Below are 72089 nucleotides of genomic sequence, written 5' to 3'. Positions count from 1 at the left end.
TGACACCTCCATCTGTGCCGCCTGATCTACCTGCTCATTGTGTCAGTGTTCCTCATTAGCCCGACTCTTGGGGACATGGGCATCTACGTGACGGACTTTCACAGGCAGCTTCTCTATCCGGGTGGCAATGTCTTTCCATTCATTGGCAGCCCAGATTGGTTTTCCCCTACGTTGCCAGTCAGCCTTTTTCCACCTTTCCAGCCAACCCCACAGAGCATTGGCTACCATCCATGAATCAGTGTAAAGGTAGAGTTTTGGCCACTTCTCTCTTTCAGCAATGTCCAGGGCCAGCTGAACAGCTTTGAGTTCAGCAAGTTGACTCGATCCACCTTCTCCTTCGGTAGCTTGTGCAACCTGTCATGTGGGGCTCCATATGGCTGCTTTCCACTTCCAGCTCATCCCCACAATGCGGCAGGAACCATCAGTGAAAAGAGCATAGCGTGTTTCATTTGCTGGCAGTTGGTTATATGGTGGGGCTTCTTCAGCCCGGGTCACTTGTTCCTGTTCCTCTTCGTCGGCAAGACCAAAGTCTTCCCTTCCGGCCAGTTGGCAATTATCTCCAAAATCCCAGGGTGATTCAGGTTTCCAATATGGGCACGTTGTGTGATGAGGGCAACCCATTTGCTCCATGTGGCGTCAGTGGCATGGTGGATTGAGGGAACCTTTCCTTTAAACATCCACCCCAGCACCGGCAGTCGGGGTGCCAGGAGGAGTTGTGTTTCCGTGCCAACCACCTCTGAGGCAGCTTGGACCCCTTCATAGGCAGCCAAGATCTCCCTCTCCATTGGAGTGTAGTTGGCCTCGGACCCTCTGTAGCTTCGACTCCAGAACCCCAGTGGTCGGCCTCGCGTCTCACCAGGCACCTTCTGCCACAGGCTTCAGGACAGACCATGGTTCCCGGCTGCAGAGTAGAGAACGTTCTTCACATCTGGTCCCATCCTGACTGGGCCAAGGGCTACTGCATGAGCAATCTCCTGCTTGATCTGGGCAAAGGCTTGCTGCTGCTCAGGGCCCCAGTGGAAATCGTTCTTCTTGCGGGTGACCAGGTAGAGAGGGCTCACAATCTGGTTGTACTCAGGAATGTGCATTCTCCAAAAGCCCATGGCACCTAGGAAGGCTTGTGTTTCCTTCTTGCTGGTTGGTGGAGACATTGCAGTGATCTTATTGATGACCTCACTGGGGATCTGGCGCCGTCCATCTTGCCACTTTACTCCCAGAAACTGAATCTCTTGGGCAGGCCCTTTGACTTTGGTCTTTTAAATGGCGAAGCCAGCTCCCAGCAGAATCTCAATGATCTTTTCTCCTTTCTGAAATACCTCCATTGCCATGTCCCCCCACACAATGATGTCATCAATGTACTGCAGATGTTCTGGAGCTCCACCCTTCTCCAGTGTAGCCTGGATCAATCCATGACAGATGGTGGGGCTGTGTTTCCACCCCTGGGGCAGTCGGTTCCACGTGTATTGCACACCCCTCCAGGTGAAAGCGAACTGAGGCCTGCACTCTGCTGCCAGAGGAATGGAGAAAAATGCATTGGCGATGTCAATGGTGGCGTACCACTTTGCTGCCTTGGACTCCAGCTCGTACTGCAGTTCCAGCATGTCCGGCACGGCAGCACTCAGCGGTGGAGTCACCTCATTCAACGCACGATAGTCCACTGTCAATCTCCATTCTCCTTCAGATTTACGCACAGGCCAGATGGGGCTGTTGAAGGGTGAGTGGGTTTTGCTGACCACCCCTTGGCTCTCCAGCTCACGGATCATCTTGTGGATGGGGATCACGGCATCTCAATTCGTCCGGTACTGCTGGCAGTGCACTGTTGAGGTAGCAATTGGCACCTGTTGCTCTTTCACCCTGAGGAGTCCCACTGCAGATGGGTTTTCTGATAGCCCAGACAGGGTGTTCAACTGCTTAATGCCCTCTGCCACCACAGCAGCTATTCCAAAAGCCCACCTGAGTCCCTTTGGGTCTTTGTAATAGCCGTTCCTGAGGAAGTCTATACCTAGGATACATGGTGCCTCTGGGCCAGTCACAATTGGATGTTTCTGCCACTCGTTCCCAGTCAGGCTCACCTCAGCCTCCAGCAAAGTCAATTCCTGAGATCCCCCCGTAACCCCAGCAATTGAAACAGGTTCCTCCCCGATGGTATTAACGTACACTGTGAACCAGTGTCAACCAATGCACTGTGTTCCTGTGGCTCTGATGCGCCAGGCCATCGGATCCACACCGTCAAAAAGATCCGGTTTTCCCGTGCCTCTCCCTGGCTAGAGGCAGGGCCCCTCTAGCCCTGGTTATTATTTCTCTCCTGGGCATACATACTGGAGGTTCCTTCAAGGGGATCCCTTCTGTAATACCCTGCACCTCCATGGGAGGCTGAGGCTACCTTCACTTTAGTGGAGTTCCCTCTGTTGGTGTTCCCCTCCCTGAGTTGGCGCACCCGTGCTGCCAGGACAGAAGTGGGTTTCCCATCCCACCTTCTCATGTCTTCCCCGTGGTCACGTAGAAAAAAACACAGGTCAGCACGTGGGGTGTACCCTCTCTCCCTAGCTGGGGGGCGTTGGGCTCTACTTTTGGGGTCCATGACTCATACTGGTGCTGCACTGATCTTCCTCACCTCTTCCCTTATCTCCTTCATCTCCTCCTTAAACTCTTCTCTGAGGTCCTTAGCCACAGCAGAGAGATGAGCCTGCACTGGGCCAGCCATCATACTCTGATAATTCCTGAGCCTGTTGGCAACAGAACCCACTGTCACTTGGTTGGTATCAGCATTAATCATTGCAATAAAGGGGGTATATTGAGATGGGCCCAGGTTTGCCAGATTCCACAACATCTGCCCTGTGCACCTGACCTTGTCAGGGTCATTGTTATGCTGTCCATCCCTCCCAAAGAGCACCTCCAGTACTGCCACTTCTCTCAGCTTTTGGATCCCTTCCTCAAGGGTATTCCGACGTGTTCTCTGGTGGTACTCCTGCATTCTTTCCCTGTGGACAAATCTCTCTCTCACACTCATTAAAAGTCGCTCCCAGAGGGAAAGGAGGCCTGTCTCCCTTACAAATACCTGGTCCACACCTGAGTCCTGGGTCAAGGCTCCCAAATTCCTTGCCTCAGTACCATCCAGTTGCACACCTGTACCCATAAGGTCCCAGACTCGCAGTAACCAGGTTGTAAAAGGCTCACAGCCCCATCGTACAATGTCTTTTCGCAGGTTACGGAGACTCTCGTATGACAGGGACTCGGTGATGATCTCAACTTCTGGCTCCCCTGCTGGTTGTGAGGGGCCCCCTTCCTGACCCTTATTATCTAGGTGCCTTGTTTTCATCTTAGACTTCCTAGTTTCCACAGGGGCAACTGCTGCTGCTGAGTGCCCTTGCAGTTCAGCTGGAACCTGGACAGATGTAACATCTGTGGGTCCCACTGCTGCACCATCAGAGTCTACCTCTTTAAGGCAGGGGGAGGGTTTCTCACCAGCTGGGGAGAGGTACTCCTTCAGCATCTGGCCCATCTCACGTATCTCCTTCGCTAGCACCCCCACCCATTCTGGGTGGTTCCTTTCCGAGGTGGGCTGTGGGGCAGGATCAAACTCTGGGGTAATATCCCTAGTCTCTGGGATAAGATCAGACTCTGGGGTAACCTCCCTAATCTCTGGGACAGGATCAGGCTCTGGGGTAACATCACTAATCCCTGGGGTAGGTATCAGGGTTGTTATTCAAGTCAATCTCCCCTTATCTCTGAATGTTAGATAGAACAGGTTTAACAGGGATATAAGCAACACTAGCCACAATATATTGTCATTTGCATTTAAAGCGGATTTGAACCCCTTGAAGATTGGTGGGGTGAACTTCAAAAACCCTGTGATGGGTTGAGAAAAAATTTCACCTGCTGCCACATCCCCACAGTAAGTACCATTATTGAAGTAGCCCCAGAAACACACACTTAGAGTGCGATAGCTCTGAATCCATGTGGCCATCTTCCAGAGAAAATTAAAAATCCATGAATTCCTCAACTGATCAACCCACACAATAAACCGGATAATAGCCACAGTAACCTTGGTTATGAGACTCATGTTTAAAAAAGGGCTTGCAAATGGGAGAGATATAGCAGTGACCACATGGAGGTCAATCCAGGGTAAGCTGGACAGCATGGTGTCACCTACCACAAGCTTGGGTAATTCAAGAACTGTTATCCCCTTTTCTACCCCTCTCTCAATGCCCTCAGGCAATGCCCCACGTTGGGCGCCAAAATCTGTCTTGGTTTGAAAGACAGGTATGGTCTAAGGAAAGGCAGGAGCCCCTTTTTCTGCAATGCAGAATGCAACCCCCCTCCCTTTTAATTATTTTAGGTCCAAATCAGACGCCTTCAGGCAGGAGATATGGGGATAAGAATAACAGTTCTTTACTGGTATCTAACAAAGCAGAAAACAACAACAGATATAAAAATTGACAACAGAACAGAACAGTCTAGCTCAGCTCCAGTCCCTTTTGGCCACAGGCCGTCTCCCTGCGCTCAGTTACCGGTGCTGTGGGGGCAGGGCAGGTCCCGCGCAGTTGAAGAGGGCTGGGTGATGGCGGCGGCCCAGGGGTGAGAGGGGATGGGAAAGTGACTCCCCCCTCACGGTGTCGGTCGTGGTGCTCAGCAGAGTGTCCGGAGACAGTAGGGTGAGATGGGAGAGCAGCAGAGCGATGTCCAAAGGCAGGGAGCGTGGATCTCAGTGCTGGGATGGCAGGGGGAGATGCCAGAGCAGAGCCCAGGTTGTCTTCCCACTCCACGAGCCAAGCGAGAGCGAGAGCCCCGCTCCAGACCCCCCATCCCACCTTTCCTTTTCCGGTTCCCCCCCCACCTCGCCCTCCACCCATCCCCCTAGGAGAGAACATTATCTGTCGTTTCAAGGTGTAGCCACAATTACTTAGCATAACAATGGGAGGAATTCCACAGAAAGAAAAGGGGAACAATCCAACCCCCAACAGCCAGAAATTGAGAATTTATTCCAAAATCTGATCTGAAAGTCTGATTTTGACCTTTAGGGCATGTCTTGAGTCTCTATGTAGTGTATTTTCCTCAAATATGAGAAATTGAAGAAATTTACTTTTACCTTCTTCCTGTAAAATTTTATCAGCTAATTAAATTAATACTTTATGAATTTTTAAAATTCCTTTTCAAACTACTTCACAAATTTCCTAATATACATAGGTCTTTATTAATATCAAACATGTTTTGACTAAATGGAGACTTAGTAAGCAGAGAAATTTGGGGGTTTATCTCTAAATTATTGGTATGGGAACAAAAGCCCCTGATCCCTCATCTCACCAAATACATTATAATGAACAAACAGAATTAATATATTGCCATTTCTCACTCAACTGAGTGAGTTTTGGCAAAATAAAAAAAAAAAGCAGACCTGGATATTTGATGTCTATCTGATTGAATACACGGTGTTAAGAGCTCAGGCCAAATTTCCAGAGGATTGGAAAACAAAGACTTGCAAATCATCTGCCTTCAAAAAAACTGGGAAGCCAGACCTCCTGCAATACCTACATTTAGCTGTGTTGGGAGTACAGAGTGGGAAGACTCAGCTGAAAACAGAGATGCCATCAAATCTGCATGTTTAGGTCTCCTATTCGTAGCCTTCAGCTATGCTGTCTAGTAACTTGTTATACTCGCACTTTCTTAAGAGAAGCTTAGTCCAAGATCAGAAAAATATAATTAATTGTTGTTGCTATAGGTGGTAAGTCAATGTTAAAGGACAAAAAGGATTTTATATGTCCTTATCCTAGGTATTCGTGTGTTAATGTGAAGGTGATTGTGACCTAAACTAAGCTCATTAGAATAGCTTTATTTATAGTATTATTGCCCTGGAAGAGAAGTGATGAAAACCATAACTTAAAGCATTTGAGGTGAAAATACAGCCTTTAAACTACACAAGTTTATCAAAAGCTTTTATTGAAAGTTACCCAAAACATCTTAAAGCAGGTGCATGTGAAAAAAATAGAGTGGAAAAACACATATGAAGGGAAAAAATAGATTAAAGTATGAATGTAGAAAAAGTTTACATTAAGGAAAGCTAATAAGCTGGCAATTGTCCAAACCTGAATTTTACCAGCAATTTTACCAAATAAAGTGTTAATGTGCAAGGAGGAGGCAATACACTTATAATTTATATAATGAGACATTTTAAGTTTATAAAATGAGACAGAATATCCACCAAGGTCAAAAGTGTAACTATTATGTTTGTTCCTTATCACAGGGGAATAAATCAGTTGAATCCTAGAAACTATTGTGGATTTCATTCAGAGACAGACTACCACAAAAGAGGTTTGGTTCTACTAATAATGTTAATCTTATTTCAGTAGAGGCAATATGCTTTTGTTTACTTATTTAGACTTTCAGTTACTAAATCACCTGCTTTCTATAACATAGCAAATTGTACCATACAAATCCTATTCGGATTAAAATTCAATAAACATAGTATTGCATTTCTTTCTAAGAACAAAATGAAAAATGAAGTAAAGGAAAATGCCAGGAAAGCAAAAAAGCTGCATAAATCTGAGTTTTCAGTAAATAAGGCTTATATATAAATAATACATATGTTTTTATACATGCCTCATCCAATGTACAATGATATATTTTCCATGGAGATAAAAATGAGCAAAGGTATCCTTGAAGAAATATCAACAAAATAAACTGTTCAGGGAGTTTTTTCTATCATGCCTATTTGTCTCAGGGTTTTTGAAAGCTGCTCTGTTAGATGAAATTCTTTTCACTCAGTTTGCTCTGGAAGGATGCTTTAGTGGAGATGAAGTGGCCCTTCCTGAGGGATAGGCCCTTCGAGGGCCCTTTGGCATCTGCCCTTCAAGCAGCCGTATAATCAAATTCATTACATCCCCATATTCCTCCTCCCACAGATGGCATCAGCTTGATCCATTTCCCACAGGCCAACATGGCTATTAGGGATATTTCAGCAAGGTTCTTCCAGTGCTCCCTCTGAGGCACCAGCTGCAGTGCATGAGTGAGACACACAGCCTGTGACTGCGCTACATGGTCCAGATTTTAGGATTTTTAGGTGTCTGTCTCACATAATTCCTTCTCAGAGCCTTTAGAGCCCAAGGATGGGGAGTCATGTGAAGGGTGAAAATCACTGCTCTTATCTCTGGTAGCCTTCAGGTTTTCCAGTCTCTTCCTTTGAGGTGTACTGGATCGCCCACCAGACACTTGCACAGGGCTGTCCTGCAGACATTAAAAGTGAGGGCTTTATGTGGGGCAGGAGCTGAGCACGATCACACAATGAGTAGCCAGAAGGATGCGTGCCTATTTGTAGCAAAAGTCCATTTTGTCCAGTTTTTCTTAAGCAATACTCGTGTCTGTGAGAAATAACACTCTGAGCAAGAGCAGCTTCAGAATATGCCTGAGATGTCATGGGTAAATCTTCTTGCAGTGGTTGGTGAGGAAAAAAGCATAGGTTCTCCTGAATCATCTGCTGGTCATCCAAGCACATTATAGTTGGATGATATGACCTCAAGTTTTAATGCCAATCTGCTATGCAGGTCCTAGTCAAGTGGAAACCCCAGAATCAGTAGTTGCCTGAAAATGCAGAATCAGAGGTCTAGGCAGTAGAGTACACTACATATGATGATACACATGCTGATGTATGTATGTATGATGATACTCAAGGCAGAAAACCATCATCTGTGGGATGCTTTTTCCTGTTGCTCTGTTTACCTGTGACACTTTTGGTGCATGACATTTCTATTTTTTTTTACTTGGACACCAAACTCACTCAAAGTTTGTTAACGTGTATTTATTGCTTCTATTAAATAATTTTGAGCAGTTTAAAGATTAACAAATGTCAACTTCTTAACATGTTATGGTCTCACACCATTTCTGAAAATATGCTCCATGAAGGGGAAGTTTTGCCTCAATGGGAAAGGTTAGAACATACCCTCTAACTGTTTCATGATGAAATAATTGAAAATTCAAGGGACTGTATCTAATGAGCTTACTATTTAAGAATAGGAAGAGGTCTTCCGATGATTTTCATATCAAAGGTCATATCTTGCTAAAATACAAGTTTGCTGCAACCTCATATAGGTCAGGTTAACTAGGCAATGACAAACACAGGTTTATACTGAACCAAAATTGCTGTCTTGCTTTCTCTGAAAACCCCCAGAAATGGACTAGTTGTTAAAAGAAATTTAGCTGTTCGTGTTGCAGTGCAAGTGGTTATGGTTAGAATGTGTGAGAACCCTGAGTTTTAACTGCAATTTTACTTCCTGACAAGCTACCAGTCTTTGTCTCTTGCTCTTCCATCCTGTAAGGTGGAACTGGTACTCAACCCACCCTTTACTCTCTGTAAGGGTTATGATAGAAATTAAAGATATGTGAGGTGTTTGCAAATTTTATTACTGCATAAGTACTGTTATACATTATTACCATATGATTCATTAATCCTGTAATAGACAACTTGCTTCCCACTTGCACACTCTGTAACCTACTTCCAAGATATATCATGACCAGATGGAAATTAATTTTTAAAGCTTTATCTTGGGTGTTAAACCAAATTATTTATTGTAGATGTACCTTGTGAGTCACTAACTCTCCTGGAAGCTTTTCTAGTTCAGCTGGAGCTCTGAAATAAAATTTCATTCATGTCACTGAATCAGATAAATAAAACTTTAACTCAAAACTAAATGAAATTAATTCTAAATTCTCAAAGCTCTTCTCATTTAACTTTAAACAACCATAACTTTACTTTGAAAACATTTCAGCTACCCAGTATATAAAGACAATCACTTATGACTCTAGTTTTCATTTCGCAAAGGTCTTTATCAAGCTCAAAGACCCTTACCAAAAATGTGAAAGGAGACAGCTGTAGACACTGTCTCTCAGGGATTTAAGGATAAATTAAAAAAACTAAGAACTTGAGAGTCCAAACGTTTTTTACCACATTTTTATAACTGTTTCTTGATGTACTTATTATGAAGGATGTAATAGTATGAAACTGTAATATGAATAGTATAGGTGAGAAAAAGCCACTCAGCTGAGTATCAACTTCATATATGCATTAAAACCTTTATTGATCATATTCTATTACTAGTTTTTTTCCCATTTGACTTTTGTACTCTGATGCGTTTGTCACATTTTCCTGCCATCTGTCCAATTTGTAGGTCACTTCTGTGAAGTGCTGAAGACACTGAATGGTCAGTGTAGTCAGCGGGACCTAGTCTTGCAGAATCAATGCCACAATTATCTGATTATAAAATGGATAAATATTCATACAGGCCAGCGCTTGAAAAAACTTGCCCCTAGCCTCTGCACACCCTTGAGTCACAGTCCTATATGGCTGCCAGGTGCAAAAGTTATCATCTTGTTCAGGCAACTCCAAACTTTAACCTGTTGAGCAGAAATCTCATTATATTTATTCTGACCTCATTAATTAGGACAAATATATATCTAAGCTAACATAATATGAGATCCTCCTTACCAAGCATACTCAGCAGATCTTTAAACTTTATTCTGTTCTGTTCTTTCCTTCCTTCCCGTGTTAAATTATGCATAAAAGACAGAAACATACCCTTTGAAAGTTCTGTTGAAAAGTCAACACAGGTTTTACTACAGAGAAAGCAAATACATTAATGGTTGATTTAATCAGAGTTCCCTTAATATTTGACTCCTGATCTAAAATGCATACAGGTGAGAAGTATTTTGGGGAAGAATAATTATGTAAATGTGAAATATAACTCTTCCTGTTACCAAGTGAGATGATCAAGGCCCCAGGTTAGTGAAACATCAGTGAAAATAAATAATGTAACTCTGTGGCTAAAATTTCAGGCCTTCACTGAAAATGTAAATCTCAAGAAAAAAAAAGAAGAGCTTGTTGTTGGTGCAGGCTGGCATGAAATTGTTCCTTTTCACTGCTAAAGCATTTGCATCTCAGTGCACACTAACTATTTTCTTTTCCAATGCCCTCCAGTGCTAATTGAGGATTTTATTGCTAACTGAATATGCAGGAAATGCCTACCCGGAACCCAGAGCTCTTGAAAAGAATGAAATTTCTTGCTAACTTGTTACTCAGTGCAAGCACTTGGGCTTCATTAATAAGCACATGTCCTCCTCAAGTTAGCTGAAATTAATACTGCTTAGATTTAAAGATGACTCAGAAAGAGTGGGTGTAATTCCACATGTTCAGATCAAAAACATATTGATGGAGCAAAATTGTGCGCTGTAGATACAAATCCATGGGAAAGATTTTGCAAAGACATGAAAATTAATATCCTCAACACCAAACTTTCTTTGCCAGCTTCTTATTCTTATATTTTCTGGCAATCTAACTTTCTAATTGTCTTATTATGGCTAACACAAAAAAAAAAATCTGTTACAATCACCTATATTGTGATGGCAACATAACCATTACAATAGGAAAAATAAAATAAACCATTTAAGTTATGCAACATTTGTAGATACAGATTCTGTATACAGATTTTACTTCTTTAATACTTGCTAATGAAACCAATGACATCTAAAAAAACCAAATTAATTCATTCTCATATTAGAGTTAGAACCACGTTTTCTCCTGTCAACAAGAATAAACACATCAGACCATATATTTTAAAGCTAAATATACAACACAGGGAACTAGAAAAATATGGAACTGATTTTCTTTCTTAGGTTAAAAAATAAAAAATCTAATTAGAAATGCCTCTTTGGGTTTGCAGTTTCAAAACATTTCTGATATGTGGAGAGTGACTCAAAAGCAGGAAATGCATCTGTAAGGAAAGTTATGAAAAATTATCTGGCGAAATTTATGAATGGAGGATAAAAAAATCTCTGTTGGGGTGGGGAAAATCTAAGTGTCTTATTTTGCTAAGCACGGGGGTGCATTAAGACATGGAAAACTTTTATTCAAAACTGCTGCTGATAAGTTGTGGCAGCAGACTGAAGAATGAAGTGAGATACAGTAGCATTTTGCATTTTATATAATACTTCCAAGTTTTCAATGCAGTTATTAATGAATAAACCCTCACAGCCATGTTCTTGTAAGCAGTGTTATCCCCTTTTTATGGGGGAGGGAAGAAAAAAGTGGAAAATGAAATTATCTGAGTCACTGGATCTACAGTGAAGTTGAAAACACTATGTCTTACCTCAGCTGTGTGCGCAAAGTACAGGAGTGACATGTTTCCACATGTTAACAGCTAGAAATAGCTACTTAAATTCTTCTCTAAAATATGTTGTTTAAAAAGACTGAATAGAAATAGATTTCTCTTAGCTATTGCTATGATTTCATTACAGTAATGATGGTGAGCTAATGCAAATAACCCTGTCAAACTGGTATTACTGGCTGTCCCCGTTCTGTACCTGGGGAAGTAAACTAGGGGGGTTTTTGTTTATTTAACTACCCCTGGTTTTCAGAAACTACCAAGTGAGAGCAAGAGGCTGCCAAACTGAGATTCCTACTGGCACTACACTGAGCCCCTGGGTGCTCTCACAGTGCTGCTCAAGTTGCAGTAGTATTTGATTACTAAGAATTTCTGACTGGGCAAGATGCTGACAGGTCCTTTGAAAAAAGCTCAATATGTTCCTGGATTGTTAAACCACTGCATTTTGTCATTCTGTTTGGTATAGTTATGAGTTATGCATATGACAAATTAGGTCACTTGAATAAGTCACTTGCTTCACTAAGCAACAGACTTTGCTGTGTCCAAATTGTGATGCCATTTTTGCTCAAGAAATGCATTCTGGCTTCAGAGTTTCATCCCTTATTACAAAAAGCAAACGACTACTGCAAAAATGGTCTCTGTTTCACTGCTAAAAGTTACATGCATTGATGGGAAATAGAACTGATCAATGTCATAACAGAGATTTTAAAAAATCATTTGAAGTGTCTATGCCCAAGTGTTTAAATAAGTCTTCTCATGCCTGTACCAAAAAGACTGTACCCATTTCCTCTGAGCTTCTTTCACTCTGTTATTTCTATGTGACTTCAGCCTGCTGGCATGGAAGAGTGAATTGATTTTACTCTTCTAAAGAAATAGTCTTAAATAGAGGCAGTCATCAAGCTTTTTACATAAAGGCTTTTCAGACTTTATTAATTTAAATTCATATTAGAGGCCTTGAGGGCATGTTCAGTAGTGGATTTTTTTCAGTTGCTTTTGCATTGTGTTTATTTTCCCTAAAAAATTTCCCCAGGCAGGGCTGTGTTCCTGACACATTTCAGATTTCAACTCTCTGGCTTTGGCCTGTCTTCCTATATATATCCTGTTAGTTTTGCTCTTGTCTGTCACCTTGTGCATAAGACAGACTGAGCGTAGCAAAGACCTGAATAAACCCTTGGCTATGGGCTTTGAAGGGAGGAGGAGACAGGTGCTGATGTGCAGGAATCAGGAAAGAGACCAGTATCATCTGGCTAACTCTTTTATGGAGAGTCCAGAGTAGCTTTTGGAAGTGCTTCCCTTTGTGGAATGCCATCTTTTCAGCATAACCTACTATGTATTTGAACCCAATAGGAACAGATCTCTTGTGCACAGAGCTGCAGCTAAATAGGATTGCTGGAGGTGAAAATGAAGAAAAGGAGATGTCATCTTGTGAAAGATAGTAACCAAGCTTACAATGATAAAACGTATAATTTGTATCATTCGGAAATTTCTTCAAATCCCTGAACATGAAATGCTCAGACCTTTTTCAATGTCACTAAATCATCTTTAGGAAAAGAATAAGCATGGACATTCTGACTGAACAGTTGACTATTAAAAACTGTAATTGAAAATGGAGTCATATAGGAAACATTTCTGTTTGAAGTCCTAATGCGGGTGAAGGTAACAGAGCATTAAAGAGATGTTCGTCCCAGGACATCTTGTGATGGAAGTGGTGTATCTGGTCTTTTTGGCACAAATCCATTGCATTGATTACTAAAATGTTTTAGCGTGGCAACCTAGCACCTTGACTAAACAGCACTGATATAACTATAAAGCCATAATACAGTTGCTTCTAAAAATTCCCTTGCAATTTTTTCCCCATTTGGTATTGATGTTATTGTGAATATCTATTATGACTTCTTCCTCATGTAGTGCTAAAAAGTGAAATACAGACTTAGTCTCCATGGCTGATATATATTATTTATAAAGTCTAGTTTAGTATATTCTGAAATTGAGGATCAAGCTGTTTTCTCTGCCTCTAAATCTGTTGTTTGTGGGCTACTGACCTTCAAAATATCATGTCTTAAAAGACAACACAGTGTTTTATGTAAGTTGATAGACAAATAGAGGAGTTTCTATTAATAAGCTGATTGCTGTGACTGAAAAATTTAGTTATGCAAATGAACAATCTTTTTTTCTCTGCTGAATTAATTATTAAGGAAGAAGAACAGACATGAATTTTCAGCAGAAGTATAACTCAATGTTTTCTGACCCTTGATGAGACTCTGCCTGTCCTCCTGAAGCCATGTCCCTCCCAGCCCAAGGCTGTGAGATGCTCTGAATGGCCAGTGCCCAGCTCTGGAAGACAGAGGAGTTTCAGTCCCACTCCTTACTTCCAAAAAGGAGGCTTGGTGTCCATGGAAAATCTTCTGCAGGACTGCTTTGAAATTAAGCACCACAAGTTCTATCCACCATACATTTTGGTCAACTGAATGGAGGCAAGGACCCACCCGAAAACAGCAGAGAATATTCCAGGCATTTCATCCCTTCAGACTGACTGAGACAGCATTGGAAGTAGATGATGAAAAATAATCTGTCAGCCTAGGTTCTTTAGGGGTTAAATGAATCAAAGTCAAGCCCCGCTTGCTGGGCTGCTGCTAGGCAACAAGTAACTGCATTCAGAAATTCCCTACTAATTGATTCTTGACACCATTCCCCCTTGGTTTGTATAAATATAGAGCCGCTGCTGCAGGGCAGAGAAGAAAAGCTCTGGTGTGGTGAGCACCTGGCCCTGGCATATCCTGGCAGGTGAGATGCACATGCTGAGTCATTTCCCATCGAGCAAGGGGTTCAGTGGCTGTAAGGGATGGCAACCCCTTAGGACTTGTATTTCATAAAGGAATACTGAATTTATGGAGCAAAGAAACCTACATGAGCCACACAAAATATTGCAGTATGACACCCGTTAATGCATGTCCACTGAACACGTGGCTTTTGCATCCATTTGCTCTTTACATTTATGTACGTGACCAACAAAGGAAAGGGAATCAGCTTTCCTTGCATGGTTACCATTTGGATATCCTCCATGTGGAAGCTTCAAAGCACACAGGAGGAGAGGAGCTGGAGCGGGGGTTTATGTGGGTTAAAGATACTGGAAGAGTCAGGCTAATGGAGGAATGAGGAAGCTTGCCTGAAAGGGAAAAGCAAGCCCAGTAAGTGTCTGAGTCTTAAAATCCTTTTTTATTGATGGCTCACTTCTGGAGTCTTTATTATATTGGCTCTATGCCTTACCCTGATAAGGTTTTACCCTCACCACCAGCTGCAAGACTCAGGCATTTTAAAGATTGCTTCATGAATTAAGCTATTGTTCCCTATAAATAAACCCTAATTCCTTTTTTTTTTCCTTTCTCATACATTATTTATTTCCTAGCTCTTTCTTTTGCTGCAGAGAAATGAAAGACAGAGAAGGAGGAGTAGAGAAGGGAAGAGAATGAAAATGGGATGTTTCAAAGATGATAGAATATGATTGTTTTTTGACAATGGTAAAAATTAGCTTTCATGATATGGAGGCAGATGCCACATGTCTATATCCAGCATGCATGTGCTCAAGTGTGTGGTATTCTTACTCTATTTCTTTTCTGACATGATAGAAAAACATGCACTATCATGGGTTTTTTCTGTAAATTTCCATATCTTCTCGCAGACTTTAGGGGATATTTCCTTTTCTTTGACATCCTCTGTGAAGTGCTGTGCTTGTGCTGCTCAGGTGATACATCTCCCTAAGCAGCTGGGGGCGGGGGTGAAAGGATGCATTTTTTCAGACACATACCAGTTCTGAAGCATATTGGGTGATAACTGAGATCACTTGGGATTTTGTCATTTATTTCACTTGGCCAATACCTTCAAACAGGGTTTCATTTTTTATATTCAGGGAGTTGTATTTAATTGCTAATGATCACATTCATCCCCCTGCTAGTTGGCATACAACTATTGCTAGTGAGCACTACACCATATTTTTTACATTTTTATTTTTATTTTTATTATTAGCTATTCCACACATATTTAGACTGGAAAGACTGCATTAATATATTTTGGCATGCTTTCTAAATATGTTGCTACTACTTTTTATTCTATATCTAATTACTTCTCCCTATCTTAATTTATTTAATTAACAGTGACAAAATCTATTTAAAGAGAATTTTTTTTTTTTTTAATTAGAATTGCAGGTTGTCTCTATAAGGTACAAGAGAGAAGAAATAGGAGACCCGTCTAATTTACATTCATTTATAAGTAAGAGTACCCTGGTACACTTACCCTTTTTGAAATAGAAAAGCATTTTTAAAGTACTTAGGCAAATTTAAATTGTGAGCTCTGTTGTTTGCTATTCCTTGAGGAACAGCAAAAGTGAAATGCATTACCCAAGAGAGCAATATGGAGCCAAGAGAAAAATCAAAGTGACATATTTATTCCTTTTTCTTTTAAAATTAAATCTAGTTCTCTCTTTATGCAAAATATTTGTGCACCCTTTCATACAGACTCCCAAGAACAGCTGAATAAGCTCTATCAAAAACACTTTCTTTTTACAGATTTAGATTTAGTTTATCTCCAAATTTATATAGTAATATATACTGCAGAATCTTATTTACACCATCTAGATATTCAGAAGTCTACCAGTTGCATCAGTGCTCTTAAACTGACCTATTGCTCATATCAGCACTGCTAGATTGGCCCTGAGCTTCTCATTATTTCTAAATAGTTAGGATTCAATGTATAGTACATGCTTATCTGGATAGCAATACAAAATTACTTTTTGCAGAGGCAGGGCACGTGACAAAAAGACAGTGGGCTGCTGCCTCCCTCATGAGAAGCCTGAGAAGCCCTTCAGGGAGATCCAGAGATTCATCTGTAGCATAATTCCAGGGATGCCTTAGAGAATTCACATGTAAGACCAATTAGTCACAGAGTTCCCACTGCAATATTTTTCTGTCTCATCTCTAACACTCTTTGCCACTTTTTGCAGTATCTTCGAATCAAATCTACAAACAGCATGGAGATAAATTCAACATTAGGTAAAAATAGTTAAAGCCTACACAGGAGAACAGCATAAATACCTCCATCACTCTTGAAGAGCCAATGCACGTCCACATATGCTTTGAAAAAGGATTTTAATCTTGGACAATTTTTGAAAAGGCTAATTAAAGAGGACAGAGCCACTATTAATGGTGGTGTCATGTCTATTTACCTTATGTTATAAAAGAAAACACAGTTGCTCTATCGATTTTCTCTAATCATTCTGTATTGTAAAATATAGTTTCTGTTAAAAGAATAGCTATTCATTTCATTGTTGTTATTATTAAAATATTGATGCACAAGAATAAAAAGTTCAGTGATGATTTAAATGTACTAGAGAAGTTATTAGTTCTCCTTGTATAACAGATCTTAAATAGAAATTAATTGCAATGATGACTTTGAGTAACCTCAGCTTAATAAAGGAATTGAGATTGTCTGCATTTGGAATTCTTACAAGGCAATCATGTAATCAATAACAATATCTGCTGGCTTCTAGCATCACTGTATAAGCATTATTTATGACTGCTTGCTGGCAAAACAGTTACTCCATTTTCCAAGCCAAGTTTCAGAGAAAAATTCTGGCAGCAATTAAAGAAGAGCTTCCAAAAATATGCATGCGAAATAAATAAGATTTCGGTCTTCTATACATTATCAACAAGAAAAGGTAAATAAAGTCTCATACAGTGGCTTCAATTAATGTATTTATCCTGTCACTTTCTTTTTTGGATTTTGGCACTAAGGTAAAGAAAGTAAGGTGTTGACATATAAACAACCTGCCGTGTTTAGATTAGGATGGTCTCAGGTAATTACACTTTTCATTTCTACAACTTCTCATTGCTGTTGAAGAGGCTTTATTTAATATATAAGACTAAAATATATGCATCTGTCATCCCTCAAAAATGTGCTGAAGGAGAGCAGGGACTTCAAATTCAGCCTTACTCTGGTGCAATCAGTTTCCAAAGTGTTCTCAGGAGCATCCTCAGGCAGCTTCACCTCATGTCTTGTGCTACATGAAGTAAAGTTTTGCTTGTGACCTGGAACTGCCTACAGAAGTGACGAGGAAACAGCCAGAACAGGTATATCTGGCCCAGCTCCCAAAAGAGCCCCCGTGAGGATCTGACAACTGGATAGGGAATAAGGACTCTTGGTGAGGGGAGTGCCCCAGGTGTGATGTCAGACCTGTCTTTGTGCTCCTCTCAGATTGTGTCCAGAAGAATCAGGGCACATGCACTACACGGGTGTGTTAATGCCTGCGGAATAACTTGTGTCAACCATGTAAACCCTATGGGCAGCTATGTTTGCCCCCATCTCCTTCCTTCAATTTCCCTCATGCTCTCAACACTTGAATTCCAGCATCTGTCGATGAAACCCTTGCCAAGGCGAGTATCATCCTGCCCAGAATCCTCACAGCTACACAGATGAAACAGAATACAGTAAAGAAGGACTAGATTAATATTTCATGCTAGCTGCAATGTGATTTTTTAGCAAACACAGTTTCAAAAGCAAGAGAAGGATGAATCAGCAATTGATTTTATAATAAATTCTTTGAGATTTTGCAGAACTGTCTGTTATTGACATAAAAGTATGATTGTTTCAGTCTCGTATCCAGCACAGCAAGGAGATATTTGAGACAGAGTCGCTGGTGTTTTAGAAATCTCAGGACAGGCAGAAGGATTCACACAGCACCAGACAACTAAAGATTCCTGGAAATTAAGTGCATATAAAGTAAAGAAGAAAAAGACATATTGCCAGACCAGTTGCCTGTAACTTGCCAGGCCTCAACAATGGGAGTGACACATTGTGCAATCCTAACAAAATTCCTCATGAGAAGCTGGCTCAGATCCCTCAGTCTGTCCACCATTTTCTCAACTCTTATATTCTCAACTCTTTCATTGTCTGCTAAATAAGAAAAAGCCTGAATCCTTAAAGGAGTAATGCTGGTGGTTACTATAGAAACCACATCAAGACAGAGTGTTAGAATAGATGGAGCTATGCAACAGCAAAGGTGCTCAAGGTAGGATAAACAGGCACAAGGAAGTGGGAAAAAAGTAAGCAGACACTGTTTTGCTTCTTGAAAGTTTAAAAATGGAGTTTCATTATACACAGAATGTTGATTGGCTAGTTTGGGGTGGGAGAGTTTTTCTTTGAGCAAGAGCTTCTGTGTTTGCAAGAGAATTTCCAGGCTATTAAGAAGTACTTATGGATTGTGTTTACTGACTCAGTGTAATTGTGAAGTGTTATCAATCAAAATGTGTCGGAGATGAAATATCTTTGATGACTATATCCCTAACAAAAAAAAAAAAGCCATTGCCTTTGCCTTGTCCACTAATCATCTGCCAAAAAGTAGTTTGCATTGGAAATTTTTCATTTTTATGCTAATGCTACTTGACAGTAACTGAGATTTCAGCGCTGGGACCTATATAATTATGAACCTCAGAAGAAATTCAGAATTGTCTGTCTTAGAGCTGGGAGAATGTACAAAATATTAATGTTAAGGAAAAAGGACATGTAAAGGCTATTTTTTACATAGAACTAAAACCACCCACACACTGTATAAAATTCTCTAAAACTGTGTTATGCTGCAGGTAAAATCGAACCTTAGGGCCTTATCTCATTTCTTTTATGTCTAATGAAGCTTGTAAAACTACAGTAATGTATAAATAGTATGAAAGAATGATTACTATCGTATTAAGAAGTAAATAAAAGTAATAGTTTGCAAACAAATAAATTGGTTTAGAGAAAAATGACTATTTTTTTTTCTGCATACCATTAAGATGCAGGAAATATAGTTGAGAGAATATGCTCTAAGAATCACAAAAATAGATCATCTTTTGTACTGTTTGCATTTTAGAAAGAAAAACAAAAATGTGTTGGCACACAGGCAGGTCAAAAAGCAAAGGTAAAGTTCTTTATATTCCTTCAAAAATTTTCCCCTGCTTTTTCATATTTCAGATGTTCAAAGTCAGTAATGTCAAAATGACATAAGGACATACATCAGTAGTGAATCAGAACAAATGCACATCCAACGCAACATCTTGTCTCTAACACCAGTCATAGTGATGCCTCAGGACAAATACAAAAATGGCAAGGTATACAGTATGATGCTTCACAAACATGGAAGTATTTTGCTTTCACTGCTTAGTTTTTTGCTTTTTGCTGAATAGTCAAAAATTGTATTTTATTCCTCAAATAAAATTGCTTAAGAAAACAGGTATAGCTATACATGAAAATTTACTTTAGTTCACAGATTTTCATTGACATTATGTCTTATTTCCATTGAACTAAAAATCAAGCACCAGTAAATATTTTTGCAATAATAATGATATCAACATCACAGTTATCTGCTTTCCATACATCTTGCTTAATTTTAATATAAATCAAAAGGATAAGTGTTTGTACTGAACAGAAGCAAGGGGTGCTTTGTGGAATGCACTGCTGCTACTAAGATAATTTTTCTCTTATTTTATCCTGCTCTGATGAAGGCATATCAGATCCACTGGACTTTGTATCCAGATAGTATTCCTGCTCTCAGTCTGGCACCCAGAGAGGTTTGTGTGGAGAGCACAGGGAAAAAACCTTCAAACAGTTCAGGCAGCAATGGATCAAGAAGAGCCTCTCTGTATAGACAAGCGGATCCCTATTTTATATTCATATCACATCATGTGCTCAGCTGGATCTTTTTTATTATTTGGAGAGATTTTAATAGGTCTCTCACCTCATTTTCTGACTATTTTGATACTATAGCTCAATTTAATATATATTCATAGTTCTTGCCCTCCCTTTGCTCAGCAAAGCTTCATCAATCTGCTAAGCCTTTTTCTCTCTAATTTCAGTGTTTATCAAGATTTGAAGCAAATCAATGCCCATCTTGCAGGAGGTTATGCCACCAGGTCCACTTGCATCCTACACGAGCAATTGAGGAAAGTTTGGAGAGGAGGTGTACAAATGGAAGCGATTCCACTGAATAGCCAGCAAGCACTTTGTGTACTGTGTTCATATTGAATTAAGAGACCTTGGAGTTAGAAAAAAAAAGCAGCTGAACAGTGGTACTAATTTACTAATAGGTATCCCTTACAGCTGATGGAAGCAGAACAAGGCCTGCATGTTTTGATAAATGTTACTCTTCTCAATAAGAAAATATCCCTATTCTTCATTTTCTGCCATTCTTTCTTCCAAGCATTTCTTCTAATCTTCTTTTCTGTTAATTCAGGATAAAGAAGGGGCAAAATTAATATTTATCCAATAGTGGCAAGTATGTAAGTGTATGGAAACAAGCACAAAGGACAAAAAAACTATGCAACAAGTGGATTATAGCTGTCAAATAGATCAGTTTGTTGTCACAACATGCTACTTACTAACTTCAGGAGTTTTTAAAAAAATATGGCTGACCAAATTAATATTAATTATTACTGTATTGCTATATCTATATATGGGGTTAAACCCTAATTTAGAATTGGTCTTCATTTTGTGATAAAATGTTTCAAATTGTTCTGAAAAGACAATGAATTGTATGTCAGAGTAGCACAATTGCTATTTTGAAAACAACCGACCTTGGAAAAAATTTCTTCAAGGAGCATTGGCAATGCTAGAGTAAGAAGTAAGTATAATATATGGTTTCGAAACCTAGGCTACATTGTAGAGTTAATAAATTACTGTGAAAATATAGAGTTCTGTTCTATATCCACCACAACAATAATAATTGTAAAACATGAAAATATGCAAATAAATATCCCTTTCTTAATCATCTGAAACCCTATTCTCATTGAAATGTAGACACATTATGACACGAAGTGTATGTACCTCAACAGTATTTCATATAGTGATAATATTTTGCTTTATATAAGGTGGAAAAAAAGGATAATCTCACTATTAGGGATTACTTTCATGAAAGACACTGTTCTTTGTTAATTTTACAAGCATCTATGCTTTCTCTATTTACGTAGCTATAGGATTTCCTAATCTTTGAGTGGTTTAGTAGTATTTTGAAGGATTTTTGAAATTTGTGAGAATACTACAATTTACCTGAATATTAGAACCTGACAAAGAACTATATACTCTGTGCACAACAAGTATTTGCTGAGGCAAGCCTCAAGCGAAATAGGAAAACTCAGATGTTTTTGTATTATACCAGTCTGGATTAACAACATGTTTGAGAGACACTTCAGTGTGAGTAGATGGTGGGTAGAAATAATAACTTTGGCAAAGCTGATGCAAAGGAAGTGTCAAATAGCACAGATTAATTCCCTCCCCTAAACAAATCTAAAAAACCTAAATCTGACATGTTTGCTTTCCAGTGGTCTTATTTTCAGAATTCTTTTATTCTGCAGCAGCCCCTTGCTTGTGCTAATTCTCTCCTGCTAAGATGCAGGATAATTGCAAATGATCTTGAGCCATGGTGCGTCTGTCCATTATGAGAGGGATCTCATGTTGGTTGGAGAGTTGAATTAGGAGTATATTTTCTTGGTAGAAAATTTTTCACTCACTGGCCTTCACAAGATGTAATGATTACTCCGTATTGAAAGTGTGTACTCAGTTATTACCACTGAACTGAGCTCTCCTGAAGCAATTATCAATAGTTTAATTTATCACCCGAGAGACTGGTAGTTTTCCAAGACACTGTGATGCTTGACTGTGCTCCTGTATAGAAAATTCTACAGGTACTCTAAATGCATACAACTATAAGCTCATGTTTTAGCTCAGGGCATCCTGACTTACACAGAAAATCTTTTCTATTTCTGAGAGGGGAAAATTTGGAAGTACGATCCTTTCATTTCTCTTCCCTACTTTCTTTGTCTGTCTTGTCTAGGGAACTTTCTGTCCCACTCTTTTATCCCTTCCCACCTTTCCGTGTCCCTGTTATTCACCTCTTCTCTTCTCTTCTCTTCTCTTCTCTTCTCTTCTCTTCTCTTCTCTTCTCTTCTCTTCTCTTCTCTTCTCTTCTCTTCTCTTCTCTCCTCTTCTCTTCTCTTTCTCCCTTCTCTCACACTTCTTTCTTACCTTTCTACATTTCTGTTTCCATTTAGCCTTTAATTTCTCTCTATCTTTCTTGTTTTCTTTCCTTTTTTATTTCTCTTTGCCCTTATTTTTTCTCTACTGTACTCTTTTTTCTGTCCCGCGCTTCCTGACTTTGGGTGATTTTCTTCAGTGCATTACAAAGAGGAAAGCAGAACCTATGTCTCAGATAATGCAGCTGAGTAATCCTCATTAGTCTCTGTATTATTTTCTTGGCAAAGAAAAACTGCATCATTGTGGTCAGAGATCCTCTGGGATGTTTTAATACTGATGTAATTAAGAGATCATGTCAGGCATGATATCTTTTCAGATATTTGTTAGGAAAAAAAATGGAGTCTCTAGATTAAAAAGAAAGTTCTCTTCTCCTTCAGGTTTGTACCTAAGACATAGAGGACTAAGGTCTGTAGCAGTTCATGCATCTTTTTTAGTGGTTTTGCAGCCCGTCCATATTCCAAAGACAGTTTCAGTCATACCATATGAAGGTCATCCCATGCCACATCTGTCTTCCCAATGCCATTATCTAATCCTGTGCAAAGGGATAAAAAATCCCAAAGGTTTAATAGAAGGTGACTGGGCATAAGGTAACTAGAGTAAAACCATAGCTAACGAAGTGTAAAACACTTTCTGGATAGATTTTCTAGGTCAGCTTTTGTGGCAAAGTATGGTAAAGCAAAAGATAAATGTTGCTGTGCTTATGTTGTGCAAGGAAAAGTATGGAGTTATATACATATATATATATATATATATATATATATATATAAAATGGATATCCCCTATAGCTAAACTTCATGCTATGACCAATTATATGGTTTAATTAAAAGATTGCCTAAATTAATTTCTTTGATTCTTTTCCAGATCTAATACAATAAAAAGAGCTTGTAGAGCTTGTAATTTTTTTTAATATTGTAGTTAGAGAATGAAAAAAAAACAGATTAAAAGTTGCATCCATGCAACCAGTTTTTGTAACTATCCAGCTTGCTGAAAAGTTAGCTGCAACCATTTTGTAGTAGTGCTTGGATCAATATATCATTTAAAATTCAAGTGTTAACAAAACAGTTTCCTCCACATATCTAAGTAAGACTGTGAAGTAATTCCAAATGAGTCAGTAAACCACCTACATTAACTATCAGGGGAGCAGTCTACAGGTGAAATAATTATAAAAGCTTTTGGACTATTTATCCTTCCCACTATATTCTATGAGCATAAAACAAAGTAAATGTTACATTTTTCCCCCCATGACTGCAAAATGCTTCTAAAGATAAGAATTCATTTAGTATAGTACATGCGTTTAATAATATAAAGCTGTATTTTATTCCTTCAGATGTAGGAAACCTGTATTAAAATCATATTCCTGCAAAAGACATTCTGAATTTGATGTGATGAAACCTGATTGAGACATTGTATTTGCTTATTTATTTTGTTTTATAATTTGTAGATCATTTACAGTCCAAATTAAAATAACAAATCCAGATTTCACCCAATCTCAGTTCAAATACTTTGAAACAGATTTTAAACACATCATATTTTCTCCCTCTTTTTAGGCATTGCCATATACTGCATCTTGACTGGACTTCCAGGAAGCCCTCTGGTGCTTCCCCCATGCCCTAAAGCAGGAGCAAGCTATACCCTGTGTCATTCTTGACAGATGTTTGTCTCTTACTCTTAAAAACCTCAAGTGACAGCGACTCCACAACACCCCAGGCACTCTATTCTTATGTTATTCTACATTTGCCTGTGGAATTTTTCCTAAATGTCTGATCCAAGTGTCCCTTGCCACAGTTTAAAACCATTATTTCTTATCCTACCCTCTCTGGAGACAGAGGATCGCTTAGTAACTCTCATTTTCCTTTCTACTGTCCTTTATATATCTAAAGTTAGTTATCATACTCCTCTGTTGTCTTCATGGTATTGTTATTTAGTATCATTGCAAAATGAGGAAGCAATATTTCCTGGTAATATTTATGTAATTATTCTCAAGGGAACAGTCTTTCTACTGCATCAGTTGTCAGTGGTATTTGCAATGGGATTATGCTAGGAGAAATGAAAAAAATGTTTATTTTTTTAATTCTGTGGGGACAAAGTAAAATAAATAAAATGCTCTAAAGGGAACAATTTCAAGAGGGGGCTCCCTTCAATTAATTTTTTGAGCTGCAGCCAGCTGAGAGTTCCTCTTCTAGACAAACAGTACTCCTTGTGTTACCCCAACTGCTGCTTGTATGACAGGATGGGAAGGGGTCAAAACAAAATGTAAGGGCAGAGTTTTACACGTGAGTGTGTGGGGCCATGTGCCTGTGCAGCTGAGGATGTTCTGGAAATGCTTCTGAAGATGTTTACAGCCCCATGTGTACTAGCACTGTCAGGTCCTTATGTCACTGGGAAAGAACAGTATCTACAAGGATATTGGCTTCTACGGATTCTTTGGTACCTGAAGCAATTTACTTGCTTTCTTGTAGTCAAATTTCCACTCATTTTGGCTTATCTGGGCCACCTTTGGCTTATGTTTGGCTTACCTCCCATTTGCCATTTGGGATTTAAGTCCTTTCCTCTAGGATAGTTCTGTCAGCAGTAGCCTTGGGAGCTTGCATATATTTGCCCCTATTCTGTGCTGCCATCAGATCCTTTGATCACAAGGATGTTGATCAAAGCCATGTTACAGCTTTGACTTCACTGCAGAACTCAAAGGTGAAGCCAGAAAAAGTTTTGCATCACAATTTTCTTTCTCTTCCCCCAACTGTATTTTTTAGAAGGGATCCATTATGGTCACATCACGTCCCTCCGTGATGTTGGGTGTGGGATGTCAAAAGATCTTTCTGGTGGGGAGAGAGACTGTTATAAAACATCTGTGAGTTCATGTTGTCAATAAATATAAAATCTTTCCGTAACTTTTATGTTTATATTTTTAAGATGTTTTGCAAGTTCCTCTCAAGATCTCTCTTGATATTTATGTTTTTGAGCTCATTCTTGACATTTCTTGAAATTTAGACCTAGTTAAAGAGCAACTTCTCTTCAAGTTGAGTCAATGAGTCATAACAGCCTTACCTTATTTAATATATAATTGTTATTACTTAATGAACTTGAAAGCAGTAAAATTAAAATGGCAATAAAATAAACAGCATACAGAGATTAAACTTAGAGGCTCAATAAAGGGTTTTGGTAACTATACAATATAGATTATAATGTCTTGTATAATTCTTTCTGATATGCAAGTACCATAGGAGCACTTGGCATTTAAAGCAATTTCTAGAAGAAATTTTACATATTTACAAATTGTACAGATACATTTTTTACAGCTAATTTTGCAGAGAGAAGCCCAAACTTAATTTAAAAGTGGGAAATGGATTGCTGAGATTTTAGAGAGATAATATAGAATTTTAAAATAGAATAGTATTTTAGACATTTTTCCTCCTCTACTTTTAGAGTAATACATAAGCTGCTATTAAGTCTACATGAGAATTATGTGCCTCAAAGAAGAATGCTAAAAGCCTGCAAAGAGCAGCTACCTGCAAGACATGTTGTGAGAAATACAGCCCTTCATGGCCTCAGACACTTCAGCTGTCAACACATACAGCTATTTTGGCAATAGTTGAACTTTCTCAGAAAGGCACAAGACGATATCATAAGAGACATAAAGAATTTGAAGCCATTCAGAGAGACCTGGACAGGCTTGAGAGGTAAGCCTGTGCAGAGCTCATGGAGTTTGACAAGGCCAAGTGCAAGGGTTGAGGCAATCGAGTCCACAAATGCAGGCTGGGAAGAGTATGGACTGAGAGCAGCCCTAATGAGAAAGATTTGTGTGTTTTGGTGGACAAGCAGCTCATTGTCTTGGCAGTGTGTGTTCACAGCCCAAAAAACCAACCACGTCCTGGGCTGCATTCAAAACAAAGTGGCCAGCAGGTCAAGGGAGGTGATTCTGCCCCTCTGTTCTGACTTCATGAGACCCCACCTGGAAGCACTGCATCTAACTCTGGGGACCTCAACACAAGAAAGTCAAGGGCCTCTTGGAGCAAGTCCATAAAGAGCAATAAAGATGGTAAGGGGGCTGGAACACCTCTCCTTATGAAGACAGGCTGAGAGTTGAAGCTGCTCTTCCTGGAGAAGGGAAGAGTCTGGAGAGAAATTAAAGCAGTCTTCTAATACATAAAAGGGGCCTACAGGAAGGCTGAATAGAGAGGTTTCACAAGGGCAAGCAGTGATAGGACAAGAGGGAATGGCTATAAGCTGAAAAAGGGCAGCTTTAGGTCAGATATTAGGAAGAAATTCTTTACCGTGAGAGTGGTGAGGCACAGTGACAGGTTGCCCAGAGAAACTGTGAATGCCCCATCCCTGGAAGGATGGCTTGATAGGGCTCTGACCAATCTGGTCTAGTGGAACATTCCCTGTCCATGGCAGAGTTGGAACTATTTGATCTCTATGGTCTCTTCCAACACAAACCATTCTTGTGTATTAAGTTCTAATCTTAGCAGGCTTTTTGCATTTGCCCCTTTTTCCTCATGGAAAGATGTTGTAGCAGCATTGAAGGCATCATTCAGTGGCCACCAGAGTGAAACAAAGCATTAAACTGTACGATAATGTGTTGTCTTAATTCTCAGTGTGCTGCATTACTTAAATTTTAAAGCCACTTTCCATCAAGAGCTCTGTATGGGTGCCTGTGATCCAGAGCAATGTGCAACTCAGGAAGCACTGCATTTCCATAACATTGCATAGGTCTTGGAGACCACCCCATTTTCTTAATGTAAATATCAGATGAAAATTATTTTCACCCACTTTCCACCTATTGCTCAGAATGCAAGTGGTTATGGAAACTAGGTTTCTGTAAAAAAACTGAAAACTACTTTTGATTGTGTTGGCTTCTGTAAGAGTATGAAATAGTATCCCAACAAGATTTTATGGCTAATCTTGCATGGTAATTATGAAATTTATTTACCTCACTACAGTACGTTTGAAATCATATTTAAAGATTCATGTGGTGTTTATTCAGTTCCAGTAATAATTTAGTTTTCCACACAGCAGCAAGCTATACTCATAAAAATAAGACTCATTTTAAAGTATTGCCAGTGCACCAGATAAAATTTACAAACTTGGAGGTGTGTTTATAGTCTGAATGTTTCTTTTTTCTCTTAATCTAACCAAAGGAAAAACACTTTCAGTAATATACATGTAGTGCTCTGTTTAAAAAATATCTCAAAGAAGATAAAGGCTTTCATTGAGCCTCCTCTGTTTTGATAAGGACCAAAAGAAATAATAGTTTATCACCTGATTTTTATTTGGTTGTCTTTGTAAGAAGGAAATATTTGACATAGAAAAGTCAAAGTTTTAGTGCTCTTATTTGCCTATTAGGCTGGCACTCATCTAGACCTAGAGTTTGTGTCCTCATTAGCAGCTAATGTATTTTTCTGCCAGAAGTGTTGTATTTTATGGCAGCAGCCTTGGAAAAACAAGTAGTTCATTAGTCCACACTAAAATTAAAGGTCATTGCTATCAGACTTTGAGATTCATTTGAGATCAACTGAAGTTCAAACTTATATCTGAAACACAATAGTAAAAGCAAACTGTTGCACTGTTCTATAAAAACCCATTACTCAGAACTTGATCTTCTCAGGTCTTTTGCTACAGTATTTTGGATACTGAAGTCAGAAATTAAGAGTGAATGTACCTTACAGAAGACAGCTGCTTTCTGCCCTAAGGAAAGAAATGGGTAAATAACTGCATAAAAAGTTTTGGTTTCTTGAATGTAGAGGTCTAATTGATAACAAAGAGGTCTGAATTAACAAATACAAAGAAAAAAGAAAGAAGTATGTTATATTTAGCTATGCTGTTAGTTGACTTAAAGCATCTCAGTCCCAAGTTTCCTTGGAATAAAGCAGTTTATAGAATCTATGGGTCAAATATCTGAGAGCATATCCAGAACTTTTCTGTATTATACATATTTATGTACTTATTTATATACTGTGCATATTTGGCACTTATATATATTGCCTGTTAACCAGCCAGAATTTTTTCCGTGATGAGCCTCACCATTGTTGCACAATGAAAATCATATTTGATTAAAATATCTTTTTTGAAGCATGCAGCATCTGTTACTTCTGCTCTCTGTCTCAAAATTCCCATGGAGTCTGGTATAATTGTTCATTAGACCTCCCAAAGCTACATTTAATGTAAAACAGCTCCATTAAATATCACTCATCTATTGGAAATGAATCTAATATGCAATCTATGTGCAATGCATGGCTGAATCTAAAGTAATAACTCCTTCCATGCACAACAATTAGCCTTACTATAATTAGTTTCTTTATACAATACACTGAATTTAATATCATATTATACTCATGCAACTCATGTTCATGTTGGCAGTGAGAAAAAAACCAAAACCCCAGACCTGAATTCATGCAGCTAATGGCTCACTGTCAAGGGCAGATGCTTGGAAATGAGAAGAGTGAGATTTTATTTCAAGTCAGCCTCTGAATTTTTTATAGTCTTAGGCTAGTCCTTAATATCTGTGCTGTAATTTTGCAAAATGCAAAAAAGGAATAATGATGTCTGATGGCTGTGAAAATGTTTCTGTTTTTATTTTACTGGAAATATTATTGCTGCTGTTCTTCAAGGAGTCAACCTATCCCATGGGATTGTGGAGGAGTTTCAAAGAACATAGAACATGAATGAGAAATTTTAAGAGTTCCAGAAAGAAGGTAAGTTAAATCTTCAAAGCTTTCAATCTTGGGATATATCAGGCATGGTAACTGAAAACACAAAATGCCCTTCTCAATGGCCACAAAAGACATAGGTTCATGGGATATAGATATTTCCTCACAAAAATCTGTAAATGAAGAGGACAGTACACCATTTTGAATGCTTGATTATTTCCAGAGGATTTTATGGTTACTTGGCTCTGAACTTTCACTGACCTCAAGTGAGCTACAACTCATTGTAAATAACAGGTATCATCCCCTGTGCAAGGATCCTGTACGGAAAAAATATAAATATCCAGATCACTTCTCCCACTCCTATTAAAAAAAAAAATAAAAAAGAAAACTAAAAGAAAATTACATGAAAAATAGAATCATGAAATTTCAAATATCATTATATGAAAGTTTAAATGAAGTTGGGCAACATGCCTCAGCACTGGTCCTCCAATAGCATATCTGGGACATGAAGAATCTGAGCAAAATTAGCTCCTACTAAGACTTGTGTCTTTAAACTTCTTTTCCTTCACTTTTCTACTTATCTCTACAAAAAGTGAAAGGAAATAAAGAACTATGCCTCAAAATTATGTTTAATCTTACTCATCACTAGTCTTCTATCCAGTATATATCTGCAAATCCAAGAGAATCAAGACAGAGAAATTCCTTGATATAAGAAGTGATAGAGCCTCTTTATTGCACATATATGAGACTGAATAGTCAAATTATGAACAAATTATAATGAACTCCCAAAACTCTACATTTACAAAAACAATATTTAAAAAAAAATTGTATCTGATACTGGACCTGCCAAGGGAATGCTGGCAACCTTTAAGAGTTCTTCACTTGTAATTTTTAAGATGGTACCTAATGATATGTTTATCCAAATGAGAAAATATTTGATGGTTATATTTGGTAAAGAATATGGGCAATAAATGTTGTATGAATTATACAGATATTTTAGGTAAGCAAAAGGATAGACTTTCCAAGAACCATAGAAGACAACTAATAACAAAGAAAAAACAAAACAAAACAAACAAAAAACCCACAAAACAGCCCTCACAACAACAAAAAAACAAAACCAAAAGAACCCCAGTTCCGTAGATATGAGTAAACTTGATTTTTATTTTCTGCTCAGAAATTGTGTACATACATAGTCTGCCAGCCAGGATCATGGGGCAATTAATTCCAAATACTAGCAATTCAAATAAAGCAGGGGATTTTTATTATTTTTAAGTTTCCAATATTGCTGAGAAAATTGCAGAATTTCCTATTTTACCAGCTATGTATGACAATACTGTATAGAAAAGCATGAAGTCATTTAGTCTTTCCAGTCTGTGTTTAGTTTTTACCACCATTTTGAGAAACATCTGAATTAGTGGCATTAAAAACATACTTTTATAAAATTGTCTCTTCATTCTGTTTCCACATTTTTAATATTATCAAAAGCAAAGGAATTTTAGAAAATATCTTCAGCCTTAAGGCTGATAAAACCGATGTGTATGAAAACTTCTGAGACTGCTGTTATTTATTTCAGCAGATCCTGTTTAATGCACTGTTTAATGTATCCAGAAGGATCTGTGTTTCTCTGAGTGACAATCCTTGTTACAAAAAGGCTACAGCAGATAACTGCCTGCAATTCTCATTTGCAATGAGTAAGAGAGGGAAGATTAGTCATTCAAACTTTTTCCATCCATCTTTACAGAAGGTGTTAATAGCAAGAAGGCTTATCATGAACATATAAAACCACTATACATTATTGCAGCTGCACAAATTAATATCAGTATTAAATTCCCTTGCATTTCCACTGTGAGATAATCAGTCTCAATAAAAATAATCTTCATGTAGCTACATTGTAGGAAAGGACATTTCTTCAATAGTTAATTGAAATTCTTAATTGTGTTGACAATATTTTGTTATTCATTTCAGGGAAAACAAGCTGGTTTTGAGTGGGGGAACAAATGGAGCTGCATTTCCAACAGATTTGTGACTGGTAACTTTCCTCTCATTTAAAGGAAACAAATATCTCAGGTCACCTTCTGATGCCTGTTGTCACCTTCTCTCAGCTTCATCCCAGGATCCACTGCTTCCTCTCCTGTTCCTTATTTATCTTTCCCTGAGCTGTGCTGAGGTTGGGTTAGAATTATTCACAGTGGGTAGGCATGAGCTGGCTGATATCTGAATGAAAAGAACTTTTTTCTATTTTCTGTCTCTCAGGAGATCAGGAACAGAATCCCGATGAGGCCTCACCCCTTTTGTCAGATTGGATTGAAATTGGCTAATATATATATAAAGATATTATGAAAGGACAGGCAAACGATCACAGCAGGTGAAACAGAATTCTCACTATCACTCTTTCCACCCCAAAAGCAGAGAACAGACGCCAATCACAAAACTCCTCTCCATGTTGGCTGACTTAGATCAGTGGAACAAGCACTGCTAGTCAAACAGGCTGCAAAGCTGTTGCAAAGTTAATGCCCTTCAGCACAGCAATATTTTAGCTGACATGCATGACAGTTGCATATACACTGCTGTATCTCCAAAGCTAAGCTCGGGAAATTTGATTTGTAATGGAACATGGGGAGTATTTTTTCTTTGAAACTGGACTCTATAAAGAACAGTGTAGAGTTATTGTGGTGCACAGCACCACCAGCATTGCTATCAAATACAGGACTCCACCTACAAACCAAGAGACTGAGCAAGGGCTGGTCGCCCTCCAGCAGAGTCTTCCTCACAATTTACTGTGTGAGTCTCTTACCAAGAATTTGCTAGTACCAAGTAAATCCTAGAAATTTCCAGTTTCCTCTTATTTTCTTTATTAAAGGAAATACCAAAAATATCAGTCTTCTTTTCTGTTCACTGTGGTTTGGTGGTCACAGAAAAGGCACACATGCTATAGGCAAGCTGCCTTTTTCTTGCAGTATAAATTAAAAATTCAGGCAGTGAAATGTTAACCATCTTCTCAAAATGGTTATGAAGGGATAATTTTGGTTTCTCCTGGTATATCTTCCTACATTTTGGCAATCTTCCTTCTTTAAAAGGTTAATCTTGGAATTTAGAACAATAATCAAGATGGCCTTTAGATAAAGGGTATGGAAAGTATTAGCCACATAAATACATTGCTTTACACTTTTGAAGCTCATCTATGAATCTTCCAAGACAGAAAGCTAAGAAACCCACCATAAATATCACAGATAATTTTAAGTCAAGCCTAAAGAGCTGTAGCTTCAATCAAACAGCAAGTGAAGCATAATGACTCAAACTGTTTTTTTCTCACAGCAATAAATACTAAAAAGCCCTAATGTAAAAGGAAGATGGATTATTTTTGAGCATCTTGATCTATTGCTTGGGAAGTGATATGGTCATGTCCCTTCCCTCCCACATTCATGTCCCCTCTTTGTCACAGACATTCTGTAGGACCTTATATATATATATAGTTTGAATGTATCTTTATTATTTCTTTGTTTTAAATGAATGCTGCAAATGTAAGTCTATTAAAAATGACTGGTTTGCCTGTAGACCAGGAGTGAGAAGCAGGTGTAGCCATGTGAAGAGATGAAATAATCAAAGAGATACGAACTTTTTCCTCTCTTGAGTCTTACCTGTCAATAGTGACTGGCACTTGGATGCCATCAGTTTTGGTGGAAAGTGACTGACAGGTGAACAAGGAGACATATTCAGGCAGGCAGCTAGAAAAACTAATCTACCTGAGAGGTAAAAGTGTCTGGCCTAATGTGTGCTACTGCAGATTCTGAAAAATATTTTTTTTTATTTTTATTTATTTTTATTTTTATTTTTATTTTTATTTTTATTTTTATTTTTATTTTTATTTTTATTTTTATTTTTATTTTTATTTTTATTTTTATTTTTATTTTTTATTTCCTGGAGGTGGGAAGAAAACTCAGGACAAACACAGAGGGAGAAGGACCAATTTTCCCACCACTGCTGGCAAGTACCAAGATTCCATATTTGCGCTGAGCAGTCTCACCTGAGATCCCTGCCCACTGCCCATAGGCCCAGGGAACTGTATAAGCTCAGGACTGCTACACCTTCCCTTCCTGAGACATGGAGAAGATGTGCTCGGCTTTAGCTCTGCCTCCTTCCTGGATGGACTTTGGGCCTGCCGTGTACTTTTGTCCTCTGTGCTGCTCCTGGTCTGAGGCTGTCAGTGGAGCTGTCTTTTGGCACCCAACTTGGATGCTGCATGCCCTGGTGAGTGGAAGTCCAGCCTGTGCCAAGGTTGCCCTCAGTGCCCAGCTATTCTGCTCCCAGCCCCATGGACCAACCCTGGTCCCTGGCACAGAAGCACTTCTGTGTAGGCTGAACAGGTGTTTTACAGGAGGAAGAGTATGAGCTTCTTTATGGAAAATTTTACCATCGCTGCTTTTAAGTAGTCCTTGTAGAAAAACTTCTCTGTTTGACTTTTTCTGTGAGAACCGAATTCTTTATTTTCAAGGCACTAATTTCCAAGTAGGTTTTTTTTTGGTTTGGCTTGGTTTTTTGTTTGTTTGGTTGGTTTTTTTTTGTTGTTGTTGTTGTTGTTTTTTGGTTTTTTGGTTTTTTTTGTGTTGTGGGAAGCTTAAATGGTGACTGTATAAAATGCTACGGTAGCAACTATAGAATATGTGTGGAATTCTTCACTTCCAAAGATGTTAAAGAGTAAGTTCTGATACTTTTATGCAAATGAGTTTCCTGCTCCTTTCAAACTGCTAAGGTAGTTCTCCAATAAAACTGCTTAAAATAAGTGTAATGGTAACTTTACCAGCTTTCTCAATGCCTGTTTTTCAGCTGTTGCTAACTTGTGTCAGTGTCATTTTCATCAGTAATGTATCAAAGCAAAGTTTTCAGGGAATGGCTTTTAGAGTAAACCAAATAAAACTTATTTTCTTTGTGTCACTCAGATTTTAAGAAATTTTCTCACTATCCTAGAAAGAGTAATACAATATAAAAATTGATAAATATTTTCATGCATCTTTATATTGAGAAGGTACATTGTACTATCTTTCAGCAATCAAGTCTTCTATATTGAACTGTCTACAAATCAACAAGTTTTTCTGTCTCATGATCTGTAGAAACATTAAAGGATCCAATTTCAGAGCAGACAGCAACTTCATAGATCTCAGTTTGACTCAGTCAAACAGTGGTTGTTCCCCAAGGCATGGTGTTGGGGCCAGTACTGTTTAATGTCTGGAATGAGGGGATTGAGACCCCCCTCAGCCAGGTGACACAGGAGTGTTGATCTGCTGGAGGGCAGGAAGGCTCCACAGAGGGATTTGGACAAGCTGTATTGAGGGGCCCAGGCCAACTGTATGAGCTTCTATCAGGTGAAATGCCAAGACCTGCACTTGGGTCACAACAACCACTACAGGCTGGGGGAAGAGCAGCTGGAAAGCTGCAGAGAGAAAAGGACCTGGGAGTGTGCTGGTCAACAGCAGCTGAACATGAGCCAATGTGTGCCCAGGTGGCCAAGAAGGCCAGTGGCATCCTGGCCTGGATCAGAAATAGTGTGGCCAGCAGGACCAGGGCAGGGATTGTCCCCCTGTACTTGGCACTGGTGAGGCTGCACCTCCAATCCCATGTTCAGTTTTTGGGCCCCTCAATACAGGAAGGACATTGAGGTGCTGGAGTGTGTCCAAAGAAGGGCAACAAAGCTGAGGAAGGGTCTGGAGCACAAATCTTATGAGAAGGAGCTGAGGGAGCTTGGCAGTGTTCAGATATTTCCTGAAGTATGGAACATGAGGAAGCCCAGGAAGACAGAAAGGCAGGTTCCATGCTGCCTCATGTAATCCCCAGTAGTCAGAAGATCCTTATGTCCATGCCAAAGTTGATGCAAAGATTTACTCACATCCTCACAAATCAGACTATGAAACTGTTCTCCAGAATTTACTTGTTTTTTCCCTGTGAGGCTTCAAATTACAAAATCTTGAAATGTAATCCTTTAAAAAGATTAATTTGAAGAAAAAACAGAGCTTGAGATGGGAATGGATGGATTTTTCTCCCCACACAATTACAGTGCAAGTAAGAGGCAGAACTCTTCCAAGTTGCCTGCGAGAAAATCATCTTTGGGCTGAGATCAAGCTGAGAATAACTTTGGAGACAGCAAAGGACAAACTGAAACCACAGGTTATACTGAGAAATTATTTTATTTAGCACTTTTTGTTACATGGTGCTATTGGAGACACTGATGTATAAACTGTCAGTTTTGAGACACTTGGGAGATGCAAATGGAGAGGAACATTCCACAAAGGCCATAAATCACATTTTTATCATATTTTGCTTATGTATTTAATTCTCTAGATATACTCATATATAGCAGAGTAAGGTAAAATAAAAAATTTCAATTTTATGCCAAAATAGCCATCTGTAGCTATCTACTGGTGAATCTATATTAGTAATTGTAATAGAATTGAGAGAGTAATTGTGTGCAGAGTTTTTAATATTTAAAAGGATGGATAGGCACAATTTAACTACCCACATGACACAAGAGGCATTCTGCTTCATATAAATAATGAAAATATTCACAAGATTTTTATATTGTGCACTGCTTTGCGCTGAAAAATATTGAAGAAAATGTTCTAAAGAAATGTTGAATATAGTCTTGTGTATGTGTCCAAGGGACAGAGCTATACTAATTAATTCATCAGACTCCTATGCAGAAGAGTAATTATTAATAAATATTAAGAAAGGTACCTAGATCATGACTTCAAATTAGTCTGAAATTCAAGAAATAGTACTGATTCTTTAGTGGGTAGCAAACACCATATTAACCAAAACTAGGCAACTTGCTGGTGTGGATGTAGCAGAAAATGTAGGAGATAATGTAAATCCTGTTAGAGAACTGGTTAAACCTCCCAAGCTCTGACTCAACCAGGCAGCAATTAGGATGTGTAGCAGAGGGTATGTAAATTGTGCACTCTTGTCTGCTGAAGTGGTGATCATATTCCAGCAGGGTGCAGATGAAGTGCAGAGTCATGTTTCAAGTTCCAAGGGGGAAAAAATTAGTTTAAACACTTCCTTCCCTTTTAGCATTTGCTTTTGTCATAACTTTCTGCTAGTCTTGTGTATCTCATTCTTCCATACATTATATATGAAGCCTAGGTGTTTGCCAGGAGGCTTTGAATTCCAGAGGGAAATAGTGCCTAAATGTGAAGTGAATGCTTTAGGCTACTTTTTTAAATGGTGCATTCTCTTGAAGACTGTCAAGACTTGAGTATAGGTCCTACCTCTACTATGCCCTATGAAATTTACTCCAAAGGACATTCCTTCTCCCAAGAATTCAGCCCAAAACCACAGCAAGAATTATTTCAATTTCAGCCACATCTACTAAGAAATTGGTTACTGGCATATCTGTAAAAAAATCTCACAGATTTTGGCCTAGGATCAAGTTTAACTTTTAGAATGGGTTATATTTATATTTTTAGAATAGTTATATTTTTTCCATGTAGTGTTCAACTGATATTTGCTAAGTTTTGCATTAACTTGGATCAATGAAATATATGTTTTGGGCAACAGCATGCTGGAGGTGGAGTCATTTGCCATGAAGGTGGCCAATCTTTAGAAATGAAGACCTTTATCTTCCTACATTTTCACTGGTGGGTGCTGTTGCAGCATTTTGTGTGAACAGCCTACATATTACTTTTCCTCTTGGTTCTGGGAAGTGTCTAATAATGAAGCCTACATCATAAGGTATGTCTCATAATTATAGCTGTCACCACAGTCTTCCCTATTCCCTCGGTATTTTAGATCATAATCTGCAAAGATAAAAGTGTCTTAAAGGCTCAAAGCTACTGAAGCGAAAGCACTTAGCACCTACCAAATATCAAGGTTTTTGAAGTTAAAAAAAGCTTATCTCTGGGTAAAGGCAACAGAATAACTAAATCATAGAAGAACACAACACCATATTTCTCTGGTTGAGCGCTAGCAAAAGTGTAACAAACAGCTGGTATTTCCAGTTAAAAATATTTTTTTAAAAAATCACATATATCTTAGCAAATTAAACTTTTTATGTAGGAGAAGTCTTGGAAATTTTGACTCAGAAATTTTTGACTAGGATATTTTATAAATTCTTAGTAGAAATAGTTATTTTTCAGATTAAAATAGTTTGTCAATCATTGCTATTAGCTGTTTTATGTTGATAGTGAGACAAACATAGAGCAAACAAAAATTAAAAATATCTTCCCCAGAGATTAATTCTGGTTGACAACAGAAATGTGGATAGACACAGATGATTGGGAAGTTTTCTACAGTGAAATTTGGGCTTTTAGCAGATATGATATTCTTATTTACTACATATTTATATCAAAGTATAAATAATCTTTGTGTTTATATAAAGAAAAGATCCCCTCTGCAGTGGCTTTTGCCTAAGTGCCTTTGCTAATTCAGGCCAGTCTGAACACTACTTCCTGTAATTTTTAACCTCTGCTCTTGCCTAATCTGCTTTAACACAATCATTTAGAGCTGAATAGATGATTTATGTGCACCTTCATATTATTCTAACATGTAGCATATTTTTGTCAGACAAGCTCTCCTTCTGTAGCCACAGATTTTGAAGCTAAATGCAAGTCAGTGCCTTCTGGACTGGGGAGGTATACATTTGTCAGAACCCTTGAGAGCAGTGGGCTGGGGTGATGGGGAATGAACCTGTACCAGATGAAAGCACACGCACTGGGAGCATGGGAAGCTGTGAGCTTCCTGTGTTGTTGAAAGCTTGGCAGAGCATCACTGCTATTTTGAGGGGCTTCAAATGGCTGATGCTTTACTGTGTTGGGTGGGAGCATAAAATGTAAACCTTATCTAGGTGTAAACCTTCTATGCCATATGGGTTTAGACAAGATTCAGTGATCCACTGCTACTCCTCCAATTTCCATATGAATATAGGCCACGATGTTTAGGTATTGATGGATAAGGAAAGTTATATGCTTAGAACAGACACTGCAATAAATCTGTTGAAACATCTTGTGGCCATTTAAATTATCCAGTATCGAGAAATAGCAAGAGTCTCCTATGATTAAAAGGGGAAAGGGAGGTGAGGCTGGTAATGAAATACAATAACATTTAACAGCTTCATCTTGTATTCTCTAAAGCTAATGACAAAGCTTCTAGATTGTGTACAGGGTTAGGTTGTTTGAAGTAAAAGAAAACAACAGAAATGTTCTTCAGATATTTTAGTAATTGTCAGCTCTCTTGTAAGGTAAATGTAGTAGCCAACAGACATAATTTTGCCATTTCAAAGGCATGTAGGGTTCCTTTAATTGTTAACAATAACAATTCCTATAATTTTTAGGTTTTGTCTTATTCTTTTTAAGCATTGCTAGAAGTATTTTATAATTGTCATCTTAACTACTTCAGGCCCACCACATCATTTAATATGATGCTCCTTTCTCATTTGATTCACCATTTTTGTGGGGTTTTGTTAAGAAAGCACATTGTGACTTGAGTATACAAATCCTTTAATATATGCAAAAAATGTAGACAGGGAAGATTTTAATGTTTTAGCTCAATTCAGTGTTAACAGTGTTCATTTGAAAAGTGGATTTCAGAGACTACCAGGAAGCTCCAAACACTTTAAACCTGATCATGTTGGATTAGCATTTTTCTTGATGATTATATATTGATATGAGAAATATTACCGCCATAAGAAAGATCAATTGATGTGCATGCATTTCATTACTAACAGGAAAATATTGATGCAGTTATTTAAAATTGGGATAATAAAATAGATTTCATGCAGAAACCAAGGCAAGGGATTGTGGCTTGGGATTTGTGTTATAATTATTATTGAATTTATGCAATTCAGTCCCAGAATTCATTTATACAAACAATTACAAAAGGAGGTAAGTATGAGCTGAATAGGCATACTTGAGATAATTGTGGAGCAAAACCAGAAATACAGTAGTCACTCTGTCTATGATTCCTTAGGAGCAAACTATCACTTTTGTTTCATAGTGTCTTTGAACAAATCCTGCTTTCATTTTTATTTTTCCCTTTGCTGAATTTAAAATAATTCTTATGCATATAAGCAAAACCAAAAATGTTTTAAATAATGAAAGTAATAAATGTCATTCAGGAGTTACCTGAAAAAAAAAAAAAAAGATAAACTGTGGCTTCCAATGTAGAAAGAACCCTAATGAGAGGTATGGCTAATCATTCTTCATTACTGGGCCACTAAATCTGCACTACAAATTTTGTAAAAATACTTTCAGTTATAATATGGTTACTAATGTTGGAACTGGGATTTGGACTGTGCTTTCTTTCTCTAGCACTACTAGATGAGGCATTTCATATTCTGTTTCACTTTGTTGCTAGACTTCCTAAAGTACAGAACTTAAGAAGCATATTTTTTAAAAAACCTTCTTGGTCTTGTAGAAGTTGCAAAAAAGTTAATTAATTTCTTATTTGTTTGAAGATATAGTGCTATTTTTTCCAAGCAAACAAATAAACTAATTTTTTGTCTAAAATGCTTGATTATTGCTTTAGTGTTGACCTGAGGAAGAATGTGACTGAGCACCCCTGAAAAAGGACGTAGTGTTGCAGAGCAGCTTCAGCTGCAGGGGCTTTTTCGAGTTTAAGCCAACAGTTTTTGGAAAATGTTCCTCCAATTTCTATGGGGAAATCAGCATAGATCACATTGAACTGTAATGTACAGTATATGCAAAAAATAATACCAAGGACTAAAAGGGCATTGACTATCTTAAAATTTTTCCTTCTAATCACAGGCATGAATTTGACAGGAGTGTCTTGCAAGGTGTTGTGTTTTCCCAGATTTTAGAGAACAGATATGTGTACCATTAAGCATTCATATTTGACAACCTTTAAAGCTAAAGGAGCAGATGTGCATGAAACAGGAATCACCTTTTTCCATTTCTTCCCACTTAGACACAGATCTTCCAGTTTTATACACAGTAGGAGATGAGAAAGGTGGCATCTGCAATGTAGCTACTTGCACAGCTGGATTGTGTGGACATATCTTCACAGCTGCCAATCCTTTCTTTCTTACTACTTTTCTCTGAATTTTTTTTGTTTTGTTTTTTTGGTTTTTTGGGTTTTTTTTTAACAGAAGGGCTTAGAAGGCCCATAATATACCAAAGTATCTGCGTTTTGACATGAATTTTCATCTAAGATAAGTTACCAGCAGAAAGGAACCAGCAGTTTAAGTTGAGGCATGGATAAGACATCCTCAGGAAGGCATTTCTGAGGGGCATGACTAAAAGCAGGCAATCTCAGCAGTGATGGCAGCTTGGTTCTGCAGTGGACTATTTCAAACCACACTACCACCTGGCATTTTTGGCAAAACAATTGTTTAACTTTTAACCTATAAGCACTGAAGTGCAAATACATGAATAAGAACAAGAAAATGGTGGGTGGGTGTGTGGCTCAGGATGTGGTGGGAAGTTATGCTGCTATTAGCAGGCAAAAAGACTCCACTTAACTTTTATTCTGTCTGAGCCAAGAAGCCACATTTGAAAAGATGTGTGATAAAGGGTTTTTTCTTGGATTGGACAGATTAGTGGGTGCTATGGTGAGAGATCAAACAACTTTTTTCTCCTTTTGCTTTAATACAGGAGAAATACATCAAAAATAAGAGTATGGCTGGTAGCATATGAAAAACAATCTCAAATTGAACCACCCATGAGGGACAACAGTATATTAATTTTTGTAAACACCAAGAGAGGTTTCAGATATAGAAACTCATAGAAAGATATAGACTCATTGACTCATAGAAAGATGTATCTACTTTCCTGGATTAGAGATTTTTTAAAAAAGAAGCAAACCAAAAGTAGGTGAACTCAGAGCAGCCATTTTTTGTAGCTGGCTTAGTGTGTTAAAATGTGCTCAGTTGTTGTGAAACCTGCAGAATACCTCATATGAAATAATGTATTTATTGAGGTTTTTTGAAATGGCAATTAAATGTAAGTCGAAGTATGCCCCTCTATCTAGTCCTAGTAAAGGAACACGATTTTTAGTCATTATCTTAGTTTGTATACATTTAAACTCTATCTAGATTGCAAAATACATGCTAATAATTTAATTGGTGAAGGGGAAAATCTCACAGTAATCAAGCAAATCAAAATTCCAGTCTGTCACTTTCTTAATATTAAGATATTAAAACATAATCAGTACACACTAAATCAGTGTTTAGGGAAGCCCAAGCACTACAGTTCTGAACTGGCTTTAGCCTGTTATCATTTTAAAAAGGCAATAAAGCGTACTCTTGCAAAAATCAAGAGTTAGATAGATATAGATATTTAAATCCTATGAGTGACTACAAATTTCCCTCAAACTTGCACTGAGATCTCCTAAAAGTTTCACAGAATTTCTTTTGAACTATGTAATATTTGATTACATACTAGGGCTTACTGCTTTATTGAAGAAAACTAGTCAGGTTAACTTTAGAACAGTCTAAAATGCATGTGCTTAATTAAATTGTTTTTCAAGTCAAAATTCAGTGTAACATCTTTTGATTACAACTGAACATGTTTCGGGAGTGTACACAAAGTCAGATTTGACTGGATTTGCTTTAGGAAGAAGATAGCAAGTCAAACCTTATCTTAAAACAAGTCAAGAAAAATCTTCAATGGAATAGTTACCAGTTTTTACAGGTGCAGACCTAACTTCTGTGTCCTTAATAGGCTCAAGTCCACAGTATTCTTAAATGCTTCAGTAGAATTATTGCATATTTGTATCTGCTTCATCTGAAGAATACATGGCTTATTTTCCATACATAATGAATACAGCACATGACCCTGACACATTTAAAGCAATAAGTAAGGCTAGCAGGAATTGGTATCATAGCAAATGTAGGGTGAGGTGGACATTTACTGTTGAAGTGCATTGAATGTGCATCTCTGAGAACAACATAAAGCCCCAGGGGCAGTCATTAATTACATTATTGAAGAAAGTCTCCTTTCATTCACTAATTCATTTAAACAAGATTTTTGTGTAGATAAAAGGAATTATTTGGTTAAATAATGGTTAAATTCTTTATCATAAATGTTTTTACTGACATGTTTATTCTGTTTTTATGTTCATAGATTAACTTGCAATAATTCATCTTCGGTGCATATAAATTATTTTAAGTAATTCAGACAATTGTTTATGAAATACATCTTGCTCTATATTCTCTGTCATCCCAGTTTGATTCAATGGCTTCTTATTTGGCACAACACAATTAGGTTTTAATTGGTAGTTTCATTTCTATGCCATTCTCTCTCATTCCTAGCCTTCCAAGAGCTTTTAAGCTGAACAGGCAAGTTTTTCAGTGCAAATTCTATTCCTCACTTCCTGCTACAAAACCAAAAACACTTTAATGGAAGCATTTGTTGAAGAAAATATTTGTTTATACTGCAGTGCCACTGTTGACTTTCTTTCTGTTTCTCTAAAAGTTTTATCTAATTTTGTACTTCTATTGTTCTGTACCTACCCAGACTTGTGCATTTTGTATTCAGATGATGGTTTGATGAATATCTGAACTCATGATTTCCATTCAATTACAAGAGACAGTCAGTTTTAGGCTTTCTTCAAAAGAAAAGAAGGGAAAAATAACTCTGCAACTTTGGAAGAATGGAAGTTTACTCTGGATATGTGAGATTTGCTTAATACATTGTTTAGCAGATTTTGCTACCTTTCTTTGTAGAAATTATTTTAAATTAATTTCTGCTAATAAAAAATAAATTGCTGGGCTGGAAAAGATGGCATGCACATTATAATTAAAACTTTAGGTGTGGCTGAATAATTTAGGAGATTTTGAGGCTGAAGGACCCTTACTCTCTCTCATACATGTAGAAGGAGAGATATGAGAGACCCAAGTAGCACTTCACATGAAATACCAAGTGCCTACTTAAGCTCTGAACAGTACCATATATATATATACATAAAGCACCTATGTTTTCTGAGTAGTGACTCCTACTTTTACAGCTTAATCTCTCATTTTTCATCCCCCTTATTATTTTTCTAAGTGCTATAGTTAAATTCTTGACATAATGAACTTCATCTTTGAAAACAAAGATGACACTTCATCCATTTTATCATTGGTAAATCCAAGAAAAAAAATATTTTCCAGTATAATTTCCTTAGTGTATCTCCGTACTCTATGAGAAGTAGACATGCTCTGCCTAAATCAAAACACCCAAGTGGTCCCCAGAATGTATCCTGGAAAATGAAGAAAGTCAAGGCTGTCCTTGCAGAGGATCTGTTCTTCACTTCTGGTGAAATTTAGGGCATTGACCAATTGTTGGGGTTTTATTAGTTGTTAAATGATAACACCTTTGATGAGGCCTTACAGTGTGTTAATTTTCAGAGTAGATTCATAGATACTAATTAATTCCCAAATGTACATGAATGCATATACTGTGGTCCAAGTCACAGAAGTGCATTCATTATCCAGAATCACAGAGTTCTTGTCAACAATTTTAGAGTGAAACAACATCAAACTGTGACTGTACTAGTCCTTTCAATGGAAGATGTGAAGCCCATTTGGCAATAATCATTATCTGATACTTAAAAAACTGGAGATTGTCATAATGAGGGTCATAATCCTTGCAGATATACTCTGAACAGGAATTCAGGAATTTCACTGCCTGCTTTCAAACACAATTAGTAGTCACTTTGGTGTTACTGACACTTGACACTGGAAATGGCAGGACAGAATTCTGAATAAAAGAAATAAAGCTTACTATCTTTTTCAATTTTTTTAGTAGAAAGGAAGCTATGAAATGTAGAGGGAAAAGAATAATTTCATCCTCTCATGAACTTGTAGACAAAAGATGCTCAGGATACTGGATATAGAGTAGGAACCCAGCGCTAGGAATGCAGGCTCCCCATAGGGTAAAAAAACCTGTGTGATTTTTTCTATAGGAAATGCAGGGAATAGGGGTGTGCTGGTCCTGAGATGCTGCAGTCAGTATGTTCAGGGTTCAAGGCATAGGGGTATTCCTGGGTCCACAGCCACTCCAATGAGAGGATGTTTATCTTCCATGTTAGAAATGATGGCCCTTACTTCTGTGTTTACATCACAAATTAGAAACAAAAATGCTTACACCTGGAATGCTATGTTTAATTTTATTATGTGGGTGTCTGTTTTAACCTCTGTTACTTACCCTTTTCTCCAGATTTTATTGGCTTTCTGTCTGCCTTCCTTTCAGAACATGTCAGCCAGTAGCAAGTTTTCCAGTGCTGCTCTCTGCTTGCTTTTCATCTGCTTGGTGTAATGCACTCAATTCTTCCCGTGCAACAGTACACCTTTAATGGGAGAGTGCAGTAAACATCTCCATGGCTCAATCTGCAGGTAATTCTGGCTCTTGATGTTAGTTGCTAATGCTGGTTCTTTTGATAGCTGCAGCCTAGAGACCAGGATGATCACTTGCATTTGGTTTCAGGGATAGTTCACTGTGCTATTAAATAAATATTTGATTGCATTGACCATGCCTGTAAAATAATCTACTGACACAACTATTTTCTGGACGTATTTGAATTAATAATTCAAATCAGAATTTGAAACATTCAGATTAGAATTTGAAATATGTTCTTTTTCCCACTTAGATTATTGACTTTCCTTAATTTTTTTCTCACCTCATTCTAAAATTAACAAGCTCTTGTTCTATCCAAATTGTGAAAACTCTACTTTTGAGCACTATAGACAGATTTAACATATATATATTCCAAGATAACTTTAACAATGTGAATTCTACCTAAATACTTAATCTTGTCCTTGAGGAATACTGAAGGCAAAAGCATACTGCAAGAATAATCGCCAATTTCTTAGTAGATAATTTTTATTTTCTAAATCACAGGCATTAAAAATTAATTAGCACTGTGCTTAAAATATTTTTCTCTTTTTTTTTCTTTGTAATCAAAGTTTTCATCTTGCTTTAGTGATTAGAAAGGTACTATGCCAACGGAAATTATCTCAATTTGTAATATTCATAGCAAAGTACCTGGATGATTATGCAAGGAAACATAAGGTGACTTAGTATACTAATCCCAGTAAAAAAATGTACAGTAGTATTCATCATTTAAAGGTCCGGTGATTGGCTTAACAAAAGCTATATAAAAAGGACAATGGTAATACCTGGTCCAACATCCATTGGAATTAAGGAGTTTTATATCAACCTTAACAATGAATGAGCTGTGTTTACCCAGTTTTGGAAACTAAATTCCTTCCTAGGATCCCTAAGCTCCATTCCTTTCCTCTGCATCCCATTCTGGAACTGACAAAAGAGGACACTGGGGTGTAACTCACCTTAAAGGCAGTAAATCACTGACTGCAATGTTTTCCTACAAAGAAGTTCACAGCTCTGTCAAGGAGAAAACAACTCCATTGTATTACATAGAACTTGGACCAATTAGTACTCAGCTCTATTTCCACAAAAACCAAATTTTTCCTCCAGCCTAAATGTGAGCTGATCCAGAGCTCAGAAGAATAAAGAGTAAGTGTTGTTCTCTACATGTGATTGCTTCCAACTGTTCTTTTAACTAGCTTATGACACAGTCAACAATTAGCAGTGAAGTTAGTTTAATAGGCTGATTTCCATTTTCAAAATGACGATTAGTGCATTTTGTTCAGCATTTTGGTTTTATGGCCAGTTTTAGCACTATGATCTTACAAATTTGTTCCATTAATCTGGCTAGGGACAAGTATAGAAAAAGTAAGGGGGATCAAGTTGTGTTGCAATTGGAAGCCACAGTGAACAGTCTTGGAATCCAATCCTAACCCATTTCTTCTGTCTCTGGATCTAGGTTTAAAAACTGTTATGACCATTTTCCACAACTTTTTCATGTTCCATTAACAATTAAGCTCTGAACTGTCCACTGTGTAAGTCTTATTCATATTAATGAGAGAGTCATTTATGAGAATGAACCATCATTCAAAATTAGGTACTTTCTGGCTGGAGATGTTGATATCCATTATTGAGAATTATTTGATGCATATGTAACTTCATGACATCCCTAAGTTCTATTCATGTTTATATTTTTAAACAGACCTGTGATTTTTGTTTGTTTGTTTTAACAAAGGAACTTTGAGTGACCTCAAGTGAATTTTACATTATATTTGTCTGATGCAGAAGTGAAATATGGTTCCTCTGGAAGATTCAATTACAGCAAGTAGGACATATGGTTACCAGGGAAATGGAGCATTCACTCGTCAGATGCTTCATTGACTTGTATAATAAATAGCTCACTGAGCATATGAATTGTATCTGGAAAAATGATTAATCTTATGGCACTATTAAGAAAAATTCCAAATCTATTCATGTCAATAATAAACCTTACATCAAATTTGTCACTGTCTCCAAAACTATTACAAAATTCAGTTCCATGTAAGTCACTTTGCAGGTTTTGATGCACGAAAAGATTTCCATAGATTGGAAATCAATGACTGCTTCAATGAAGATCTATCTGTGTATATGAAAAAAAAATTCAAGTATTCAAAGGATTAAAACACAAACAACGAATTTTAATATACAATTATCCATACTATTTTGGATTTGGAAGTGCTCAGATATAACACAGACATAAAAAACATGTAAGAATTCAACAACCCCTGTTAGCCTTGTCTTGCATGAGCTCTATTTTTTCTTTTCATCAAAATCTCAAGTTTACAGAAAATTTAATTAATTTATATCAGCATATTTTGCAGTTAGAAAAAAAAGTAGATTTTTCCATTTTCTCTAAGGAATTTAGATAGTTTTCAAGTTATATACCTGCAATTTTTTCATTATAAAAAATAATTTTTTGATTACATGTCTAACTCTATGTGCTATATAAATAAAATATATATAAATTATTTATATGATGCTGTAATATTAATATTTTTTCTATTAAATGCATAAACAAAGGGGTGAAATATTCAAGCATATTGATTAATAGTAAAGCTAGTATGAAAAATATGGGGGGTTTTTAATGTTTATTTCCTTCTCACAAGTAATCTTCAATCTTACATCATAAAAAGATAGTCTTTAATGGCTAAAATGATCAGGTTATGTGTTTAAAAGAACCTGTTATGAAATCTAAACTTCTACATAGGCCTTTCAATCAAATTCAGATTTTTTGAAGCATTCCACCAAGGTATAGCTAAAATTGCTATGATGATTTATGTTAGCAACTGATGTAAGATTTCCATTAAAGCTTTCATTTAAATAGAGATTGAATAAGAACATATTATGCAGAAAACCCCCGTGTACTGAATAGTTATGAAAAACAAATGAATATCAATTTCCTCTGTAATGTTTTGTTACATATAGCTATCAAAGAATTCCTGGTAAGCAATAAAGGATATAATATTATATATATGAATAGGAAGATCAATCTTGAAGAATGATGAACTTCAGTACCCAGATCTTTAGAGAGAAAGTTCATCTTCAATATATAATAATTTGGTGACTGGAAGTTAGAAGCTGAGATGGAATAAGTTTGCTGCATAACAGCAAACAGACAACCAGCAACTTTTGGAGTTTTTTCCAAAACAAAATCCTCAATATCAAAATTTGCTGAGACCAATTTTGTTTCCAAATGCATTATACCTTGGGAAAGATTTTTAAAAATTCTTTTTTGAGTCTGAGGGGGACATTGGTTGCACTTGCTGCAGAAATGCTGTTCTAAAAGGCTACAGCTGATTCCACACAAAAAACCCCAAATCAAACCAAACAAAAAACCCAATCAAACAAAAAAAACCCCACCAAAACAAACCCCATCTCCCCCCAGAAAAAACCCAAAACAACCCTTTGATATATAGGCCAGAAAGCATTTTACAGCCAATCCCTTATCCCAAAGGCCAGCTATAACAATGGCTGTGTACCCTGGAGCCACTGGTAGCCCTGTAGGTGGGACAAAGGATGGGGCTGACTACTTGGCAGCTTGACTTTAGACCTGATTTTTCTCTTTATACCTTCATACGGAAAAAACTAAATTGTATGCCAAAAATCAGTGTTTCCAAGACAGCAGGGCTTTCTTTACTCCGTTCCTCCAAAACATGCCTCCTTTATATGGCTGAATTGAGATTAGTCAGTCACATTATCAGGTAGCAGAGACCACCAAAAAATGGACATATTTTTGGCACTAAATAGCCCTGAGTCCTCTGTAGAAGCCAAAAAAGACCCAACACACACGCACACACACACAAAAAAAAAAAAAAAAAAAAAAAAGAACCAAAACCCAAAAAACAATCTGTGTTGATCCTAGAAAGAGAAGATTAACAAGCATAACATCACACTGAATAAGAGAGCCAAGCTCATGTCACAGCAATCCTTCTCAGGTGCTGCTGGCTAAACTGTCAGGCATACTGATTTTGCTGACATTTTCTCAGCATTTCAGCTGAAATTACTTTTTTAGTCCATGTCATTTATTACCCTGTTAAAACTTGAATGCTATTATCAAGAAAAAGGAACTTCTCCGTCTCTGTCAGAGGTGAAGTTTGTTTCTCCTCATGTTAATTATGAGCACAGGTTTAGCAGAGTATCTTGCAGGGCCCTCATTATTAATTTCAAAGCCATGCATTAAAAAGTTCTAAGTCATATGTGGATGCTCTGAGCACAGTTTCTGCACGATACTTAAGTCATCATAAAGAACTAAAAGGATTTTCATAAGATAAAATAAGTTTTTCTTTTCCTACTATTGCTAAGTTTATATTCCTAGAGAAAAAGAGGTTGGTTCTGAAGTTGAAGGTAGCATGGTAAGGGGTTCTTTCCATCTAGTTACCACAGGTAAAAGCTGTAGTAAATTAAATAGTTGAGAGATGTTATTTGGCAGAAAAGCTTCCAAAAGCTGTTGAAAGAAAAGGAGTGAATTATAATTTCTGGTTTTCCAGTAATTCTCTGCTAAGGCATTCTTCAGAGTGTCAAGTAAGTGCTAGCAGCATCTCTTTGTATCTCTTCACTTCCATATCTTTAGAAAGTAAAATGTAGACGTTAATCTAAGACCATTAGTGATGTATCATGGGCCATATGTACCAGGCAGTAAGTATATGTTGCTAATTTCCCCTGAAAGTAAGAAAAAGTGTTGTTTTTCTTACTTTCCAACAAAGTGGCTACTTGGCACTGAATTTTATAAAAACAGTGTCTAAAAACTTGAAATATTCCTTCACCTAGTCCTACTGCATTAAACATGTATTTTATAACAATGCATAGTTTTAAAAGAGAAGATTTTCAAGTTGCAGTGTGGTTAGCAGTTACAAATAAATTAGAAAATAAAAACTAAATTTGGCAGCATAGAATACACCTCTAAATGTTCTGCCCTGGATCCCCCATTAATAAGTAAAAAAGGGTAAGAAAGTTAATTTTCCATCCAGCACAGATCAAAGTCCATTGCTTTCTCTCTGCATTCACTGGTGCTTTGATATTTTATCATTACTACAGTCAAATACCTCCCTCCTATCTCATTACTCATCTCTCCTGTTGTTAGTCAATGACATGCTGTGGAGCATCACCACAAGCAAGGGGAAAGATGTTGAATATCTCTCTTTTCCTTTCACTTCACATATCTGCACACTTTGCTTAATTGCAAAGCAATTTGCTTATTTTTTATTTTTATATAATCAGATTTTTAGCTATTTTTTGGTTACTGAAAAAGTGTAAGTTAGCACTTGTGTTCTTTGATCCTGAATCTGCAAACATACCCATGTCTCATGCAGTACAAAACTGCATCAGGAAAAAATACATTAAGTATTTGAGACCTAGGTACTTATTTTCCAACAGTATTTTTTCCTGTCTGATTGGATCACTTCTCATTACAATTTGGTATGAGAAAAGAAAGAGTAATGTAATTTCCATATGTCTTGTGCATTTGTATGTTTCTGGTGTTTGTATGCTAGAATACATTAATACACTACTGTTTGTAGTCAAAATTATCAGATGATTGTTTTGAAACATGAGGTTCTCTCATTAAAATATGGTGCTGTCTTAAAGCAGATGTAATTTATGGTAAGAATATGGAGATTAAAGGGTTAATCTAATGAGTTGGGTGAGCTAAACCATTTCATGTAAGATTAACATAGGAAGAAACTGAAAATACATGCAACACTGATCTGAAAATGCTAAAAATGTAAATACTCAAATTTCTTCTTTTATATTACAGGTCTTCTCATACTTGAATATGCAGAACCTTGTATTGGGTGACAAGGTTTGGTAGCAGGGGACTACAGGGTTGGCTTCTGTGAGAAGCTGCTGGAAGCTTTCCCCATGTCTGATGGAACCAACACCAGCTGGTGCCAAGAGGGACCAGCCACTGGCCAGGGCTGAACTCATCAGTGATGGATGGTAGCACCGCTGGGATAACAGAGTTAAGGAGCAAAAGAAAAAACATGTGGCTGTAGCCAAAGAGAAGGAGTGAGAATATGTGACAGGAACAGCTCTGCAGACACCAAGGTCAGTGCAGAAGGAGGGGCAGGGAGGTCCCCCAGGTGCCCCAGCAGAGATTCCCCTGCAGCCCATGATGCAGACCACAGTGAGGCATCAGCACAGTGAGCTGCCATGGAGCTGCCATGCAGCTGCCCCTGCAGTCCATGGAGATCCACAGGAGTGCAGAAATCCACCTGCAGCCCATGCAGCAGGTGGGTGCCCAAAGGAGGCTTTAATGCCGTGGGAAGCCCATGCTGGAACAGGCGCCTGGCACTTGTGGACCCATAGAGAGGGGGTCATGCTGAAGCAGGTTTGCTGGTAGGACTTGTGACCAAGTGAAAGAGACTCTTGCTGGAGCAGCTCCTGAGGAACTGCAGCCCATGGAAACATTGGAGATGTTCCTGGAGGGCTGCCTCCTGAGGGAGAGACCTTAAGCAGGAGCAGGGAAAGAGTGTGTGGAGGTCCTGATGTTCATAATGTCTCAGAGGGGGATGGAGCCCACTGCTTTTTGTGTCAGCTGCCTCTGACTTCAGGGGTTTTACCCCACATCTCAAAATCAGTATACAGTATCAGTATAAGTTCACACTGAGAATTTTGATACCATCTGCCTATTTCTCTGGTTTTCCCCTACAATATAAGCAGCATTCATGTCAGAGGCCAGCCACACCTCCGTGAGGTGGATGCATTCTCACTATGAGAGTAAAATGGCTATATAATGGCAATTGAATATTTACTATCTGGTAATTACCAGCACCAAGCATTTACAGCAAATGAGAGAAATTACTCTCACCAGTGTTGAAACATAGGGTTTTTTTTTCCTCTTCCTCATCTTCAGTGGCTATGCAGAAGGAGCTAAAAGGGTTAAAACTAACATTTCATTCCCTTTGTGCAACAGAGAAACCATTTAGGTAAAGAAAATTACAACTAAAAATGCTTTGAGCTTTCCAAATTACCTGCAAATGCATTTTGCTGCAGAGCTTGTCAAAAAATCTCGAGAATTTCAATACCCAGAGTCTGGGCAGGCAAGAGGAGGATGGTCTGGGAGGAGGAGGCTTGCGTGGTAGCCCAGCAGAGCATGATGCATTATACTGCACTCTGCTGATCCTGTTCTGGGAAGAGGGTTGGTATTACTCACTGTAGGTCTCAGACTAGTGAAAGCTGTATTTTTTTGAAAGGGCAGATTAACAATCAGAGGACTTTTTTTTTCTGTCAGCTTGATGAGAAGCTTTTTTTATGTTTATCATGTCTGTTTAAAACTCCTCTGTCAGGTATTTTGGATGTTAAAATAAGCTGTGAGGAGGTGGGCTAGTGGTGAAAGAACAAATAATAAAAAGACGTCTTGAGAAAGACAAATGGAGATCTCAGTCATGTATCACAAAAAGTGCAATAAAAAAGGTGTAAAAATGGGTTTTAAAAAGTCTGCTAATTTTAAATGTTTTCCTTCTAGTGGATTTTTCTAATAGCAAGAACATTTTTTAAATTAATTCTTACATAATTGTACATATTTTAAGTGGATCCACTGTAAGTATATTTTTTCAAGCTCTCTCCTAAAAAAGTTTATTCATATGGAATAAATACAAGAATTCTTTAGAAAATGAATAAAACTGATGAGGCATTTTTAACAATATTCTAGCGCTTCCCAGAAATCACAAATAGGGAATCAGAAGTAGAAAACTGTATTATGTCTGTGAGTTCTTGACATAAAGTGGATATTGGACAGCATTGTTTATTGTCTATCATAGTTTAGTTCCTCACAATATTAGAAGAAATTTAATTTATCACCAACTCACTCAAGATTTTTAGGCTGTTCTTTTGTATTCTATAGAAAAAAGTTGTTACTGAATACACTTAAATCAAATTACTGTGAATTCTTTTAGAGAGCTTTGCTTTTTGTTGAACCCGGAAAATAAGTTTATGGAAATACTCTGTGCTATTTCCTAGCCTACATAATGCAACTGCATCACAGATCTCATCTTTATTACTGGCAAAAGCATTTAGTTCTTCAACATTCAAATTTTAATGTTGAAAAAGCTTGCAAAAAATTACATTTCTGTAGAAGGGTAAAGGGGCATAAGTGCTTTCTTTTGTCTGTTAGTGAGGTGAGTGCTTAGATTGCTAAGGTTTATGCCTAACGTATATTTAGCCTAATTAGCAAATGAGGTCAGCAATTAGAGAGCTGAAGGGCTGAAGGGAATCAGTGCATGATCCTAGCTATGTCGCAAAGGTTATAAGGGAAAAAAGCACAAGCTAAAATCTTTGCATTAGCCTTGAATTACTGTGATGAATTGCCAGGGGGAAAAAAAGGAAAAAGCTGCTACAAAACTTCCTCAGAGGACAGAAAAGCCATTTAATCAATGGCTTTGATCATTGCAGTGGCTGATCAGCAGGGTAATGACATGGGAAATTGCATATTCATTGAACACATCCCACACATCATCTGCTAAACTGGCCTCCATCTGGCAGGTGGTGTTTGCAGGGAAGTGGGGGTGCTCTGCTCTCTCCTGGGGGAGTCACCACACGCTGCCTCCTTGGTTCCAGCAGAACCTGTGCAAGCAGACAGCACAGGCTTGGTCCCCACCAAAATGAGGTTTTAATCCTCATTTTGCATGGTAGTGTACAACTTCTCTGGCACCTCCATCACCTGCTCTGCTGGTTTAGGGCAAAATTAGGGAGGAAACCTCTGAAGGGGGTCCCTCTAGAAAAGCAGATTCAAGTGGCTCCTCCCTGCACTGGTTCGAGAAAAGATTTCCTTGGAGACAAGTGGAAAAAAGTGTTTATTCAGCAAGCAAAGCACTCACAAGCACAAAAAAAATGAATAAACAATAAAACCTCTCGCTGTTCTGAAAAGATGGCAGATTCAGAGAGTCCTTGTCGTGAGGTGTAGCTCGGCTCACTTAGTCTCTTATCAGTCCCTCCTTGATGGAAAATGCCACGTCCTGGCCCCGGTGGGCCACAGGTGTGAGCTCCTGGTGTTCTTCTGGGTTTTCAGTCCAGAGCAGGTTTGAACAGTTCCAAGAAAAAGAAAAGAAACCCACAGTCTGGGGAACTTCTCTGCCTCAGCTAGCTAAAAGCCAACTAAAAGCGAAGGAGAGCTCTCTCCCGCTGTCTGTCCGTGCTGCAGACAGCACAGCCCCAGAGAAGAAATGCAGAGCAGTGAGTGCAGCTCCTGAAAACAAACTGCACCCTTCTTCTCCCCCCTTCGCTCTCTGAACAGTCCTAAAGGTGCAGAACTCAATATCCAGCATAAACAGAACAGACAACGGGGGTACAAGCATCATTAAGTCACCCCAGGACACCTGCACACTAAGCAGGATAGATGGCCTAAATTCCTTGAGCCACCCATGAGCCATCATCTTCAGTAGTCCTGGAAATACTTCAGAGTATTTCCAGAGTCCAGTTTCTGGACATGAAACACAAAGGGAGGAATATAATATAAAGGGATAAAAGAGAAGCTGTCTTTAATGAGCAGAAGGCTCTCTGTCATAACAAATTACCCTGTGATGCTCATGATTAATTGTGCTGCCACTTGTTGTATGGCAGCACAGTAGTGCAAGCCAAATAGGCACAATGCAAGACTGTCTGCAAAATTAGTAGGCTTTTAAAATGTAATATTTATCACTGTCTGGCAGATGTGACAATCCTTCGATATATATGTAATCTTGCCTGTAGTATCCAGAAGTAAAATGGATCATATAAAGCCCTGGTTCAGCACAGGGCCAATGAACCTATGGAAGTTGATGAGCCAGAAGGTGCTACAAAATAAAATGAATTTGTGCCAATCTCTCTTGAGCTATTTGTGATATTATTGTTTTCCACTCTGCCTCTTTTTAAGGTATTCTGTCACCATGCTTTTTCATGTGCGTCATCTCTTTTTATTCTTTGCATAAATTTTCTTGCAATTGAGATATTTTTTCTTTCTTGTACCCAGTACTTACATTTTGCACCTGTTTCCAGATTACTAATGTGGTGCTATTAAAACTGAGTCACAGTAACACCACAGAAATCCCAGTCCAAAGAGTCCAAATTCTTTGTTGAAATCAAAGTATCAGTTTTGTGTGAAGATTGCAGATCAGTCCCAGGTACTCTGCTTCTGGGGCTTACAGCATGATCACACTATATCAGGTAATAAACTATTGAGATAGATATTAAGGAAAGCATATAATCTGAACAAAACAGTTTCTAAACTACCCCATCGTGCTGCCTATTAATAGCTCATCACCTGCTGTCTTCGATTATGTTGGCTTTAATTGCTTTTCAAGGGAAGTTTCTCAAATTTTTCAGAGTTTTTTTCAGAGGTAGATCTAGAAATTAGGTACATGATGTCAAGTTATGTTTCTGGAATGGCATTAGGAATCCAGATAGCCTTTGAAGATTTGGGCTTTGACATTTACTGAGCTTTGATCTCCCTGGGGTCCTACCACAGGAAGGATAATCCAGACAAATTGTGCTTTTGAAAAATTCTAATATTAAGGGAGGCTATAACCTCAGGTTCTGGAGAAGACAAATATTTTTGGTCTCCAGCCTGCCAATTGCACAACCACTGAACATTTTTTCCACTCCCTGGAAGAGCAGGTCAGTAACAAAGTGATGTGGTTTTGTCTCAGTGCTGTAGGCACTATGCAGCTATGCTGAAAGTCACACCATCTGCCTTTACAAAACTGTGTCTGCAGACCTAGGATGGTAAGGTTTTTAATGGCCTACTCAGCAGAAGAATGTGGTGTTTTCAATGAGTAAAGTTCAAAAAAATCAGGACAAAGTGATTTGCAGAGTTGTGTAGTGTAGCAAACTAGGACTGGCTTACAAGGACCAGAGAGATTATGGTCTATCTAAAAGAGATTCAACTTGTAATTCTTCTGTCAGTAAAAATTATATAAAGGACTATGTTTGTCTACTCAAATCAGTTATTGAAAAAATCTATGTATAGAGAAAGGTTTAGAATAATTATTGCAGCTCAGAACTTTATCTGAGATGAAAGAGATGGGTTTTCAGAAGAAACACTGAAGCTCTGCTTCTGGAAGGAAATAAGAAAATGCATTATTTAGCTCATTAGTGGAGAGCATAAAAGCATCAAGTGAAAAGCAGCAGAGAAAATTTAAGACAAAGAATTATCCAAGTTCTTTCCTAGATATATTTTCTTTCTTTCTTTCATTTTTTTTTTTTTTTTATTAACTAGGAGCGCACTCGGAAAATGTTCAGCACTGATAGATGGAGAATCCATGAAAGGAATCATCAGAATTATCCGTGAAAACACTTAACATTTTTTAATACTTGAAAAAGAAAATTTCTTCTTTCTGGAAGCCTTTGCTTTACTCCTTTTTCTGAATTTTTTTCCATAATGAATTCTTGAATTATTTAGTTCATAGATGTCTGGTTTTCATATGGACCATGACATTTTTAATCAGTGGAAATGCACTAGGCTGACTCCAGTTCATATTCTTTTTTCTTCAGCTAAGAGCTCTGAAATAAAAAATTATTAATTCTGGATATATGATATATTGTGTAAGTTAGGAAAAAATCTACCCATGCCAGTGTTCCACTACTAAGAGAAACAGTGAAATATGTGTTTAATAAATCAAATCCCATTTTTGAACTTTAGCATTTGGCCCACTCCATATTACTTGCAAGGCAAGAAAGTCACAACTCAGTGTTATGAATATAACAGTGCACCTTTGAAAAAGTAATTCTGCCTTTCTAATGTACGATGAAGAAGTAAGCAACAATTTTATAAAATGATTCATTAGCCGGGCCACAGCCTTCAACCCAGGACCAGGACATTCAGGTTCACTTGCCTTAAGAGAGTTTAGGTGCATATCTGTCTTTGTGCAAAGTTGTTTCACCTCTTGGAAAAAGCTGCTCCTTAGACTTGAGTGGCACTGCTTTCCACACCTGCTGAAAATCTAACACTGCAAAAACTTCAGGTTACTCTGGGCTGAAAAAAATGTATCAGACTGTTGACTTAATATTAATTTAAAAGAATAGGAGAGTTAGGCTCTAGGAGCTAGGCTTTATCATTCATTTTATGCAATTTATTACTCTTCATTATTAAATGCTGAAACAGTGTTTCGGAACAAAGTGTGTATGTAGGACCCAGAAAAGGCTGCAGGCTGCCGTCCTGCTGTGTCTCTTTTTCTTTGTGAACCCTGGCTTCTGTCCTGAACCATGGGGAAGAAAAGGAGATTAACAACCATGTCAAAACTGAAATGCCTTTGGGTGTCCAGGGAAGAGGGCTGAAAAAGACACTGGGAACAATAGGTATCTCTGCAGCCTGTGTGTTGCAGGGATAGTTTGTAGTCGACTGGGAATATTCTGAATGTGTGACCAAATCTTGTAAAAGGTTCATAAGCCTTATCTTGGATCTGTATAAGTTACATAGGACTTAATTTTAACCTGGTCATGATTTTAAAATATATTTTTGACAAAGTAAGAGACTTTGGAAATAGATATGACATCATTCAGAAGGTATTTTTAATATGCTTTTTAAAAAAACCTATTGAATAATCTTACCTGGAGCTTTCTAGTGACGTATTGAAGTGCTTGCCCAAAACTACTAAGATTAATTTACCCTTAAACATCCTTATTCCAAGATTAGCTAGATCCCAAGATGAAAATGACCACACTTCACTGAAATATTTTTTGTTCTCCCACACAACTCCTACACACATTTTCATAAAATTGGTTTGCATCACTCTTGGGTTATCTTCAAAGACCAAATCATGTTACTTTTGCTTAGCTTCATGAAGCCTCACTTGGCAAAAAGTCGCATTAATTTTGAGTGCTTCCTTTCTCACACCTCTCCTGAGCTATAAAATCACAGGGTCTTTCAGCAACATACTTGACACTGACAGCAATTAAATTTGAGAAGTTCTGCCAATAATCCTTCCTTCTCGAAGTGTGCTGACTTCACTGTGAGGTGGGATGCACTGTCAGGCTGTGCACAGCTTGTCTGGCAGCCCTCCAGTGCCTCGCTACCTCAGGATGAGTGACTGTTTCCTTATCTTGCATGTAAAAATTCGTTTCTTCATGTGATATACCATGTTCAGGCACTGCAGTGATGAACACCAAGGAAATGCATTATGGAAAAAATGTGTGTGTGAGTGGAACAGCAGCTGTTGCCAGACTTTCTATCTGTGTCTGGGTTTTGCTGCTACTTGAGAGAGGCAATGCAGAAGGTCCCATTACGCAATGCAAAGCCGTAGGTTATGTAAATCAGATGCAGTAAAAGTTCACATCAAGCACAGCATAACTTTGACCCCGTTCCAAATAGATTATTAAACACCACAGTAATTTTCCCTATAGCACTGAAATCTGAATCAATCTTAATACGGACATCATTTACCCTAGTGTGACTCTATTGATTTAACACAGTTTTGCATCAATGGGGGCAGAAAAGGGTCATGAAATTAGCTGTAGGTGACTTGGTAGTGTATAATCCACTCTTAAACACTAAGTATAAATGACCAACTTCATGATGGTTAAGCAACCTTCACTCCTTTTTAAAAATAAAAATAATTTTAGTGGTATTTAGTATGTTTCAGAAGAAGGTTGTTTTTTACTCAGATTCTCAGCAATGACTTTAGTTTGAAGTGAATATGGCTAATACATCTAATCCTGTTAGAGAAACAGAGGACTCACTGGAGTTCCTTAGCATGAGAAACTAAATGCTATCTAATGCCACAATACAAATGTACTGCATTTGGAACAGCCCCTAAGATACAGTTTTATTGTGCAGTCATCTGATTCATGCCTAACCTAAAGCAAGAAAAAGAATAGGATGAGCCCAGACATTTTCTGCTTATTTATAATTATCCTTTTTCAAATTCCTTATGATTATATTGATTAAAGTTTTCTTTCTGTTTGTCTGTAGCTGAAACAAATCTCTCAATTATAGAAGTGACTTTATTCTGTCATTTCTTTCTGTTGTAAGCGTATATTTAATGTTTATTTATAAGGATGAAAGTGAATTTTATTACAATGCAATCACTGACAGAGCTATTAAAAACTGCATTTTCTCTTAGCATTTTCCTGACATTGCTGAATTTGGGTTCTCTGAACACAAGAGACAGAGCTTTATGAATAAATTTTTCACATTTCTTTTAACAAAGAAGAATGCACAAATGCACATATGTACAATTTCCATAAATTTAAAAAATCATGTCCCAAAATTTAAAATCTTTTTAATAGATAACAGGCAGAAGATATAGTCATGAGCTACTTTATGATAAGACATAGGTTAAAAATCAAATCTGTAAGTAGTGAAGTATAAAAGTATAGGCAGAGAAGACAGAGAAAGGATAGAAATGTCTTTCCCAGGTGAAAAGCAGAAATATCTTGGCACCTTTTACAATGAAGCACAAAAAGATGTTAAGATTCCTGGCTCTCCTACTCCAGAGATCTTGAGACTGTGATACCAGCTATGGCTGTAATATTCCTAAACCCTCAGTAAGTATGGTCTGAGAGGAGGACAGCAAACCAAATGCAGAAAAATGGGGAGAAAACACCACTTTCGCCTCCAAGCCCACCTTTTGTCTCCTTCCCTAAACACTTGAGCACGTTCCTTCTGTTTCAGGCTGGCGGGCTGGTGTACCCAAGCCAAGCCAGGTTCCAGCCATGCCTCGGAGGGGCTGTGTCGGAGCGGTGCCGGGGTTTCCAGCGCAGTCTGCCCCGCAGAAGCTGCAGCCCCTTGGCTCTGTTCTGCCACATGGGCAGGGCTGCCCGAGCAGCCCGGTGCCATGGCAAACTCTCCATTTGCTCCTCCCGATCGGTTTGAGCATCTTTGCAATGCCTTTCATAAATATTGGATTAACATGTTAAATAACAACCGTGCTAATAAACATCTGGGACCTAGGCAGTTCTGTGAAATTGAAGGGTTGCTGTTCCATTTGACTGAGAAATGCACTGAAGTCTGATCCTTTTGACTCTGAGCAAGACACTGCAGCTCAGCTCACGATTTCCAAGATGTATTGCTGTAGACACCTCCTTCCCACTGGTGAGGGGAGCAGAAGGGATCCCATAAATTCTGGATGCACACCCTGACTGCCAAGTCTGTTTTAAGGCTTCCCTGATCAGTCTGTGGATTCTTCAACAGACTGTCTAAAATACCTCCTACTTTACCCACACTGCTCTGCTATCCCACATGATCAATTAAAAAGGTAAAAAATTATTATTTTGAACAATTTCCCCTTTAATTCATAGCTATTGTTTAAAATTAAAAACTAAAAATTTAGAGTATATTAATAAAACCACTATAAGTGTTGTTGCTCTGTCCTTCAGCATCTCTCCTGCAAATAATGAGGACAGGAAATAAATTTGCTTCATTTCATAAACCTGTACTTGCAAGAAGTGACAGTCTCTGTCGTTTTTTTACCAAATTAAAGTTAATTTCTTGAATTCATTATGCCAACACATATTCATTCTTCAGCTTTCTATTATTTTAAAATCCAAAATTGCATTGTTAGGTGCTTATTTACATTTTAATTCCAAGACCTATAAAAGTAATTTATTTTGTTTACAAGTCAACAATTCTGATATTATATTTCCAGCCATCATATATTCTATTAAAATTATGGAACTACCATCAGCAAGCCAATATATATATACATTTCACATACAGAATATCTCCATCTCTTATGTAATCTCTATTTTTCATTACTGAAAAGTATCTGTATTTGTTTCCTAAATATAGGTAAGCCTTTCTGTTTTGCCTAACATTGTCTAATTATATATAATGAAAAATTGCACATAACAAGTACTTTTCTAACTTTTGATGTAATTGAGTTTACTTTTAATAAATAAATCAATTCCTAAGGCTATTCTAGGTTCACATCAGATTTCTGTTTCTCATGGAAGGAAGGAGGGTGAGCGACGTAGAAGTTTTTTCCCTCACTTCCTAAGTTCCATGTATTTTGTCTCTGAAAAAAAACTTTGAGGAAGAAATTACAAGGAAAGGGAAGCTTTGAAACTGAACCACAGAGCAAAGAGAAGAGAGCTCTAGGGTCTTTCTACAATTGCCTGAGCTCTCCTTCTGAGAAGTCAGGGCTAAAGGGCTTCTGGAAGAATATCAGTGTTCTACCCTTGCCTCCTCTAAGGATGTTGTTGTTGTTAATAATATGTGAGCCAAAAATTATATAAGAATCTTTATTTTCTCCTGTCCATTCCTTTCATGGGAATTTTCTCAAAAAACATAAAAAACATAATTCCCTGAAAATTGAATTCAGAGCTGAAGTCCTGTATTATTCAGGTTCATATTTCTTTCCTCATTCTATGAAAGGAAATTAAAGCAAGAAAGGGAAAGGGCTGAAATTATCAATAGGGAAGGCCATGAATTGATTCTGGACTGGAAAAAAATGCTCAAACACTGGCAATCCTTAACAATACATCAAGAAATTTGATCATGAGCTTAGCTGCCAAAATATGATCACCACTTAATGCCTTTGTTTCTTCATCACACTTTGCCATTTGAATAACCATTTTTACATTTCCCGTGCTTCTCTTGCCTAAATCTTTAATGTATATTGCACTTCCTATTTTAACTTTCCTAATCAAAATAACTTCAGAACTCTCCAAACTCTCCTACACTACTGAGCCTCCTACACTACTCATTTTTTTTCCTGCCTCATTTTCCCAATGCAAGTCATATAAATTAGTTCTTAAACTTTGGAGATACATTTCTGATGGGTGGATTTTTCAAGATTCTAACTGTTCCTTTTATTTTTCCAAGACTGCACTTCTGATTTTTTCCATGTGGTGCTGCTTTGGCAGTGGGAATGCTGTATGTAATTGTGTTTTTCCTGTACTTTCCCATATATATTTAGTGCTTAAAGAATGATTAAAAAAGTAAAATAATGAACTTGCCAACTTGATTGGACACAAACACTTGTGCCTCCAGTCTGAGAAAGGAAGGTTATTCACTCAAAGGCAAAATACTGCATTACTAAGCTCTGAGAGAAAACCATTGTTTTAAATATTGCTTGGTAAGGAAAGAAAGAATATTCAGGTATGCTGATACACTTCAGTTGAATAATGTTAACAAACATGCATGTTCCAAAAGTCCCCTCTATTACAGTCCATAAACAGTACAGAAACTTACAATCAATCCAGGAGGAATAAGCAATATTAATATGTAATTATGCTCTTAGTAAAATTCAGCAACTGTTTATAGCTAGTGTCAAATTCTATCAATGAAAGCCACATTCTTGACCAAAATATTTTAGCTAGGATGTAAATTAGCTCTAAAACTTGTTCAGTTATATAATACTGCCAATGAAAAAATACACCTTTAGAAGAGTCTGGGGTTTTGGTTTTTTGTTGCATTGTTTCATTTTAAATCAAGAAGTCATGTTATATGGACAACCAAAATGCTGTTTACAGTCTGAACATGTGTTTGGCTTCATAAAACAGCTTGAACTAATTCAGAGATGAAAAGTAACTCCTTGCCACCTCCACTGTATAGGCATTCTCAATTGATGACTGTAGATGGCAAAAAGAAACGTCTTCAATTGAATAAGTTCTCTCACCTTTGAGATTTACAGAGAGCACCCTCCTAATATACCAGACTAAACTGTGAGATTATAGTTATTGTTAAAAAACTGCAACAATGCTTGAAAATTTAACCTGTGTTTTGTCCAGTTAGGGTCTGTCTTTTTCTCTATTTTTAGGTTTATCTTCATCTTCATCTTACGTTTACAGGAGCTCAGTGTAAAAGATTGTAAGATATGCAATTCAGTTTTGTATTAATGTATTATCTTGCTCTTAAGACATTCACTAAGACTTGGTTCTTTAGCTGTTATTTTAGATAGATGTTATGCAGGGCTTTTTTTCTAAGCTATTAGTGCTCCACAGAGGTTCGTGCTCAAAGGGTGTTCTGGGTCTTCATATGGTTAAATCACATTTAGAAGATAACACAGGTATCAATCTTAATAAGAGGGCAACATTCTGCATTATTCAGGTCAGCTGCCACAGTTATTACTTTTTTGGCAAGGCTTGGAAATTTTTATGTTTTTTATTGATCTCCCTTCTGGTCTGAGTTACAGTTCAATAGCTGAATTACTAACCTAGTTATTTCATTGTAACAAGTGATAAATGATACTGCTTTTAGATCTACAGTGCCTTATTTCAGATTCTGGATTCCTAACAAATTCAGTCAGTACTGGTTCAAGGTAAAGGCTATTCCTTCTTTGTGAGGGACGTATCAGCCCTTTTGAATGTAGAGCCACAGAACGGACATATATGCTGTTTGTGTTTGCCAACAAAAGTCAAATGGCAAGTATTAGCATTCAAGAACATTCAGTAGTTTGGAAGCTGCCTGGAGGATATGTCTAGCAACTTAAGGCTCAAAATCCTGCCTCCATCTGTCTACTGCTAAAGCACAGTTAAAATATGCCTATGCTCCTTATGCTACCACTCAGAAATGTCAAGATAGTCACCTTTCAGCATGAATCAGAAAGAACCACTTCTGAAAACAAGCAGTGTAATCTTCTGGTTTTCTCCTGTGAGCAGAGGTCTGCACCATAAGAATAACATGCAAATTTAATAAATCTAGTCACGTAACAGACTAGCTATAAACTGCTTAAATGTCAGGTGGAGACATCCTATTGACAACATCCTTCTTAGTCATGACCCAGCTATACCATTATTTGAGCACAGACCCTAGTATCTTAGAGCGGAGAACATTATCAATATATCTAATTCTTCTCATGCAGTGTTGTTTTCTCAGTCAACATATGCAGGATTTGATTCTGGTTTTGGCTCTGAAAAGGTCTATATTCCTATAAGTGTCATAAAAATTTGTGTAATTTTCTTTATCTCTTCCTGACTACTTAAGATCAGAAGAGGAAAGAATTTAACAGAATGAATGAAGGGCACTTAAACAATAAAAGTGACTCTAAAGGTAATGAAAGGGCTTTAGGGCACATCCACTCAGTGTTATGGCAATGACACAACATTGACCAGTAATGACCTCTCTGCTACCGCTACTAATGGCTAACATAATCAGTTTGTAATTATAAGTACTGAAAAGAACATCAAAAGTCTTCTCAAGACAGTTAGGTAAGTGAGAAAAAAACAGTAAGAAACAGCCTTTATCAGAGTTTCATGCAGTCATAAAAGCCTCTATAGCTAGAGGACACAGATACTTGCAGACAAAACTACCCATATTTTGCTTTCAAATGAAGACCTCAGGAGAACTGGCTAGCTCTTCTGTAATTTCTATGCCCAGCAAACGAATTTATTCAGCAGTTAAGTTAACATACAGCTGAAAGGTATCCTACTTTCCTGACCAGGGCATCAACCAGTTACAGAAGTCTGTTTTTGGTTCTTGTCTCGCTGTCGCATCTAAACCATGCCCTGAACCATGCCCTGTTTTGCTTACTTTTTAACAGCTATCTGTGGCATATCTATTTTTTTAAACAGAGGTGGGAACAGAATAATTTTTTCTGACCTACAAAGATCACAGGAGACAATTAACGTTCAGTTCATGAATGCAATCTTTTCAACAGTACAAGTCACCACTTACATCATTTAAAAAATAAATATAGTTGACACAGACCCATATATGAGAATCAGAATGAAATACCCAGATGGAACCACATATGCTGACATTTCTCTGCGTCATCATCAAATCATTCTTGGTTAAGCACACAAAACAAAGAACGTTATCTTCAACAAGGATCATGTTGTACTTATTGTCTACAAACATGAAATAAGTAAGTGATTACCTATTAAGTAGATTGAGCTCCTGCAATCTCTTTTTTAAAGTAAAATCAGAGCAAATAAGAGTTAATACCTCAGTCGGAATATGTGTCTATTATTCTGCACTGTTTTGATTGGCTGCTTGTTCCTTTGTGAAGCTTTCAGTTAAAGTGCTGTAGGTCCTTTACTCTCCATACATATGCAACAGAATTACTCAGCCCTTTTGACACCCTCTGTTCTCTATGTGGTTTTGTGGAATAGAAATTTTCTCTCCACTGCAAGCCATACTCAAAGAATACTTTTTCTTGACCTTCTTTTAGAGTTGGTCCACAGTATAGATGCAAATGTAGCCTAGAGTTACTCAAGTAAACTTCCACGAATGAGAACCTTGAGCTGCATTTTGCTTGCCTTTATTTTGCCTGCTGCATGGACCATAGCAAGCACGAATCTGTCAACATTGCAGTCTGCTGTGGAGGACAGAAAGAGCCAATACAATTGAATTTATTTAGGATTTGACAAAGCAGTTAGACTGCAACTGCCATGATGTCTATCTACTCTGAATTGGAACAGGAATCTAATAATTGGCCATCCCAGAATCATCCATTCTTTCTGCAGCCACCAAAACCTGTGACTGAGTAAGAATGTCAGCACATGTTGGACAGCTGAGGAAAGGGAACGGTCCTTATGGGACTGAACTAGAAGGACCCATCCACTTTGTAATATAACATTTTTCCCAGTGGCCCTGCTGCCTCATCTTGTTCCACAGCTACAGGTTTGTGTGGTCCTTCATGTGTCCATGGTGTATCACCCAGCATTGTGGCAACATTTGTCAAAACTTGAGCTGTTTCCGCACCATGAAGTTGGTTACCTTCTCTCCAGCCATTCTGGCCCCACATATGTCCTGAGGCAATATTTATCTGGATTTAAAATCAACATCAGTCCACACCAAAGTAGTTACAGAGGAAGTAGGTTACTTCTTCTGGCACAGCTATGCTCCAATTTTCTTCTGCAAGGCCATTTCCTTCTTAGATTGGCATGACAGTGAATGGTAAAAAAGTGGAGAGCATCTAATTATACAACCCTCTGGGCCACCCACACACTGAGGAAACGATCATATAATGCTATACATAGCACTCAACATATGAAGTGACACAATTTAGATTGCAATACCTTTTTTTTTTCTTTTTTCCACATAAATAATTTATCTTGATGGTACCAGGTAATCAGCTTGAAAACTGATACTGATGCAGCTTGATGAATAGCTGGGAATGGAAATGGTGTTTTCTCTGAGACCATTCTTTCTTTAACATTCCTCAGATTGTTTCAAACTCCTAAGGTTTTGATTGAAATAAATCACACGTGTATTTAAAGTATGTCCTTTACTGCCACAGCAATCATTGGACTTTCAAGCCTTCAGCATAAGAAATTAGGCATGTAGCAGAGGAGTTAGCTTGAATTTAAGAAGAAATGTTTCCATCAGACAATTTTCCCCTGTGCATTCTCCAAACTGATTTTATCTTTTCAGGAAAGAATACCTCAATGCTTAATTAACATTTATTACTTAGGATTAATATTAAGGACTGCAACTGAGTAGTGTATTTCTGAAGTCTTTGGAAGCCCACCAGTTCACTTTTAATAAATAGCAACAGGAAATATGGCAATATACATATGGTTGCTTTTACATCAGTATCCTCCGGAATCATCATCACCTTGTCCAGAAGAGTTACTCATTAGAGAACATTCCTTGGCAGGTGTCTTAGCCAGGTTCTCTATCTGACTGGATTCAAATCCATATAATCTGTGAATTGTAAAATCTTAAACACCAAGCTAGCTATAAATGAGATTTATTTACCACTTCTTTGTAGTGCACCAAATTAAATAAAATCAGTCCCAAAGAAGGAAGATGGATCACGATTCCATGGTTCAAGAGTGAGAGCACTAACGTGACATTGGGAGATCTAACTTCTTTTCTCTGCTCTGAGAAGTACTTGGAGGCCATTTTCCAAGTGTTACATAAAGGAGGAAGAATTAAATTCACACATCAGTAGAGCCTTGAAAAGAAAGTTCTGTATCTGTGAAGGAATGCTGCAATTTCATATCCTTTCTGATAAGAACATTCACCGAATTTATATCTGCATTTGACAGTTATCATTTTCTTCTTCTCTTTTCAGTATTTAATGTCTGTTCTTTGTATTATAAGACTGTTCTACCTAGACTATTCCAGAGAAAAGGAGAGAAAAAAATCAAGAGGGAGACTCATTGACCAAAAGCTGAGTGTTAACATTTTTATGTGCAACAGCTTCTGGCAATATACACCTGTTTGTCAGTCCTCCCACGCATGCCTTTCTCTGAGATCCCATATCTCTAAACATTAAGAGGTCTTTGATTGACAAAACTATTTACAGAGAGAATTCTACCCCATGCCTACACATTGTCTTGCCATTTCAACACATCCTCTTCTACCCAGATTCTCCAGAGGTTTTATCATTGTAATAGCAAACTACAAATGGAAATTCCCAGAAGTTAGAGAGTTACTATATTTTAACATGAAAAGAATTGCATTTTGAAATCTATGCAGAGACAGATGAAAACAAAAAGAAAATTATTAAAGTAATATTATATGTGGTGCTATAGTTAAAAGTTAAAAAAACCCATTATTTCTTTTTACACCTCCTTCGAGTAAAATGGGACTGCCAGATGAATTGATACCAACATTCAGATGAATTAGCCACTCAAAAGTATATCCAAACTAATATAAATCAAATTATCCTATGGTCATGACTTTCCTCCTCTAGAAAAAAACTATAAAGTGAATAAAAGAGTTAATTATAAGGCTGCAGACTGATCATCAGAAAACCTGCCTTGTAATTTATTTGCACAGTTCAGAATCAGTTACAGTAACAGAATGGAAAAGCTAAGTATTAATAATACTAAACTGAATAAACTAAAGCTCTTTTACACATACCTGAACCTACTACAGAGAATACAAAATAAGGTAATACTTACAAAAATCCGTCTTACAATGTATTGTGGGGAAAAAATTAGCATCAGTTTTATTTTTCTGTGAAAATATTTATGGGCCATCACACAATTCCAAAGAAAGAAAATTATATTTGCAGAATTTAGAGGCAGAGAAAGGAATTATTTATTCATCTCTAATGCGTACAGAACTAGTGATCAAATGAATGTCCAGCAAATCTAGTTACTTGGTTTTCCCACATGTGTTGGCTATTAGCCACATTGAGAAGCAAAATCCATCAATAGAAATCCCTATAACTTCATAATTTTTTTCTCATTTTGGTGGTATTTTTCTGTTGTAGAGGATAAGGATAATAGTAAATAGATGTATGATTGTATGATGCAGGAGATTGCTTCTTAGCTTTCTGCCACCAAAATGATTCCCCTTGCATTAATCTAGCTCTGGTTGATAGTCAGAAATCACTGCTTAATTTAGGGTAAGAAAATTCACAAGTTAATAATAGCTCTCCATTTGCATTTTGTCTCTCATTTTTAGACTAAAAAAGAATATTCCAATGCTCCAGTGATTCTCTTTTTTACCATTTAACCAGAATCTGAATCATGGACTTATGCAATAACATCTGGGCTCATTGCTAACACATGTAGCTGTTCATAAGAGCAAAGCATTTCATCTACTTACCCATCAGTAATTATTATTTAATGGTAAATGTATATCAACAGAAAATCTTGTACCTGTGCTCTTTCCTGCTGAATGAATAGCTGTCTCATTTCTGCCTAGTGACATTTCAGTACTTCTTCCCTGAAACCTATCTGCCCATTTTCCTTTAATTAAAAGTCTTTATTTAAAGAGATCAAGGGGAGAAAAATCACCCTTTGAATGCCACAAAAAAAGGAAAAAAAAGGATTTGGCTCTTCCAAAAGTACATTATTTAAAAATAAAACTACTGTACTAAAACAGAATTAGAAAAGAACTCTGCTTGAAAGAGAGTTAAATATACCTAAAATTGTTCAGGAGCTGTGGCTCTCTAAAAAAGCTACTTTCTCAGGTTTATACCAGACTGATGTAGAGATTGTTACTTTCTTTATGTTACTACCTATGTAAGGTATGTACTTAATGGAATGAGAAATATGAATATTGTTCTAAGATGTGACTTTAAAATTTTTTAGGTTTATATAAATTGCTTATGAATTAATATGATGTGATGGTAGGGGTTTTAACAGATTAAATATAGCTCTAAATTAATGGGGGCTTGTTCTTCCACTATTCTATATGCTGTTTTAGTTATTCATAATGATAGGATATCTCTAAAAATAATTTACTACTTCTGAGGGAAAACGTATCAGAATCATGATCAAACTAATGGAAGAAATGTACCCTTAAAATATATATATGACAACATATTAATTTTAATTGCTTGTTAGTTTTATAGCTAGAGAGTTAATAAGAGCTCAGTAATAGATACTTTTGTGGTGCTGAATGAAAAATGGAACAGCCTAGATAATTTTCATATAAATTATCAGGAGAAATTGGTGAATATTTAACTGAGTAGTTGAAATTAAAATTATTTGAAAAAGACATTATTATGAGACCAAAAACCCTTATTATTGGATGCCTGGCCTCCTTAAGTAATTTTGCCCAATTCAGTATGTTTCTGCTACTTTTGCTGTATGACAGTGTGACTGAAACACCAGCACAAATATTCTAATCTTTCAGAAGGCAAGAGTATCAAATTCTTCAGAGTTTATTAAATCCTACTACCGATTTATACTAATATGCAAGTGTTAGCTTTGTGATCATGTGCTAAGTACAGAACAAGCATGACATTGCAGTTAAGAACTTAACCACCCACTCTATCCACAGATGCTGAAAGGCAGGCAATTTATTTTCAAACTGATTTTCTCTTGAAAAGGAGAAGTGAAAGAATATCCAAGCCTGGAGAATAATGCCAGTTGAACTCTCAGGGAGAAGAAGATTCTTAGGGGAAATGAACTAAAAGGGAAGGAAAGGCAGAAAGTGGAGTAAAGACACAGAACAGGAGCAAAGATTAGAAGGACTAGCGTAAAATAAAGTTGAAGTCAGCAGAAACCACGGTGAAGAACTATGTTGTTACTAAATGGATGTCACCACAGGCAAAAGCAATACATTTAAGGGTAAGTTTCCCGAAGTCTAGGCAACTAATTTATCTGTTTCTCTCTGACTGACTCCACAGCCAGTCTTCTAGATAGACTATAGATGGATATACTAAATGGATCCCCTTTTTTTCGCAGCATCTCAATCTGATTTTTAAATTTCACAAGAAATTATCCATTTTTGAGGAAGTGAAAATGTCAGCTCTCCGCTATTTGTTCATTCATGCTCAGTTGTGTGGCACAAATATCTGATTGATGTGCACCATTAATTATTCCTCCACTTTGCAGGACTCCATACGTGACTGTTTTGACTCCTCTTGAAAAGTAAAGTACTGTATCAAATGGAAGCAATGACTTACTCACCACATAGAACGTGAGTTAATATATATATTAAATTAAAATATCATGTGATAAGACAACGTAAACTAACCAAAGGAACCATTTGAAAATGGAAAAAGATAAGACTGAAAGCTCTATTCTCGGGTCAGCATTCCTTATAATGCAGGTATTATCAGACTGCCTCCTGGACATGCTGCTGCAAAGTAGCTAGCAAGACATAGCAAGACGGAAGCTGCACAACAAACAAGTGTCAATGAGGAGACCAAAGTCCACTTGTCCAAAAATCTGAATTCCTGGGGCATCCATCAGACTGCACACCCTCCAGAATGAGTTACACTGCACTTGTTCTTTCCTCAAAAATAGTTACTTAAAAATTTGACAAACAAATTCTTGTAAGAGGAAACATGTTAAGAGAAAGAAAGTAGCCCTGGATTAGGAGTTTTTGCTGGAAATGTAACTTTTGGCTACAAATCTCCAGTATAAATCACATCATTTCTCTATGAGTCTGATGCCTTAATTGCTAAAACCACTAATCCCATTTCCCTGACAGCATCTGAGGCCTTAAAAGTGATCTGGTACTGCTTTAGTCACCTTGAATTAGTAACAAATTATCTGTGACAGTCAGGGGAGATCTCAGAATCTCTTCTTTTTCAGCCTCCAGCACATTTCTGGGCCAAAAATAGCATGTTGTAGACTCCCAGAAGAGTGGGATGATCTTTCTATTGCTCTCTTTTTCTGGTGCACTTTTAAACAAGGTCAGTTTTGTAAAGCCATAAAGTCATTGTGCCTGACTAGAAGACAACTTGAGTCCCTGACAGTACATAACCAACACATGCAGCCAGTGCACAGATCATAGGCAAAACAGTAAACTCAGGAGAAATTTATTGAGCATGCAGGTACTACACAGCCCACTGGCAGAATAATTGAATTTTAAGTCATTTGTATGAGAACACACGATGAATCATACCTCACCAAAGATTTTACTAATGAAATAAATGGGCATTTCTAAATTATATTTACATTTATGCTTTAAGAGGAAACATCTTTAATTACACTCTTTTTTGTCTTTGCAAAGAAATAGCACGCTGCAGATGTTACAGAACAAGTATAAATAGCCACATAAAAGGACAAATTTCAGAGTATACTAAAAATGACTATGTTCACCAGAATTGTTTAGCAGTGTTCTCCAGTGTTCCAAATACCAAAGAGGGACTGTAAACACCTCTTTTGCTGTCTCTTGGAAAATGTGCTGGTGTACATCAGTCTTGCTATTAACCTTCATGAGCTGCCTTGAGACTTAATTCAAAGTTTCATCTCAAAGAAGCCCATACAAAGTTATGAGTGTTTGAAAATAAACATGTATCATGGAAGTTCCTTTTCAGTCATACAGAATTTCCCACTAGAGTCTTACTATTCCAAATATCTGGAAATTAAGGGTGAACACAACTTAGACTATTAAAAACAAAATAACGCCATATAGAATTCTTTAATTCTTAAAGGCAGTACTAATATCAGTGTAACATACACCCACAAAGTGCATCTCACCCTTTTAATTTTTCTCAGCTTTTCAATATATAAAAAATATCTTTCATTATTCAACTGAATATATAAAAAAAAAAGAATTAATGCCCCTGTCCTGTTCAGTGTTGTAATAAATCAGCTGAGACTCCATTTTCTTCATACAGAAAAGGCCAATTCTTTATTCACACAACTCATTTTATACAGTTTTTACAGACCTCATGTGCAACTTTAATTGCTTAATAACTTTCTACCTTCATTGGCAAGACTTTATTTGTTAGTAAAAGTTATTTTACTTGTCCATCAACTCTCTCTATTCTTGAATTGTTTACATATTTTCTTCAGTGATTCTCATGGGACAGATCCATTATTTACCCAGGTGCAGCTGTTTTTCACTCAGGAATAGGTTGTCGTGGTAACGAACCCTTCATACCAAGATTGCTTTTGCCTGGGAACTTTCAAGCTGTACTTAGAAGGAGTGACAGGTTAGCTTTAATTTAGCAGAGCAGGCCTGATTTATGAAGCCTTTTTTAATAATTTCTCTACCTGTCTATGGTATTCAGCACATAATATTCTTGATAGTTAACAACTATAGAGAATGCACTTCAGTGTTTACCAGGAATTAATCATGTTCACTGCTAAAAGCAGCTTGTGAACAACCCCAAAATGCATTGGTTATATATTCCTAATTTCAAGTTTGAAGGCACCATTTCAAAATTTACATCAGCCTCTTTCCTTGTTCTGTCAGAAAACTCTGATTACTGAATGCCTTGTTGTCCTTCCTCAGAAAACATGCTAGGGTGGATACACTACAGCTTCAGGAATAACAACAAATTCAGGTACCAGTAATAAAAGATCTTTAATCTCTAATTTATTTGTCTCTTTCATTTCCCAGCATAAGATTGATGATTAAGAGCAGATCCACTGCAACATGGATTGTAAAAAACAGTCTGCCTGTCTAGGAGGAAGAAATATTTTACTTCCAGAAGTTTTTACCATCGGACAGAGAAAATAGCTATCCAGCAATTATCCATCAAAAGTGTCTGTCATATGTCCTTAGTATTACTGTCTCCCACCCACTTCTTACTTCTCCTTTTATTCAATTCACAGATGGATGAAGAGTTCTGTAAAGCACATTTTGTGTCTAGACTGCTGTTGAAAGATTTCTCTCTGCCACTTTTGCAAAAAAGGGTCTGTGACAAACTATCATGCTGACATACGTAAAT

The 72089-nt window shown here is 37.5% G+C and overlaps 1 long non-coding RNA gene across 1 annotated transcript; it reads left to right on the top strand.

Moving 5' to 3' along the window:
- Window positions 1-13813: 13813 nt before the first annotated feature.
- LOC148223965 (uncharacterized) lies at window positions 13814-54402 on the top strand. The gene is made up of 9 exons (XR_015803188.1): window positions 13814-13931; window positions 16144-18207; window positions 19146-20441; window positions 27805-27900; window positions 28808-28891; window positions 30812-30875; window positions 32771-33094; window positions 44023-44165; window positions 49949-54402. It is a non-coding gene; the product is annotated as an uncharacterized LOC148223965 (long non-coding RNA).
- Window positions 54403-72089: the final 17687 nt, after the last annotated feature.

Source organism: Sturnus vulgaris, chromosome 4 (genome assembly GCF_052056855.1).
Source record: "Sturnus vulgaris isolate bStuVul1 chromosome 4, bStuVul1.hap1, whole genome shotgun sequence".
NCBI lineage: Eukaryota > Metazoa > Chordata > Aves > Passeriformes > Sturnidae > Sturnus > Sturnus vulgaris.
Note: the sequence above shows the minus strand (reverse complement) of the source record. Positions and strands in the feature narration are given on the sequence as shown.